The sequence below is a fragment of the Petromyzon marinus genome, unplaced genomic scaffold, assembly GCF_048934315.1.
Source record: "Petromyzon marinus isolate PM22_M1 ecotype Great Lakes invasive population unplaced genomic scaffold, UKy_Petmar_22M1.pri1.0 PM_G_Scaffold_14, whole genome shotgun sequence".
NCBI classification, from domain to species: domain Eukaryota; kingdom Metazoa; phylum Chordata; class Hyperoartia; order Petromyzontiformes; family Petromyzontidae; genus Petromyzon; species Petromyzon marinus.
The window spans coordinates 1,607,386-1,679,474 of NW_027422695.1; the positions used below are offsets into that span (position 1 = coordinate 1,607,386).

At 46.6% G+C, this 72,089-nt stretch overlaps 3 protein-coding genes across 4 annotated transcripts; all 3 read right to left on the reverse strand.

The window, feature by feature from the left end:
* Positions 1-17,597: 17,597 nt before the first annotated feature.
* LOC142910194 (uncharacterized) lies at positions 17,598-27,522 on the reverse strand. 2 transcript variants are annotated; one of them, XM_076059881.1, is made up of 3 exons: positions 27,398-27,522; positions 27,035-27,128; positions 17,598-21,732 (listed from the first exon to the last, which is right to left on the reverse strand). In XM_076059881.1, the coding sequence occupies exon 3, from the start codon at positions 21,702-21,704 to the stop codon at positions 19,920-19,922; it is 1,785 nt and encodes a 594-aa protein (XP_075915996.1). In that variant the 5' UTR covers positions 21,705-21,732; positions 27,035-27,128; positions 27,398-27,522; the 3' UTR covers positions 17,598-19,919. The 2 variants fall into 2 exon arrangements, with proteins under 2 accessions (XP_075915996.1, XP_075915995.1); XM_076059880.1 differs by lacking the exon at positions 27,398-27,522 and having other exon boundaries at positions 27,035-27,331.
* Positions 27,523-39,109: 11,587 nt separating this feature from the next.
* Positions 39,110-52,460, reverse strand: LOC142910195 (uncharacterized). The gene is made up of 7 exons (XM_076059882.1): positions 52,359-52,460; positions 51,842-52,040; positions 51,160-51,338; positions 48,126-48,499; positions 47,752-47,917; positions 46,571-46,930; positions 39,110-39,189 (listed from the first exon to the last, which is right to left on the reverse strand). Exons 1-7 carry the CDS (start codon positions 52,444-52,446, stop codon positions 39,170-39,172), a joined length of 1,386 nt encoding a protein of 461 aa, XP_075915997.1. The 5' UTR covers positions 52,447-52,460; the 3' UTR covers positions 39,110-39,169.
* A 1,925-nt stretch (positions 52,461-54,385) lies between these two features.
* On the reverse strand, positions 54,386-61,698 carry LOC142910275 (uncharacterized). Its single transcript, XM_076059974.1, has 2 exons — positions 61,624-61,698; positions 54,386-57,049 (listed from the first exon to the last, which is right to left on the reverse strand). The coding sequence occupies exon 2, from the start codon at positions 57,037-57,039 to the stop codon at positions 56,050-56,052; it is 990 nt and encodes a 329-aa protein (XP_075916089.1). The 5' UTR covers positions 57,040-57,049; positions 61,624-61,698; the 3' UTR covers positions 54,386-56,049.
* Between the last annotated feature and the right edge of the window lie 10,391 nt (positions 61,699-72,089).

Below are 72,089 nucleotides of genomic sequence, written 5' to 3' on the forward strand. Positions count from 1 at the left end.
ATTTCTCACCTCAGATTTCATTGCAAGCGTGGATCGGCAGCCTCCTGTTACCTCGCAACGTCACGCGGGTAAGCAGGTAACATGACGTCACTTCTGGGGTAAGAGACACGCCCCTCATGAGGAGCGGCTCTGTAACTGAATAAATTATGTTAATGTTAACTGGCCCACATGTCGAGGGATGGGGCATGGCTGCTGAACCCGACGGCTTCAACGGATACATTATGTTAATGAACCGCAGTCACTGGGCGTAGCTTTGCCCAAATAAGGATTGCCACTGGATTGATATCGGCAGTGACCCAAGCGGAGATGACGTCACGCTCAAGAGCGCCGTGGACGGGGTTGGGGGAGTGTGAATACCTTGGCGACATGACGTCACTAGCGAGGTACTCCTCCCGCTGGCACTTCATGCCGATGAGGTCATGCTGAGTGGGGACGTCACAGAGCGGGGATGGAGTCTAAGTTGATTTAGATTCATTTTCCATTGCCCCTCCCTTGGGTGCGTGAACTCAGCAACAACAACGTGGATATTATTGTGTGTACAGTGTTTGTGTGTACACACTCTGTGTGTACGTGTACACACACAGTGTGTACACACACACACACGCACTTGCCCCAACAGCCTGTTAAAGGTTACCACGGTGGGGATCTGCGTCTTTTGTTGGCCAGGCTAATGCTACGTTAATTCCCGATGCTTCAGAGACATTGCACACGAGGTTTCTTTGCTAGTGGGAGTCATCAAGTGAGTACCTCTCAGTCAAGCGTCTCAGCCGTGCCACTGCAAACTGCAAGGGAGGTCCCCCCCCCCCCCCCACAAGACTTGTAGGGTTCGTGTCGCTGTGTTGAAGGCCAGGAGCGTAGACGTGGGTTAAATTTAGTTTATTTTGGTATAGCCCTGTGAGCCATCCGGCTCTTGAATCGGGTGCAACCACAACAAACACAAAAACAAAAATAAGAACAAAAAAAACATCTTATTACAATGGGGAAATTGTAATAAAAAATAATTGAGATTTATAATGCGCAATTCGTCCAGGGATCACGTTACAACAATGGATTCTACGAAATGTAATTGCTCGTTATTTGGTGCTACTGCACCGGCAGTGTGGCAGTGACACAATCGTGTGACGTGTTGCTTTCTTGTTAATGGCTCGACACGGGGCTGCGACGTGACTGTGCGGGACGTGTCACGTGACGGCAACACAATCGCATATCCGTGACGGCCCGTGTGTTCCAATGACACGCGGGCCTTGTTAGACTGATGGCCTTAATCTTAGTTGTCTTGTGGTTGTTGTTGTTATTTGACTTGCATCCCACTGGGATTTTTGCACACAGCTTTGGTGTACGGTGCTATTTCAGGAATATTTTGATGTTTTTTTCCTGGATTTTCTGTTTGCACAGTCACACATAATCACTTTAAGATGTTTTCTTGTTCGTGTTTTTGTTTGTTGCGGTTGCACCCGATTTAAGAGCCGAATGGCTCACAGGGCTATACCAAAATAAATTAGACTAAAACTAAAACAAACCAGGAGAGAATGTCACGTGATTATGTCTTTGACGACCCAACGGGGGTGGTGACGCAACCACTTGCACCCTGTCATCCCCCACAGCCACCCCACCCTCCCGTCGTACTACACAATCTGCCCGTCCTGACAGGGCCTCCAGCCAATTCCTTCTTGACCTTTAAGCTCGGCGGGTGGCGATTGTGGCAGGGGCGGAACCAGGATTTTCAGCCCGGGGTGACATTCAACAAATGTTAATTTCAAGAATGATTTAGAGAGAGTCGGGCTGTTGAACCGGACGCCATCGGTTAGCGACACGCTCTGACAATGCAGTTGCACGGAGTTCGCCAGACCGAGTGTTGTGCACTTACACGCAGAATGTCACCCCCCCTGTCAGCCCCTGGCTCCGCCTCTGGATCGTGGTATATGCAAATCCTGGCCATGCGCACAAGACACTGGGGTCAGCCCTTACCACAGCCACCGCGTCTCCCCCTGCCTGCAGGCCCAGACTTGATTGGCCGGTGGGACGTGCTGCTGGGTGGGCGGCGATTCTCAAGGCCCGCGCGGCACACGGAAGGGTGGCGTGGCCAACTCCGTTCCCGGTTGCCGCCTTTGTCTCCCCAAGCCGAGTAGACCTAGGGAAGACCCAGGACCGGGACGAACAGAATCCCTCACTCGTGTTAGACGTGGCCGGGAATGGAACTGGGGTCGCTGGGGTTCATCGTGCAGTTGTCTCGCTACTGCACCCACCACTCCCCCCATAATAGATACACACAAGTATCCCTTGTACAGAATTAACAGACTTTAGGGGGAAGTGCCGTTATCGAGTGGCGCCGATGAAGGCCGGCACATCACACGAGGGGGTGGGTGGCCAGCACCACGCCCGGCCACCTTTGTCTCCCGAGTGGTAATGGACCCCTGCATACACACACAACAACAACCTCGTTGGACATGTGTGTTTTGTTGTAGTACTGATGGCCTTAATCTAAGTTGTTGTGGTCATTGTTGTTGTTGTTGTTTGACTTGCATCCCACTGGGAGTTTTTGCACACAGCGTTGGTGGTGTACGGTGATTTTTTTTTAGGAATATTTTTGCTGGTTTTTTTTTTCCATGGATTTTCTGTTTTGCACAGTCAACACAAAGTAGTCACTTTAAGATGTTTTTATTGTTCGTGTTTTTGTTTTTTTGTTTGTTGTGGTTGCACTCCGATTCAAGAGCCGGATGGCTCACAGGGCTACACTCTTTAGTTCTATTCGGTAAAGTCACCACGTAGGTAAAAAATAAAACAACAAAAATCACGACGTTTCGGCCACAACACAAGCGGCCTTCATCAGGTGTGGCCGAAACGTCGTGATTTTTGTTGTCTTATTTTTTTACCTACGTGACTTTACTGACTAGAACCAAAGAGTATGGATCCTTGCAGTCACGAAAGCTTTAAATCTAGAATTCACAGGGCTATACCAAAATAAACTGAAACTGAATAAAACTGAACTAATGACGACCGTTTGTGTTATGGTCGAAACGTCGTGAGAATTTTTATTGTTTTTTATATATTTTATTATTTTATTGTTTCACTTCAACGTGGTGACTTTACCGAAAGAGCTAAGAATATGAACCGAACCTACTATTGTAGGCACCGCTTTGTCTGATGCCCAATTCGTTTTCGCCCCCTGGCGGACTGAATGTGAAACCACTGGCAGGTAGTCGGTGCGCCCTCTCACACCTAAGTGGAAATTCCACACTCGCGCGGCAGGGACGAGTGTTTCAACAAGGACAAACGCCGTTGACCTCTCACCAAGTCGTTTTTTTTGTATCGACGCCGCGGAGACGACGCGCCGAGGCGATGGCTGCCCGCGACGATTGAACCGTCCACGTGACGATCGCGACGCAGTCCCCGTGTCAGTCGCTGATGGATCAATTCGGGTGCGCATCGGCATGGTGGTGTTCTGATGCGGTTGTCGATGAAACAGGTGTCTTCCGAGGAACGCCAAAGCCAGGAGGGTTGCCGTGTTTTGGGGTTTTTGAACGAGTTTTTTTTATTCTGGACGTCCGCGCTAATAATGGTTGTGATGGTTTTTTTCCTGCATGCCGCTCGTCCGGCCTGCGTGAAGCCTGGAAGAGTTTCGAATTAAAGCTTTCGTGACTGCAAGGATTCATCTTCTTTGGTTCTTTCGGTAAAGTCACCACGTAGAATGAGAATAAAATAATAAAATAACACAATGTTCATTGATGCCCTGTCGTCCCGACAGGTCTGTTCCTTTCACCTGAAGAAAGCCACTTGTGTTGTGGCCGAAACGTCGTGAGAATTTAATTGTGTTATTTTATTAATTTATTAATTTATTCTCATTCTACGTAGTGACTTTACCGAAAGAACCAAAGAAGGTGAAGCCTGGAAGAGTTTGTTGTTTGTCTGGGCGACCGTCCGCGTGGCGAGCACAGGGCTCTTTGTTTCGCCCGCTCTCCTGCAGCCTCTTGACAGGGCAATGTGGACGCCCTGAATGCGCGTGGAGTTACTCACGTCCCCGGGATCTAGTGTGCCTGCGCCCGTTGCCTTTATCCGCCCCAAAGAAATCGAGCTCATCTCCTTTGGTTCTTTCGGTAAAGTCACCACCACGTAGAATGAGAATAAAATAATAAAATAACACAATCAAATTCTCACGACGTTTCGGCCATAACGCAAGCGGCCGTCTTTAGGTGAAAGGAACAGAAACTGTCGGGACGATAGAGCTTCAATGGAGCAATCACCTGAAGACGGCCGCTTGCGTTGTGGCCGAAACGTCGTGAGAATTTTATTGTGTTATTTTATTATTTTATTCTCATTCTACGTGGTGGTGACTTTACCGAAAGAACCAAAGAAGATGAATCCTTGCAGTCACGAAAGCTTTAAATCGAAAAATCGAGCTCAGTTAATTGCATCGTCGCACCGCAAATCGACGGCGTGCTGTAGTGTCTCAACTTTACAATTCGCCGTGCACCTGCGACTGTAATGATTTGCTATTATGGACCCGTATCCCATGGGTGGGTGAATTAATCGCATCCTTTCAAATACTCTCCCTTGGTTTAATTCTGTTATGGAATGTTGGCCGATGGTTGGTTGAGGATAGTGATGGAATGACAGCCAAGGAATGGAATGCGGCCAATAGGATGCCCATCGAGACGACGGGATGATATCAGCTGATGAGTATCATCTGCAGGTAGTGGGTGGATTAATACTTTTCGGGATCTCGGGAGATGGTGAGAGCTTTTTGAGAACCTCATCCAGCAGTGGATTGACCATGGATTCTGATGGTGATGGCACTGGACCACTCAGCAACTGTCGGTACAAAGGCACAATCAATGTTGAAGGCCTCTTTTTATCTGTGTTTCACAAAGCCAAGATAATATAACACATCTGTTCCATTTTTCGATTTAAAGCTTTCATGACTGCAGGGATTCATCTTCTTGGTTCTTTCGGTAAAGTCACCACGTAGAAGGGAAACAATAAAATAATAAAAATATGAAACAATACAATTCTCACGACGTTTCGACAGCAACACAAAAAGCAATCATCATCAGGTGTGAAAACCACAGCAAGACAATTTGAAAAAAAATATTCCTGTGGTTTTCACACCTGATGATAATTGCTTCTTGTGTTGCAGTCGAAACGTCGTGAGAATTTTATTATTTTTATTATTTGTTTCCCTTCTACGTGGTGACTTTACCGAAAAAAACCAAGAATACTCATGTTTCAGTTATCGACGTCACTGATGATTTGAGATTACAATGTATATGCTCTGAACTCTCAGCCTTGTTCACAAAAATGTAATGCTGCTTTGGTTAATTCATGAGAACCAGACAGGAGTTAATTAAGGGTAGACACTCGGATAGTAATACAAGAATGGTTATGACAAGAATGTGTATTAATTCAATTATAATTGCCCAAACGTCGTAGCATTGAAATGGTTGTGGTGGCTTTTGAATAGTGAAAAACTCCTTTTAAAAAGGTTTTTATTTTAAAGTCCACTAAAAAGTAAAGAACTCGATTGGACAACGGGAAGTGGACGACATCTTGAGTACAAGATTTGACCACGACATCAAACAGAGGAATGAAGTTTAATAACTTTGTCACAACTTCGTTCAACTCACTGTCGAGAAGTACGTCAATGATGTGGCGCCTGCTCACACATCAACGCTTACTTGAATTAATTGGTTATTTTATAAATCAATCTTCAATGTACAACTTTTGTTTGTGTGGAGTGAGGGTGCCCGTAACTCGTTCACACGGAGCAGGCGAGGCGATTCCACAGTTTAGGGACCGCAGCGTTTTTGACCTACACACAAATATATATGAATAATAAGGCATCCTTAAAAAATGTTAATTGCTTTAAGGGAGCCAATTAATTGATTAATTGATGCCGATTTTGATACAGGCATGCATTGTCATCGCATCTGAGTACCGTGTGCAAAATGTGGGATTGGACGGCGGGAAGTGGACGAAATCTTTATCACAACATTTGACCACGACAAACAGAGGAATCAAGTTAAGTAAAACCATTTTGAACGCGAATGAGAAATCCCCCCCCCACCCTCCACCGATGACGCACGAGCGTTGCTAGGGGCAACCCCCGGGCAGCTTTAGCAGCGCAAGGAAATACTTAAATAATGCGAAATAGCACTAAATTGTTAATTTAACAACTTTTTAAGTTTACGGATGGGAAAACAGAATGGCGCTGGCTCACCACGGGGCTTACGGCGTGGTACCCGGCTACTTTTTTTAAAAGTAAACTCCACGGTTCGCGAGCAAGTGTGCGTCCACACAGAGACAGACAGACAGACACGCAGAAAAAAATGACTTTTATAGGTAAGAAAAGAAAAAACGATGACGAGACTCAGTGTGTGAAGAACACAGGATTTATTCGGTTCACAAGTCAACGGATATAACTTCAAAACACTTTTATCGGTCATCTTTTTATCGAGACACCTTTTTTTTACTCATCCTGGCAGACACACACACACGCCTCTGTCTGCGTGTCTGTCTCTGTGTATGTGTCTGTATGTCTGTGTCTCTGCGTGTGTCTGTCTCTGCGTGTGTCTGTGTCTCTGCGTGTGTCTGTGTCTCTGCGTGTGTCTGTATCTCTGCGTGTGTCTGTCTCTGCGTGTCTGTCTCTGCGTGTTTCTGTCTACGTGTCGATGTGTCTCTGCGTGTCTATGTGTGTGTCTTCCTGTTGTTAATCTCTCTGTATCCATGTCTTTGTGTGTCTGTGTTTGTGTGGCCATGTGTCTTTGTGTGTCTGTGTATCTATGTCTCTGTGTCTCTGACTCTGTGTCTATGCGTCTCTGTGTCTATGTGTCTCAACGGAAATGTTTGGCTACGTAAGGTTTGAAAGAAGTGTTAGTCAAACAGAATGTGTATTTGCGTGCGCGTGTTTAAACGTATCTTTGTACGAGCGGTAGGGTAGCGGTTAGCGCTACGCTGCGCTACAAACCCGGAGACCCGGGTTCGTTTCCCGCTCACGGCCAACACCGCCAGTGACGATTATCTGAACCGGTCCTGGGCCTTCCCTAGGTCGACTCAGCCTAAAAATGAGTACCCAGTGTAATGTGAGCATCGCCACTCGGGATACAAAGGCGGCCAGGCGCACTGCTGGCTACCCACCCCCCTTGTGTGCCGTGCCATCCTTCATAGGTGCTCGCTAACAGCACTTGCCCCTAGAGTCTGTTAATGCTCTACCGGGGATCTTTGTTCTTGTCGTTGTGTACGAGTGGGGAGCGGTAATTTAGTCGCTATCGCACTGCACTCCGTAACCCGGTGACCCAAATTGGATTCCTGCTCATGACACACAACAGTGGCAGATCTCTACATCGATGTAGTCTTGAATGACTTCCTAGTGTGGTGTGTAAATATCAGGGGAGACAAAGGCGGCCCGGTGCGGTGTTGGCCACCCTCCCCCTCGAGGGCCGTGCGTGCCGGCGTTCATAGCTCACCATCAGCACTTGCCCCAGCAGTCTGTTGAAGGCTGTACGGGGGATCTTTGTGTGAGTGTGTGTGCAATAAGATCAGGCAACATGACTGGCAGAGAAAATTGCTTGAGATTATTTTAAAAGCATGGGTTTAGAAAAGTGAACAAAGCACGTCTCTATTATGTGCATTACCATTGAAGGGTGCATTGGGTTCAAAGCCATCCGCATAGCCTGAAATCTGCATTAATGCCAATTTGTTTCCGTATCTGGTAAGATCATAGTATTACAGGAGGTCCTCTCACGTGCTAACCCAGACTTATGTCAGTGCACGATCTCTGTATTAGTTTTTTATTGTCCTTAACTCAAATCAAACAATATGCAGTTCAGGTCAAATAACATTCCTTTTTAACGCTTTCCAACCAAGGTTGAGATGTTAATGCATTAGCTCTGTTCGTTCATATCTGCCCATCTGTCTGTAGCATGGCAATTCAATAACCCTCTTAAAGATGTATGGACTGATGCTGTACAGAAGGATGTGGAGCTGAGTGGACTTGCCGATGACCGGTACCAGCGGTGTCAAGATCGGCCTCTGTGGAGGAGGCTCGTGAAGCACGCTGCTGGGCAGTTGGAGTCAGTCGCCCTCCAGTAACAACGGAGGGCGGATGAGCGACGCTCACGACAACGAGCGGAGCGTCGGCCACACCAAGTCGGTGCAGTGGTGCCTCTGTCAGTCATCTTATTGAGCACATGGCAACTTGGGTCTGTCCTGTGAGCTGGCAGAGAGCCTTCGACACATCACGTGGCCTCAACACGTAAGACAAAACTACAATTCGTGTTGTAGAGAATGTACCTCCTCTTAAACGTGTAACTTTTAAGTGGTATGCCTTGTAACTGATGAATGATCCGAGTGTGCTACCTATTTAAAAAGACAATGAGTTGCTCCAGATGCCTCGTGGAACACAAAAACACCATTTGACCTGTATCACAAGAACAACGGGTCTCACCTGAGTTCTCTGTACAGGTTACTTTCAAACACACTTTGTCCTAACATCACTTATTCAATGTTTGACCCTTACAAATCAAATGTTACAAGTATGCACAAAACTAGACAAGAATACATTCTAAATTAATGACAGGCATATTAACAAAATTGGATTACTGCAGTGAAATATACTGCATCACGTTACATCGTATTAACAAGAAGCTTTTAAAAAAAAAGTTGCAGTCTGCTTCAGTGTATGTAAAACATACTATTGTGTCATTCAAAACGAGTAGGCCATTGCATGCTGGCGTCTGAGTGAAAATGTAGCAAATTCTAAGCATTACCTACAAACTACACAACTGAGATGACACATCAAGCATCACCCCCTACTGACAGGCTCTTGTCCACATGCAGGCCGGTGCAGGGCCACCACCTTGTTCCACACAGGGGCAGCTGCTACTTGGGGATGCTCTTCGAGTGTTTCAGACGAGGTACAACACAAAACTCCGAGTTGCTGAGGCGGTTAAGCAAGCACCATGTAAAAGCAATTATTATGATAACATAGTGAATGCTTGGGAGCTTATTGGCTCTTGCTCCTGGTTAGAGATCTACCCAACCCACGGGCCCACAAAGACTGGCCGCTCTTACCCTGCAGGATGAACCTAGAAACTGATGTTCAACTTGACATTCTGGTCATTAAAGGCCTGTGACAAAGGTGCATCTATTGTAGCGACATCGTCTCTGGCTTACACATCTACCGGGTCTCCACTTGACTTTGTATTGTCTAGGAGCAAGTCCACCCACACCTCCACTTCCACAAACTGCTGGGAGTTGCCTCGCTCTGCCTCAGTCAGAATTCTCCTCCTGCTTCACGATGTGAAGGTCCCATTTTGGAGTTGAATATTCATCTTCACATTTTACCTTCACTTCTTCGCTCATCACTTCTTCACATTTCACCATCACCTCTTCATATTTCACCTCGATACCTTTAAAAGTGTCCAAGCTGGGATTTTCGTCCGGTTCTTGTTTCATGAGGGATGGGCTCATTGCAGCACTTTGACTTTCACAAGCTGTACTCTGGTGTCTTCGAAGATTTGATGAATCTGCAAACAGCTTCCCGCACAGAGCACACTTGAAGGGTTTCTCTCCTGTGTGTGTTCTCTGGTGTTTTACAAGATCAGATGACTGTGCAAATGCCTTCCCACACACACTGCACTTGAAGGGTTTCTCTCCCGTGTGTGTTCTCTGGTGTACTTTAAGATGTGGTGACTGTGCAAACGCCATCCCGCACACAGTGCACTTGAAGGGTTTCTCTCCCGTGTGTGTTCTCTGGTGTATTACAAGATGCCATGAATCTGAAAACGCCTTGCCGCACAGAGTACACTTGAAGGGTTTCTCTCCTGTGTGTGTTCTCTGGTGTTTTACAAGAGCAGATGACTGTGCAAATGCCTTCACGCACACACTGCACTTGAAGGGTTTCTCTCCCGTGTGTGTTCTCTGGTGTGTTACAAGATTATATGACTGTGTAAACGCCATCCGGCACATCGTGCACCTGAAGGGTTTCTCTCCCGTGTGTGTTCTCTGGTGTGTTACAAGATTACATGACTGTGTAAACGCCATCCCGCACATCGTGCACCTGAAGGGTTTCTCTCCAGTGTGTGTTCTCTGGTGTTTTTTAAGAGCAGATGACCATGAAAATGCCTTGTTACACACAGTACATTTGAAGGGTTTCTCTCCTGTGTGACTTCTCTGGTGCCGTGTCAAATCTCCAGTACGATCTGTGCTGTTTGCACGCTGGTCGCATTGTTGACTTGTCGTACCGAGCTGCGCTGAGTGCCTTTGCTCCATCAGACCAATTCTGCAGAGGAAGCGTCAGCTGCAGACAGAAAAAAAGAATATCCACACCATCTACACGTCAGGTACAGAGGAATGCACACGTGACTTACACGTCTATACTTATTAATATATTCATGATGTAGTGAAAAAGTTTCCCAAATTCATCAGATTTGATGAACGTGCAAACGCCTTCACGTAGAGAGTGCACCTGAAGGGTTTCTCTCCACCGGCTGCTATGGCACAGAGGGAAAATGTCATTAATATGCCTGGAAGCCTTCATATATTCCAAGATGAATGTTAACCCAAAACTCTCAGCACACAAATTTGGCTGTCTGACTACAAAATAAATATTTATGAAAGCTAAATTCAGCTGACATAGCAAAGGGTGTTGAAAACAATACTATTTGTGTTTTGCAGAAATGCATGAATTAATGTTCAATCACAACTTAGAGGTGTGAATCCAGGCTCAGATGTCCTTGAATGCTGGGATGAACAGTTCCCAATTCAGCTGCATGTGTGTGCTGTGTTCACCTCCTGTTTCCATTCTTAGTAAAAGTTCCAGAGGAAAACAACAATAAACTATTGTTTTGATATAACCTCCGTGTTCAACAGAGTTAATAGACTTTACTGCAAACACAAACTTGACACTGTCACACACTGCCATGAGTAATCAGGTGGTGGTGTGACCAGAACCATGCCTGGCCACCTTCATCTGCTCAGCATTAATTCTTCCTCACTCCACCAAGTAATGAATCGAGGATCAATCAACATAGCCGAGGCTATCCGTGTCTCTGTCTCTCTCTCTTCCCGTGGTGAAGGTGTTCCCCTCCACACATTCAGAGTCAACAGCGGCACGCGCTTAGCATCTTTGACCGATAGACATTGATGCACGTATCGTTGGTTCTTTCAGTAAAGTCACGTAGATAGAAAATAAAAATAACAGATTAAATTCAATAAGATAAAGACCACTTGTGTTGAGATCAAAACGTCGTGGGTTTTTTGCTTTATTTAAAAAAAAAATTCAATTTTATTATCTGTTATTTTATTTTATTTTCTATCTACGTGACTTTACCGAATAAACCATGAATATTAATTCTTGCAGTCACGAAAGTTTTAAGTCAAAACATTCACACACGTTGACAAAGCCTCACCTTGTGTTGTTGTGGACAGGTCGCTTCTGATAACAAGAGCGGTATAGCAGCTCAAGCGGGCTTGGCCTGGTAACAAAAAATGAAAAATAAAAACTGCGTGAATATTTACAATAAAACAAAGTTACAAAGTGGCGAGCCGGGTGAAGACAAATTAAACTTAAGAGAGATAATTAAAGTAAATGCAATCAGGCGAGGGCAGGAGGCAAGGCCACGCGTGGCTAGGCCCCGCGTTGTAAAGTTCCAACCTGGACATCGATTCCCATGCTCGCTGCTACTCAACTGACATCCCTACGAGAGAGAGCGAGGCTCTACCTTGGTAAACAACAACAACCACCACCACAACCACCACCACAACGATGAGAATTTCTCACCTCGGATTTCAGTGCAAGCGCGGATTGGCAGCCTCCTGTGACCTCGCGACGTCACGCGGGTAAGCAGGTAACATGACGTCACTTCCGGGGTAAGACACGCCCCTCCCACAAAGAGCGGCTCTGTAACTGAATACATTATATTTTGATTTAAAGCTTTCGTGACTGCAGTAATTCATATTCTTAGTTTTTTCGGTAAGTCACGTTGTTATTTTGTTGTTTCTCTTCAACGTGACTTTACCGAAAAAACTAAGAATATGAATAAATTATGTTAATGCACCTGGGCCCTGAACCCGTCGCAATAAACTCTCGACGGCTTCAACGGATACATTATGTTAATGAACCGCCAGTCACTGGGCGTAGCTTTGCCCAAATAAGGATTGGCACTGGATTGATATCGGCAGTGACCCAAGCGGAGGTGACGTCACGCTCAAGAGCGCCGTGGACGGGGTTGGGGGAGTGTGAATACCTTGGTTTTATTTATTTTCCATTGCCCCCTCCCTTGGGTGCGTGAACTCAGCAACAACAACGTGGACATTATTGTGTGTACGTACACACTGTGTGTGTGTACGTACAGACTGTGTGTTTGTGTGGTGTACGTACACACACACACATTTGAGGCTGAGTCGACCTAGGGGAGGCCCAGAACCGGTTCAAATAATCGTCACTGGGTGTTGGCTGTGAGCGGGAATCAAACTCGGGTCGTTATGTTCGTAGTACAGTGCACTAACCGCTAGACTACCACCACACACGTTACACACACACGTTACACACACACACGTTACACACACACAGTACACACACACGTTACACACACACACAGTACACACACACAGTACACACACACACAGTACACACACACACGCACGGTACACACACACGCACGTTACACACACACACAGTACACACACACGGTACACACACACAGTACACACACACAGTACACACATACAGTACACAGACACACGCACAGTACACACACACGGTGCACACACACACACACAGTACACATACACGGTGCACACACACGAAAGACACACACGCACAGTACACACGCACAGTACACACGCACAGTACACACACACACACGGTACACACACACGCACAGTATACGCACACAGTATACACACACAGTATACACACAGTACACACACAGTACACAAACACGCACAGTACACACGCACGGTACACACGCACAGTACACACACACACGCACGCAGTACACACACACACGGTGCACACACACGCACGGTACACACCCACGGTACACACACACAGTACACACACGGTACACACACACAGTACACACACACAGTACACACACACGGTACACACACACAGTACACACACGTACGCACGGCACGCCCACACTCCTTCAGTCACGTGACTAAGGTTGCCGCGCCGCCCCGTCTCCCGAGGTGACCTCTTGGCTCTCTCGTCTCTCCTCGACACGTAGATTCATTTCTTACTCTTACCTAGAAACGTCATTGTCTGTGTCTGTAACTTGCGAGGAATTGTACTCACAAACTGTGGGGTTTACGTTTCATATAAAGTGCCCAGATACCACGCGATAAGCCCCGTGGTGAGCCAGTGCTATTCCTATTTCCAATCTGTCAACATGAAAGTAGTTAAATTAACAATTGATTACTAATCTCCATATATACCAAAGGCAAAGTTGTGAATGTGTGCGTCTGTTCAAATTGTTTAGCGTACTTCCCGACACGCACCAAGCTTGAAATTTGCCATGTGGGAAATTTCCAGACTGTACACCGTGCAAACATAAAAATAGACTTTATATTTTCTTGGGGGGGCACGCAATAATGTATAAGCATGAAAACACCACGATACATAGGACTTACTTTGATTAGAATCTTGGAATTGATTGTGTGCATGTTGAAATTGTTAAATGAGCATTTTGAGCACACTGCTGTTTTAATAAATGTTCATGATTCTGAGAATATAAGTGTAATTCTGAGCATTATAATGACCATATTGGAATTGTCATCATGAATGGGGGTACAATGATTTTTAATAACAATATGAATGCGGTTTTGAGCATGACTATTCATATTTCAGACTCATTTATGACAATAGATTCACGATTAAATTGCGATTTTGTTTTGCTCATCGATCAGGATACTGTTAATGATGCGCATGCCCATAAATTGTTGAAATGACTAGAAATGCAAGTTGTGTATACTCTCCAACCCCATTCCTCTACCTACCCATTCCCTTGACGGGCTCCGTGCCCACTTAAACCCATGACGATGGCGGTGACGATTCCACCTCTCGCTGTAACAATCAAAGCACCTCCAACTTCTGAATGCAAAGGTGCTGGTTGGTGTAACGCCAAAATACATCGTCAACGCCGCTCCCAAGCCCGCCCTACGTCAGTTACATCGCTAGAATCAACAAAATAAAAAGTTCCACAGAGGAAACTAAAATGACATTACGCAATCCCCAAAGTGGCACGCGGTAGGCTACACGACTCAGAACAGCGTCAGACTTCAAGACTTGCATAGCCATCATCATCATCATTCTTCCTCTCCACAAGTCATCGCACGTCAATATTCAACAAGCTGCACATACGTGCAAGTAACCTCTAGACCCGCCACCTGCACAGTTAACGCGATCAGACCCGGGGGTCAAATTAAAATTGTGTCGTCTTTGGTGACGTATTACAATCGGTGTAATTTTAATGATGTACGTACAGCAACGGCTGTACGTACATCATTAACTGCATGCAACTGCTGTACGTACATCGAATTATATCATTGACAACGGGGTCCTTTTTGCGATATCTGCGTGCGGTCTTTTAATTATATAGATACGTAGTCAGTTCATTAGTATGGGGTTCCTCTATAAGGAATTGTAATTGTAAAATGTATTACTTAATAATACGATTCCAGGCCACACTTAGCTTGTAGCAGTCAGAGCAGTTAAAATGACTGTACATGTGTAGGTATGAAATAAAATAAATTTAATTTAAATAAAATTAATTTTATTTATTAAAGCATTTCATTTAATTTAACGTAGGTATAAAATGAATGCAATTTAAATAAAATAAATTTAATTAATTTAAAATTTTTAAATAAAATAAATTAAATTTATTAAAAATTTAATTTAACGTAGGTATAAAATAAAATTAATTTAAATAAAGTAATGTAATATATTTTAAAAATTAAATTAAACGTAGGTATTAAATAAAATAAATGTAAAAAAAATATGATAATTTATTAAAAATTTCAATTTAATTTAACGTAGGTATGAAATAAAATAAATACAATTTAATTGATTACAATTTAAATAAAATTTTACGTAGGTATAAAATAAATTTTAATTAAATTATAAAACTCATTCATTTATAAAAAAAAATTACGCAGGTATAAAATAAATTTTAATTAAATTAATTAAAATTTTAAATGAAATTTAACGTAGATATAAAATAAAATGTAATTAAATTAAATAATAAATACATTTTTTTTCTACCTCCGTGACTTTACCGAAAGCAAAGAGTGTGGACCCACGTGACATCAAGGCTGTCCTAGTCTAGGCAAGGCCTCAGGGTGTACCGGGCCTTTCACAACAACAGTCGCAGCAGCAGCAACAACGGTTCTCTTGAGAAAATGTTTTAAAAAAGAAAGTCAACGTAGCTTACCTTGACACTCGCGAACTTTAATGATTAAAATAATTAAAACAAAACTAAACACTCACACGCACATGGGCGCGCGGCGTTCAGCTTGCAGGGCATTAAAAATGGTAGCGTCCTCCCGCGATCTGATTGGTCGCCGCGTGCCAAAGTGGGGAGGGGGGGGAAGGCCAGCGATCCGATTGGTCGAGAGGCAAACCTGGGAGCGTCTCCGGCGATGGTGCGCAGCGATTGGTCAACGGTTGTCCTATGCTAATTTTGGTATGCTAATTAGTTTTAATCTGTATGCTAATGTAGTTTATTTATCCATACTCATTAAGTTTAATGTTTATCCTAAATTAGTTACAAATTTATGCTCGTTTAGTTAACATTCTATGATAGTATCGTTATATTTTTTATGCTATAACAGCAGTGCATACTGGCTGTGGTGGTACCTGCTATGATTACAGCAGGCATACCGACTAGTGGTACCTGCTATAATTACATCAGGGCATACTGTGATGGTACCTGCTATGATTACAGCAGGCATACTGCTTAAATGCTTTATCACGTGTCGTGAATGTGATAGTTTCATCCCAGAAATGGTGTCCTTGACCGGCCCAGAGCAGACATTTCACTTTGCCTTAGAACCTGAGGTGGCACAGCATTAGCAATTCCAAGTTCTTTATGTGACCAATAGCAACGAATAATGTGGCAAACATTTGAAATGAGTGGGTTATGACGTACTGTACTTCACTCTTATCGACCATTAACGTGAGTCTGTGTTACTGGCGTTGTGCTGCCTCGGCTGGTACCAACTTCTTCTTTGACCACGTGGACCATGCGGATGAATGGTCTACGCGGGTCGAGCGACCGATGGAGAAGACCTATGGGGGCACGCGGCGGGAGACTCTCAGGCGAAATCGTGGAAGTCGCGTGACAGAGGCCACGCGTGGAGGATAGATGCATGCTGGTGAGACGTCGTCTTCAGTTTAAGTTTCATGTGTCAGGTGCAGAGCCCTGTGAGCCGTGCGGCTCTTGACTCGGGTGCAACCGCAACAAAAGAAAAACGTGAACATATTCATGTTGTGGGTCACTGTTGACGATGTGGGTCCCTACTGACGAGGTGTCAATATTCATGTTGTGGGTCACTGTTGATGATATGGGTCCCGATTGATGATATGGGTCCGGATTAAAGAGGTGAGCGTCTAAATTTTGATTTAAAGCTTTCGTGACTGCAGTAATTCATATTCTTAGTTTTTTCGGTAAAGTCACGTTGAAGAGAAACAACAAAATAACAAAATATATATAAAACAATAAAAATTCTCACGACGTTTCGACCATAACTCAAACGGTCATCATCAGGTGTGTCGGTTTGCATAAATTTATTTTGAAAACGGCATATTTATTTATTTATATAAAAATAACGTTTGCGTCACGCGCAACGATTGGCTGTTTGCCAGGACTAGTCCATCTATTTTTTGAAAAGAGGAGGGGGGAGACGAAATTTGTTTTTATGTATGCTGTCTGAAAGCCACTGTAAGCGTGAACAATCAATCAAGAACTGAAATGATTTATCAAATCTTTCCAATGATTGCTAAGATAGAATCCATCTTCTCGGTTGAAATTGTCTCTGTGTTTGTATATGTGGATAGCCTCATGAACGAATCTCTCATGGAAGCCAGATGGCTTACAAAGAACCTCCGTCTTGGAAAAGTCAATGGCATGTGAGCCTACTGAATTAGAACAATGATCTGCTACGGCCGAGGTGTTGGTCCTACCGTGTTTAAGGTCTGCTTTATGTTCACGAATGCGGTCCGAGATATGGCGTTTGGTTTCTCCAATGTAACTACTACCACAGAGGCAACTTAGTTTGTAGACACCAGGGTATTGTATGTCCGGAATCACATCTTTTACAGACGGAACCAGATCACGGATTTTATGTAATGTGTTGAAACGGACCTGGATCTTGTGTTTATTCAAGATTTTGGAGATCTTTTTTGTGATCCCAACAATGTAGGGTAAAGTGATGGTTTTGAAAGGCTCCTCAAGAGGGTTCTTCTTCATGGTTTGAGTGATAGCTTTGCGGATTGTATAGTCGGAGTAACCATTAGCCCTAAGAGCTTGGTGTACGTGCTTGAGTTCACTGCTTATGTGTTCCTGGTCGGATATGCATTGGGCTCTATGATACAGAGTCTTGATGAGAGAATTCTTCTGTGATGGATGGTGGTGGGAATCCGGTTTCAGATAAGCATCCGTATGGGTAGCTTTCCTGTAGACAGAGTGGCTCATTGAACCATCAGGTCTCTTTTTAATTAGGACATCCAAAAAAGGTATCTTGCCATCTATTTCGACTTCCATGGTAAATCTGATGGCTGGGTGTATGGAATTGATGTGGTCGAAGAATTGGTCTAGAGCAGGCCGGCCATGTGGCCAGATGACAAAAGTGTCATCCACGTACCTCTTCCATAAGGTTGGGCGCAGAGTGGCAGTCTGGATGGCGTCAGTCTCAAATTTCTCCATGAAAATGTTAGCTATAACTGGAGAAAGGGGGGAGCCCATTGGGGTGCCCTCAGTTTGTTTGTAGAAAGTTCCATTCCAAGTGAAGTATGTATTGGTTAAACAGTGTCTCACCAGGGGGGGTACCTCAGTGTTTAGTCCTTGATGAACCAAGTCTTCAATGATTGCAATGGTGTCAGGTACAGGAACCTTGGTGAATAAGGAAACTACATCAAAACTGACAAGCAGGTCGTCTGGGGACAGGGAAATACCCTTGATTGTTGATACCAGGTGAGTAGAATTTTGTACCGCAGAGGTGGTCTTTCCAGTGAAAGGATGCAGGATTTCAGACAAAAAACGAGCTAGTTTGTAGGTGGGGGAGCTGATAGTAGAGACTATGGGACGAAGAGGTGTATCAACTTTATGTATTTTTGGTAAGCCGTATAATCTTGGTGGCCTGGCAGCAGAAGGTTTCAACGAAAACTGTTTAGATTGATCAATTAATGCGGTTGAATCAGAAATTATTTTGTTGGTTTGTGTGACGAGGCTGTTGGTGGGATCTCTTTTTATTTTTGTATAACTACCATCGTCGAGTAATTCTTTAATTTTGTTGTTGTATTCTATTTTATCCATGATGACAGTAGCATTGCCTTTGTCAGCTGAGAGAACTACAATATCATTCCTCTTTTTTAATTTATATAATTCAAAACGCTCATCTTTGCTGAGGTTGCTAGCTGGCATCTTAGCGTTTTTGAGGGTTGCAGCGATTTCAGATCTTGCTACGTCTGCAGCGATGTGACCCAGGCCCCTGAGAGCAACGTCTACTTGGGCAATTATATCATTAACTGGTATGTGTTTAGGTGTGACTGCAAAGTTTGAGCACACCTGTCCACAGGTCTTGTAGCCCATTCTGGATGATTCCTCACCGTTCTCATCATCATTGCAACTCCACGAGGTGAGATCTTGCATGGAGCCCCAGGCCGAGGGAGATTGACAGATCTTTTGTGTTTCTTCAATTTGCGAATAATCACACCAACTGTTGTCACCTTCTCACCAAGCTGCTTGGCAATGGTCTTGTAGCCCATTCCAGCCTTGTGTAGGTCTGCAATCGTGTCCCTGACATCCTTGGAGAGCTCTTTGGTCTTGGCCATGGTGGAGAGTTTGGAATCTGATTGATTGATTGCTTCTGTGGACAGGTGTGCTCCAAATCTCAGCTCGTTACCTGTATAAAAGACACCTGGGAGCCAGAAATCTTTCTGCTTGAGAGGGGGTCAAATACTTATTTCCCTCATTAAAATGCAAATCAATTTCTAACATTTTTGACATGCGTTTTTCTGCATTTTGTTGTTGTTATTCTGTCTCTCACTGTTCAAATAAACCTAGCATTAAAATTATAGACTGATCATTTCTTTGTCAGTGGGCAAACGTACAAAATCAGCAGGGGATCAAATACTTTTTTTCCCTCGCTGTAGATGCCACCACCACCATCTGTTGCGCGCCGGTTGAACTTACGACTCTCGGTACGAGCAGCTGCAAGTGGACATACGGACCAGGTTTGTTCGCATCTCTGAAAGTTCGTAAGTCGAATGTTCATAAGTAAGGAAGTCCCTGTAGTAATGTTCGTACATAGAGTACATGCTGTGATGTCCGTAGGTAGGGGAATCCATGTCGTAGCGCTCTTAAGTATGGGAATCTCTGAAGTAATGTTCGTAAGTAGGGGCATCTCTATAGTAATGCTTGTAAACAGGGGCGTCTTGCGGTAATGTAAGGGAATCCCTGCAGCAGTGATAGTAAATAGAAGAATCCCTCTGGCGATGCTCATAAGAGAGTATCTGCGGTAATGATTGTAAGTAGGGGAGTCCTCGCAGTAACGTTCATAAGTAGGGGATTATCTGAAGTGATGTTTGTAAGTAGAGGAGTTCCCTGCCTTGGTGATTGGCTTCACTTCTCCTCCATCTTGCACCGCGAGTCAAACGGAAACCGCCAAAACAACCGATGCCGTCGCTGCGGCCGCTACCGTCACCGTGTACACATACGCCGAGTGAAGACGCTCCTGGCTCGCTGTTTCCTCTCCTTGGGCGGCTCCGCGGCCTCGGCTGCAACCTCCCCAGAGCCTCGGCGGGGACTGTCATCCGCAGGCCGCCTTCCGGCGTGCGTCCCCGGCTGGCTCGGGGGCGCGGGGGGGAGACCGGCCGGCACCGGCGGCGGCGGGCCCCGCGCCGCCCGGCACGACTCCTCCCAAAGCCGCCGGCGCTGCCGGCCGGCATCGGGCGAGCGCCACGAGCGGGAGGCGGCGGCGGCCTCCGCGTCGTCGAATTGTGAGAGAGCGCACCCCGCCGGGCCGACGGGAAGAAACGCGCCCCACGGGTTCCGCACGATTTGACGGACGCCGCCGACGAGAGGCCGCGCCGGCTCCGAGCTCGCGCCAGGGTGGACCGGCGGAGCTCCGCCTCGGCTCGCGAGCTCCGCGGTGGAGGCCCGGCCGGCGTCCCGTCGCGGCCCCCCAAGGTTCCGCCGAGGGGGAGGTCGGCCCGCCGCTCGCGTCCCCGCGCCCGAGGCGGCGGCCGCGAGACGACAAGCGCCGCCGACCCCGGCCCCGACCCCGGCCTCCTCCTCGGCGTGGGCCTCCCCCCCGCGGAAAGAGGTGCCCCGCCGAGCGTCCTCAAATGGCTCGCCCGGAGCGCCGGGGCCGCAGGGAGACGCGGCAGCGACCTCCCCGGGGCTATCGTCGTCGTCCCCGCCGCCGCCACGCCAGGCGTTTTCTATCAGCTTGAAAATAATGAGATCCGACTCTGTCCAGGAGGAGCCCCCTCGGGTCGCGTCGTCGATGGCCTCCGAGTGGAGACCTCCGAGTGTCGACGACGTCGAAGTGGAGGCGGTGGAGGAGGTCACGGCGGAGGCGACGTCAAAGATCCGTTCCCAGGGGTCCCCTCCGTTCGAACACGGCAAAGCCTCGTCTCCAATCGACTCCATGGGAGAGCACTTGTAGCCTACGTCCTCCACCTCGTCTAACTCATCACACGGGACACGCTCCCCCACCTCGTCTAACTCATCACACGGGACACGCTCCCCCACCTCGTCTAACTCATCACACGGGACACGCTCCCCCACCTTGTCAAACTCATCCCACAAGACACGCTCCCCCACCTTGTCAAACTCATCCCACAGGATACGCTGCACTTCATCTTCCACCTCGTCTAACTCATCCCACGGGACACGCTCCCCCACCTCGTCTAATTCATCACATGGGACACGCTCCCCCACCTCGTCTAACTCATCACACGGGACACGCTCCCCCACCTTGTCTAACTCATCACACAGGACACGCTCCTCCACCGTGTCAAACTCATCCCACGGGACACGCTCCCCCACCTTGTCAAACTCATCCCACAGGATACGCTGCACTTCATCTTCCACCTCGTCTAACTCATCCCACGGGACACGCTCCCCCACCTCGTCTAACTCATCACATGGGACAGGCTCCCCCACCTTGTCAAACGCATCCCACAGGACACGTTCCCCCACCTCGTCTAACTCATCACACAGGACACGCTGCACCTCATCGTCCAGCTTGTCGAACTCATCCCACGAGGCACACTCCAGCTTGTCTAACTCATCCCACGGGTCACGTTCCACCTGCTGTCCCTCCTCCTTTTCCTCCGCCTCTTCCTCCTCCACCTCCTCCTCTTTCTCCTCCACCACCACACAAAGCCCTTCCAAGGTAACGCTCCGCTGGGCTAAGTGGAGCTGGGTGTGAGCGCCGCCGCCGACGTGGTGAGTCTCCACGTCGTCTGGGAGATCCATTGCTTCAACATTCACGGCATTCTCTTTCCTGGGGGGGGGGGTTTGTTTAAAATAAAATATAAGAGTTATTATCATACTCTTGGTAAAGTCATGTAGGTAAAAAATAAAACAACAAAAATCACGACGTTTCGGCCACAACACAAGCAGCCTTCATCAGGTGAAGGGACCAGACTTTCTCGAGGACAGCGCTGGAGTGAAACACAGCCACGCTCAGACCGTGACCTTTAAGCTGCGTGAGAGTAATTAAGGTGCCTTGTCATTATCTGTATCGTTATATCTTTATCACGATTATCCGTATTATCAGTATCTGTATCATTGTCATTATCTGTATCGTTATAATATCTTTATCACAATTATCCGTATTATCAGTATCCGTATCATTGTCATTATCTGTATCGTTATAATATTTTTATCACGATTGTCTGTATTATCAGTATCCGTATCATTGTCATTATCTATATCGTTATATCTTTATCACGATTGTCCGTATTATCAGTATCCGTATCAATGTCATTATCTGTATCGTTATAATATCTTTATCACGATTATCCGTATTATCAGTATCCATATCATTGTCATTATCTGTTTCGTTATAATATATTTATCACGATCATCCGTATTATCAGTATCCGTATCATTGCTATCATCATTACGATTATCATAAATTGTTAAAATTATCCTTGTTATCCTTATTGTTCATTATTGTTAATGTTATCATTGTTACCATTATTGTTCTTAATCTGTCATGATAATTATCATTATTAAACGAGGTCATTGCATATTCTTGGGTCTTTCGGTAAAGTCACTTAGATAGGTTCAAAGAAAATAACAAAAAACATTTTGTGTTAAAAAAAGATTTTTGTTATTTCAAAATCAGTGAAGTTGTTAACAACACCTTAGGTGGGTAAACAAATTAAAGATTCAAGATGAATCTTGGAAAACATAAACCAAATAATGATTATTAGAGTTAAGCCAAGGGTCACCCAGAGGAGATGGAGCGAGATGGGTTGATCACGGGACTGAGAGAAAATGATTCCATAGAGGAAGCCTATCGGCCGCCTTTTCTCCCAGCCACATGCGGTAGCAATAAAACGACAAAGGGAGAGAACACGACTCCCACCGAGATAGACAAAGGCGACACCCGACCGCGAAGGAAGGAGCCAGGCCTTGATGAGACATCTCATCACCACAATAAAATATAACAAACACACATACATCAGACGAAATAGGACAAAACTCAGCAACAAGAATAAGTCTTCTTTGGTTCTTTCGGTAAAGTCACGTAGAATGAGAATAAAATAATAAATAAATAAAATAACACAATAAAATTCTCACGACGTTTCGGCCACAACACAAGTGGCCTTCATCAGGTGAAGGGACGAGACTGTCTCGAGGACAGCGCTGGAGCGAACACAGCCAAGCTCAGACCGCGACCTTTAAGCTGTGTGAGAAGAAACAGAGCGCCTTGACAAAGGAATTAGCATTTGGTATTACCTTAGAGTCGCGGCATCTCTTCAGAAAGGTGAGAGACTCGATTAGTTGAGCCTTCTTATCCCGGAGTCTGTTGAATGATCTTAAGGTTATGTGGAATCCCTCCCCGTAGAGGCGGTTAAATTTCGATTTAAAGCCGCGACTCTAAGGTAATACCAAATGCTAATTCCTTTGTCAAGGCGCTCTGTTTCTTCTCACACAGCTTAAAGGTCGCGGTCTGAGCTTGGCTGTGTTCGCTCCAGCGCTGTCCTCCAGACAGTCTTGTCCCTTCACCTGATGAAGGCCACTTGTGTTGTGGCCGAAACGTCGTGAGAATTTTATTGTGTTATTTTATGTTATTAATTTATTATTTTATTCTCATTCTACGTGACTTTACCGAAAGAACCAAAGAAGATGAATCCTTGCAGTCACGAAAGCTTTAAAGAATAAGTTGACATTATAGGAATCTACACACTCGCTACGATAAAAAAACAGACTACAATCTACATAGTGGGTATTACTTCTCGTACATAATACTGATACTAACGTTATTCACCTTAAATTACACTACATCTTGCCATTCACGTGACTTTACAAAAACCAAAGAAATTAATTCCAGCAGTCAAGAAGCTTAACCGAAACTAAGTTATACCTCTAAAACTGAGGACACCAAAAAATTACTCTAGTATAACAGCACGGGTCCGCGGATACAGACGGGGGGACGAAATAAAAAAAAACCCCTAAGAAATATGTGGTGATTACAATGTTAAATCACAAATCTTGGGAAACATTAACCAAATAATAATTATGCAGTATTAAACCGAGGGTTGTCCAGAAAATATGAGGCGAAATAGGTCACACACTGTATCCCATAGGAAAAGACCCTCCCAACCGTCTTTGTCTTCCCGCAGCACGGCATAGCAAAGAATGTAACGCCCAGAGCGAGGGAAATTACTCTTGTATTGCAGGGGGGCATCTGTGTTCCACAGATGAAAAGATGGCTTGGGGAGAGACACAGATGGCTTAATAAATGACACACACACGGACACACATACAACTCCCCCCCCACCCCACAACACAGAGCGAGATCATAGGAAGTTCCGGTCCTTTGTGAGAAGGCGAGTAGAGAAAAATTTTGGCATAAAAAGAGAGACACGGGCCATACATTGCAACACAGCTACCAGCGGCAGAAGACGGCGATCATCAGCTACCGAAGATGACCAGCTACCGAAGATAACAGCCAGCCATCGACGCAGGAGATCACCGCCGACGCAGAAGAAGACTCCGCAACTCATCCAGGATGGTGAGGCTCGCCGAGTAGCGACATGCTACGCCGTGCGAATTCAGCGCCGTCCGAAGAAGTATCGCTCGAAAATCATTCTGCTCTGGGCGTCGACTCACAAGAGCCACTGCAGTTCGAGCTAAGCTGACGAGAATTCCAGCGTCATCCATCGACGAACGAAAGCATCGTTCGTCGCCAGAGAGCCGGAGCCGGCGCGCAGCAAGCAAGGGTGTCAGCTGCCAGCGGATGAGCTGTGGGTGCTACCTGACGACGGGATCATCGCGTCGTGCCGACTCTTCCGACTGGCTGCGGACCGAACTCCGGCCGCCCGTGTGAGAGAAGGAGAACCCAGCTATCCGTACGACACGCACGCCGCCACGCATTGCAACGCATCACCTGGCATCTGCTTGACGCAAATAATTGATCAACAACACATCCCCACTCAACCCATACCATGCTCACTCAACACATATACACGAATCATTACTAAGAAGACTCATGATAAGTGCGTCAAGTATCAACTGATAACGAAGAACACGGTTGCCATTGGGTTACGGGGAAACGGTCGTGTAGAAGTATTTTTAGTAGTTATGTTTCTTTTTGATTTGCATAAATATTATCAACGAATTCATTGATGAAAACTAAACGTTTAAAAACATAAGTTACGAATTCACACACTCACAGGGAGAACACTGCGTTGAAATCTTCCTTTGATCACAGAATCTGGCCCGTGAATGTATTGAAACCTCAGCCAATTAATGAGTATTTGCTGAAGCAGGCCTACTGCTGCACACCATGGTTTCAACATTTCGTTAACTTACGTAATCTTGCCCATGGATTCATTGCCATATTTGTTTTGCCTTCGGGATAAGTTTCTTTATTGCCTTCGTGTGAATGTCGTTGCATGAATTTTTTAAGGACTTTTATTCCTTTTGATTTAAAGCTTTCGTGACTGCAGTAATTCATATTCTTAGCTCTTTCGGTAAAGTCACGTTGAAGGGAAACAATAAAATAATAAAATATATATAAAACAATAAAAATTCTCACGACGTTTGTGTTATGGTCGAAACGTCGTGAGAATTTTTATTGTTTTATATATTTTTTATTATTTTATTGTTGCCCTTCAACGTAACTTTACCGAAAGAGCTAAGAAGGACTTTTATTCCTATTTGCCGTATATGCTCGTGTTACTCTGATGAAGCAATCGTTTGTTCCGGTACCTAGTAAACAAACGTGATCATTGAGGGTTAAATGTATGAATCCATGAAGCCTTAGCCAATTGATGAGTATTTGCTGAAGCAGGCGTACTGCCACACACCCTTGTTCCAAGACATTTCGCAATTACGTAATCTTGCTCATGAATTAATTACCGTGTACTTTGCCTTCAGGACATGTTTCTTTATTGCCTTCGTATGAATATCGTTGCACGAATTTTTAAGGAGTTTTGTTCCCTATCGCCGTATATGGTCGTGTTACTCTGAGGAAGTAATCAATTGTTCTGGTACCCAGTTAACAAACGTGATTATTGAGGGTTAAATGTATGGATCAATGAGGGGAACATCTCGTGGAGTACTGTATTGACAATTTCAAGCATAAGAATTCGCATATTAGAGTGTTAAAGTTTTGTTTAGAAATTAAAATTGCTTAACACAGCAGTGTTTGAGTGTTTCTTTCCTAAGTTAATTCTTAATTATAAGAACTGTATCCTGTGGTGAGATTTGAATTTGGAGACCTGAGATAGCACACTAATACATAATCAGTAAATGTTAAAGCGAGAATAATTGTATCATAGCGATCGATAATACGAACCTAGACAACAAAGCCGAGCTCAATCTGGCATACTTACAGCACACCTGCATAACTTCATACAATTAATTGTATGATGCCGATTGATGATACGACCCTGGGCAACGAAGCTAAGCCTAATTATAACTGTATACATTAGCATAATAGCATGCGTTCGCATAAATTAATACGGCACATCTCCACTTAGCATAATTTATGCGCATATTTGAAACATTAACATAACTTTGGATAATTACGCATAAAATTAAATTAAATTTTATTTACATCAACATTTTCATACAATAATCCTCAAATTAGTAAAAAAATGCACTTACAGTTTAAGGGTTGACTGAAGATTTGCCATCTAACGATCTCTGTATAATTAAATTATTAAACACCTTAGGTGGGTAAGTAAATTAAAGATTAAACCTTTAGGCCTAAGGCTTGAGGCCTACTAACCTGTTACTAGGCGAAGCCTTCGGCGTGAGAATCCTCTAATTAGTTAAAAATGCACTTACAGATTAAGGGGTGACTGAAGATTTGCCATCTCACGATCTCTGTAAAATTTAATTATTAAACACCTTAGGTGGGTAAGCAAATTAAAGATTTAACCTTTAGGCCTAAGGCTTGAGGCCTACTAACCTGTTACTAGGCGAAGCCTGAATCTTCAATTACGTTTAACTTATAGGTTAAGGATGTTTCATGAGAACATTTATTACCGGAGGAAATCCGATGATCTATGAAGCTCTTCACCCCCAGCACATACACAAAGACACATTTAAACGATTCTTACTTTTTTGGGTGACGATATTCCCCCACGTGCTAAGAGACTCTCTCGCTCCTCCCAAGGCTCTCAGCTCAACGTCGCCGTTCCCAAGACGCCGATTCTGCCGAGTCGAGCAGAGAACTTTAAACTCCTTCACCACGTCCGAGGGGATCAATAACCAACAACCCCCTCAACGTAAAACTTGTTTACAAAACATCGGGCGGTCACCCGTTGGTCAACCCATGTTGAATGGAGGTGGTGGGGGAGTGGGGGTGTAACCCCGTTACAATCATCCTTGTCAGTAATATTATGATTGTCATTGCTATTTTCATTGTTGTTACAATTATTATAACTATTTTTTATTGCACTTAAAGGTGACTGCCAACCTACCATGGAAGATATCTGAACGTGTCTGTCTCTCTCTCTCACGCAGATGACAGACACAACGCAGATGATCGCCACTGAACGCTGCCACCGACGTGAGCCGCAGCCACCGCCCGATGTCGACCACCACCCCCGGGTTGAAGTCTTCAAGTGGTTGTGCCCGTGGCCATGGCAACGGGGGCTGCTGGAGGCTCCACGAGGCTTGGAGGTCGTCGTCATGGAGATTTACAAACTCGTCATCATCATCGTCGTCGTGGCGATTAACAAACTCATCATCATCGTCGTCATGGAGATTAACAAACTCATGATCGCCGTCGTCATGGAGATTAACAAACTCGTCATCATCATCATCGTCGTCATGGAGATTGACAAACTCATCATCGTCGTCGTCATGGAGATTAACAAACTCGTCATCATCATCATCGTCATGGAGATTAACAAACTCGTCATCATTATCATGGAGATTGACAAACTCATCGTCGTCATGGAGATTTACAAACTCGTCATCATCATTATCGTCGTCATGGAGATTAACAAACTCATCGTCATCGTCATGGAGATTGACAAACTCATCATCATCATCGTCTTTATGGAGATTTACAAACTCATCATCATCATCGTCGTCATGGAGATTTACAAACTCATCATCGTCATGGAGATTTACAAACTCAGCATCATTATCATGGAGATTTACAAACTCATCATCGTCATGGAGATTTACAAACTCATCATCATCGTCGTCTTTATGGAGATTTACAAACTCATCGTCATCGTCATGGAGATTTACAAACTCATCATCATCATCATCGTCTTTATGGAGATTTACAAACTCGTCATCATCATCGTCGTCATGGAGATTGACAAACTCATCGTCATCATCATCATCATGGAGATTTACAAACTCATCATCGTCATGGAGATTTACAAACTCATCATCATCGTCGTCATGGAGATTGACAAACTCGTCATCATCATCGTCGTCATGGAGATTTACAAACTCATCATCATTGTCGTCATGGAGATTGACAAACTCGTCATCATCATCATCGTCATGGAGATTGACAAACTCATCATCATCGTCGTCATGGAGATTTACAAACTCGTCATCATCATCATCGTCGTCATGGAGATTTACAAACTCGTCATCATCATCGTCGTCATGGAGATTAACAACCTCGTCATCATCATTATCATGGAGATTTACAAACTCATCATCATCATGGAGATTTACAAACTCAACATCATCGTCATGGAGATTTACAAACTCGTCATCATCATCGTCGTCATGGAGATTAACAAACTCGTCATCATCATCGTCGTCATGGAGATTAACAAACTCGTCATCATCATCGTCGTCATGGAGATTGACAAACTCGTCATCATCATCGTCGTCATGGAGATTGACAAACTCGTCATCATCATCGTCGTCATGGAGATTGACAAACTCGTCATCATCATCGTCGTCATGGAGATTGACAACCTCATCATCATCGTCGTCATGGAGATTGACAAACTCGTCATCATCATCGTCGTCATGGAGATTGACAACCTCATCATCATCATCGTCGTCGTCATGTAGATTGATAAACTCATATTCTTAGCTCTTTCGGTAAAGTCACGTTGAAGGGAAACAAAAAAATAATAAAGTATATATTATATATATTTTATTATTGAAGGGAAACATAAAATAATAAAATATATATAAAAGAATAAAAATTATCACGTTTCGACCATAACACAAACGGTCGTCATCAGGTGTGTCGGTTCGCATTAATATATTTATTTATAGACGGTGCATTTATTTATTTATATTAAAAACGTCAGCGCCACGTGCAGCGATTTGGCAGTTTATTTAGAAGGACTAGTCCATCTATGTTCTGAAAAGAGGAGGGGGGAGACGAAAAATTAATGTATGCTATCTGAAAGCCACTGTAACCGTGAACAATCAATTAAGACCTGAAATGGTTTATCAAATCTTTCCAATGATTGCTAAGCCAGAATCCATCTTCTCGGTTGAAATTGTCTCTGTGCTTGTATATGTGGATAGCCTCATGAACGAATCTCTCATGGTAGCCAGATGGCTTACAAAGAACCTGTCTTGGAAAAGTCAATGTCATGTGAGCCTACTGAATTATAACAATGATCTGCCACAGCCGAGGTGTTGGTCCTACCGTGTTTAAGGTCTGCTTTGTGTTCACGAATGCGGTCCGAGACATGGCGTTTGGTTTCTCCAATGTAACTACTACCACAGAGGCAACTTAGTTTGTAGACACCAGGGTACTGTATGTCCGGAATCACATCTTTTACAGACGGAACCAGATCACGGATTTTATGTAATGTGTTGAAACGGACCTGGATCTTGTGTTTATTCAAGATTTTGGAGATCTTTTTTGTGATCCCCGCAATGTAGGGCAAAGTGATGGTTTTGAAAGGCTCCTCAAGAGGGTCCTTCTTCATGGTTTGAGTGATAGCTTTGCGGATTGTATAGTCGGAGTAACCATTAGCCTTAATAGCTTGGTGTATGTGCTTGAGTTCACTGCCTATGTGTTCCTGGTCGGATATGCATTGGGCTCTATGATACGCTTGATGAGAGAATTCTTCTGTGATGGATGGTGGTGGGAATCCGGTTTCAGATAAGCATCTGTATGGGTAGCTTTCCTGTAGACAGAGTGGCTCATTGAACCATCAGGTCTCTTTTTAATTAGGACATCCAAAAAAGGTAGCTTGCCATCTTTTTCGACTTCCATGGTAAATCTGATGGCTGGGTGTATGGAATTGATGTGGTCGAATAATTGGTCTAGAGCAGGCCGGCCATGTGGCCAGATGACAAAGGTGTCATTCACGTACCTCTTCCATAAGGTTGGGTGCAGAGTGGCAGTCTGGATGGCGTCAGTCTCAAATTTCTCCATGAAAATGTTAGCTATAACCGGAGATAGGGGGGAGCCCATTGGGGTGCCCTCAGTTTGTTTGTAGAAAGTTCCATTCCAAGTGAAGTATGTATTGGTTAAACAGTCTCACCAGGGTGGGCACCTCAGTGTTTAGTCCTTGATGAACCAAGTCTTCAATGATTGCGATGGTGTCAGGTACAGGAACCTTGGTGAATAAGGAAACTACATCAAAACTGACAAGCAGGTCGTCTGGGGACAGGGAAATACCCTTGATTGTCGATACCAGGTGAGTAGAATTTTGTACCGCAGAGGTGGTTTTTCCAGTGAAAGGACGCAGGATTTCAGACATCGTGATAATTTTTATTGTTTTATATATATTTTATTATTTTATTGTTTCCCTTAAACGTGACTTACCGAAAGAGCTAAGAATATAAACATGTAGCTGTGATAACCAAACACATCTCCTGCAAAGAACTTGAAATTATGCTCGTGACAGATTCTATTAATCTTAATCATGGCATCCTGAGGGCACCGGTCAGGCATATCTGCACGGTCAGAAACAAAAACCAAGACAAATGTTAAATTACAGTACATCTAGCATATGATACAAGAACCATCTTGGTTGGGTAAGTCATACAAAATGTAATTTCTATATTCTTTGGGTCTTTCGGTAAAGCCACGTAGATAGAAAAAATAATGAAAATAAAAACAATATCACGTTTCCATCACAACACAAGCGATCGTCTTGTGTTGCGAGTAAATTCCTTTTATTATACATGTAACATTTAGGAATTAGTTGTATAATAAAAAAAATGTTAAAAAAGAGATGTTAAAAACATTATACGCACGTTTACTATAACATTATCTTCAAGTCTGCTTATAAAACAGCTTTCGTTATAAAAGTGGAAGGTTTTAATCAACAGTGTATACATGCTGCTGCCATCCTGTGGCTTACATTAACATGGATGGCGACTGCACTGCATGTTCTATACTAAACACACTTCTTATTCCTCCTATTCTTACCTGAAATTATATTTGGTAAATGAAATTGGCCTCTGAGGCATTTGCAGCGCTAATTATCTGAATATTTCTCAATTTATTGATGCAATGCACACGTAACAAGAGGATTACAGCTGTAAAACATTAAGATAGCATGGCTAGCGATAAAGCATCTCCCCAGCAATATAACAAATTACGAGTTTGGTTGTTTAAACATTGCTTTTTAAGTTTATTAGGCTAATGGGGATTTAATCTTACCTTTTTGGGGAGCAAATCAGACCGTTGTCGTATATTTGTACATCACTTTATTAATTCACCACTGGATGAGGGCTTTCCACCATGTGAGTTGTGAGGATTATGGTGAGAGCAGGAGCATTAAGATGATAGAGCTGCCCACCATGAAGCATAACAGCAGCCTGCACTAAGCCGGTTTGTATGGTGGTCACCGATCGACGCACGATCCAGACTCAACCGTGCTGAGCTTCCGAGATCGCGTGAGATCGGACACATTCCTGGTGACTTGGTTAATTAACATTTAACCCAGTTGCACTCGATTTTTTTGGGGGATTTTTTAATGCTTTGTTTTACGTAACCCCCCACCCTCCCTTCTCTTCTTTTCTAGAAGGATTTTTTTATATTATTTTGTTTTTTCTTCACGGCGCGCTCGTCAGTAAGGCCCCCCCGTGCCTTGAGGCCCCCCCGTGCCTTGAGGCCCCCCCCCGTGCCTTTAGGCCCCCCCCGTGCCTCGAGGCCCCCCCCCGTGCCTTGAGGCCCCCCTTGCCTTGAGGCCCCCCCCGTGCCTTGAGGCCCCCCCGTGCCTCGAGGCCCCCCCCCGTGCCTCGAGGCCCTCCCGTGCCTCGAGGCCTCCCCGTGCCTCGAGGCCCCCTGTGCCTTGAGGCCCCCCCCGTGCCTTGAGGCCCCCCCGTGCCTTGAGCCCCCCCCCCGTGCCTCGAGGCCCCCCCGTGCCTCGAGGCCCCCCCCCGTGCCTCGAGGCCCCCCCCCCGTGCCGCGAGGCGGAGCGCAGTACCGCTCCGGTCGCGTCGGCGAGCGGGAACGGAAGCGGCACTCGTCCACGACGCCGCCCGCCCCGGCGCCCCCGCCGCTCCGGCCCTCGCCCCGCCGCGCCGCGTAGAAGCCGTCGGTGCCGCACGCGAACCGCGGCGCCTCCATCAGCTCGGAGCCGCGGAGCGTCCTGGCCGAGCGGGGATCTCACCTCAGCGTGGCGCGCGGCGCCAGCCACGCCGGGGCCTGGACGAGGCGGTGCGGACGCGGCCGGCGGCTTAAGTGGAGGAGGCTCATGGCGATGGGGGAGCGGTGCCGCCCCTGCTTGCCGCTGCTTGCTGCCGCCGTGATCGCGGTGAGGGTAAGAACGGCGAAGCATAGTTCATAGTTAGTTCATAGTTCATTTATGTTGGTATAGCCCTGTGAGCCATTCGGCTCTTGAATCGGGTGCAATCGCAACAAACAAAACAAACATGAACAAGAAAACATCTTGAAGTGATCTTCTTTGGTTCTTTCGGTAAAGTCACGTAGAATGATAATAAAATAATAAATTGATAAAATAACACAATAATATTCTCACGTTTCGGCCACAACACAAGCGGCCTTCATCAGGTGAAGGGGGGCGAGACTGTCTGGTAGGACAGTGCTGGAGTGAAAGAGCCACGTTCAGATACGGCCTTTAAGCTGTGTGAGAGGAACAAAGCGCCTTGACAAAGGAATTAGCATATAATTTAGCATTGAAATGGCTGAATGATTAGCTTGTGACTGGTCACAGAAATAGCTATGTTAAAAGTTAAAGCATACACACCCGCAGAGGCACCCATTGTTAAAGGGATTAGCATGGAATTTAGCATTGAAATAGCTAAGTTAAGGCATACACATCTTGACAATGGAATTAGCATAGAATTTAGCATTTAGAAAGCTGAGTGATTAGCTTGTACCTGCTGCAGAAATAGAGCTTGTACCTGCTGCAGAAATAGCTACGTTAAAGTCAGAGCATACACATTCACCGAGGCCCTTAGTACAAATCAAACAGGAGAATTTAGCATTGAAATAACTAGGCGAATCCAGCATTGAAACAACTGAGTGATTAGCTAGTGACTGGTCACAGAAATGACTACACATCTGAGCTATTCACAGTACTATATAGTGAACCAATAAAAACTAAAATATAAATTACCTTCATGTTATCAATAAACTCTATATTCTCCAATCAGCTAAGCTACCAACAATAAGTCGTTATATATCACAATGCTATATGGCGAAAAAATGGGTGGATTCTTACCCTCAAATTTCAGCACCACGGGCCCCGTTCAGACGGACGAGTTCGTCCATGGTCGGAACAGAGGAGGGGGAGAGAGACAGCTGCGAGGCCCTAGTATGCTCCATATTGTAAAACTATACCATTAACCGTGGTGTGAGAGGTATTAAGAGGCAATGCTGGCGAAAGAGCTGCGGTCTGAAGGTCATCGTAAAAATACAATTAATTAAGAACAGAAATGATTTAAAACATCTTTCCAGTGGTTACTAAGCCTGAATCGATCTTCTCGGTTGAAATTGTCTCTGTGCTTGTATATGTGAATGGCCTCATGAACGAATCTCTCATGGTAGCCGGTTGGTTTGCAAAGAACCTCCGTCTTGGAGAAGTCAATGTCATGTGAGCCCACTGAATTATAAAAGTGATCTGCCACGGCAGAGGAGTTCGTCCTACCGTGTTTCAAGTCTGCTTTGTGTTCGCGGATGCGGTCCGAGATATGTCTTTTGGTTTCTCCAATGTAGCTACTACCACAGAGGCACTTTAGTTTGTAAACGCCCGGGTACTGTATGTCTGGAACAGCATCTTTTACAGATGGAACTAAATCACGGATTTTATGTACTGTGTTGAATCGGACCTGGATCTTGTGTTTGTTCAGGATTTTGGAGATCTTTTTAGTGACCCCTGCAATGTAGGGTAAGGTGATGGTTTTGAGTGGCTCCACAAGAGGATCCTTCTTCATGACTGGAGTGATGGCTTTGCGGATTGTGTAGTCGGAGTAGCCATTAGCCCTGAGAGCCTGGTGTACGTGCTTGAGTTCACTGGTAATGTGTTCCTGGTCGGAAATGCATTGGGCTCTATGGTATAGAGTCTTGATGAGGGAGTTCTTCTGGGATGGATGGTGGTGGGAATCCGGTTTCAAGTAAGCATCTGTATGGGTAGCTTTCCTGTAGACAGAGTGGCTCATTGAACCATCATGTCTTCTTTTAATTAAGACATCCAAAAAGGGTAGTTTGCCATCTTTTTCGACCTCCATGGTAAATCTGATGGCTGGGTGTATGGAATTGATGTGGTCGCAGAATTGGTCTAGAGCAGGCTGGCCATGTGGCCAGATGACAAAGGTGTCATCAACGTACCTCTTCCATAAGGTCGGGCGTAGAGTGGCAGTCTGGATGGCGTCAGTTTCAAATTTTTCCATGAATACGTTGGCTACAACCGGAGATAGGGGGGAGCCCATTGGGGTGCCCTCAGTTTGTTTGTAGAAAGTTCCATTCCAGGTGAAGTAAGTGTTGGTTAAGCAATGTCTCACCAGGGGGGGTACATCAGTATGCAGTCCTTGATGAACCAGGTCTTCAATGATAGCGATGGTGTCAGGTACCGGGACTTTGGTGAACAAGGACACCACATCAAAACTGACAAGCAGGTCGTTTGGGGACAGAGAAATGCCTTTGATTGTCGATACCAGGTGAGTAGAATTTAGTACCGCAGAGGTGGTTTTTCCAGTGAAAGGTCGCAGTATATCAGCAAGAAAACGTGCCAGTTTGTAGGTGGGGGAGCTGATAGTAGAGACGATGGGACGAAGGGGTGTATCTTCTTTGTGTATCTTTGGAAGGCCATATAATCTTGGTGGTCAGGCAGCAGAGGGCTTCAACGAGAACTGTTTGATCTCATCAATTAATGCTGTTGAATCAGAGATTATTTTGTTCGTTTTGGTGACCAGGCTGTTGGTGGGATCTCTTTTTATTTTTGTATAGCTGCCATCGTTGAGTAGTTCTTGAATTTTGTTGTTATATTCTGTTTTGTCCATGATGACAGTGGCATTGCCTTTGTCGGCTGAGAGGACGACAATATCATCCCTATTTTTTAATTGAGATAATTCAAAACGTTCGTCTTTGCTGATGTTGCTGGGTGGCAACTTAGCGTTTTTGAGGGTTGCAGCGATTTCAGATCTTGCTACGTCTGCAGAGATGTGACTCAAGCCCTTGAGTGCAACCTCGACATGGGCAATGATATCATTAACCGGTAAGTGTCTCGGTGTGACAGCAAAGTTTAGACCTTTAGCTAAAACGGATTTCAGACCATCAGAAATGGAACTGTTACTGCGATTAATTACGACTTTGTTGACGTCTATCTTTTCGGTGTGTGGATCCGATTTTTTGCTGGAGAGGTGATTGAATTTGGAAATCAAATTGTCCCTACATTTGTTCGACATAGTGGCAGCCGAAGAGGTAGTCATATTGTCTACATGTTCCCAATCCGATGTAGACATTGTTGCTGTCAATTTTAAGTGTGATTTGTAGAGTGTCTTGTCTAACTGATCGAGTTCGGTGCGTGTAAGTCTGATTTTTTCCGAGATAAGAGCGAAGCTAGTTCTAGCTAGAATTCGTTTTGCATTGAGAGAAGTTGCAACAGCAGAGGTTAGTGTAAATGCGGTTGGTATTACCTTAGAGTCGCGGCATCTCTTCAGAAAGGTGAGAGACTCGATTAGTTGAGCCTTCTTATCCCGAAGTCTGTTGAATGATTTAAGGATGTGTGGAATCCCTCCCCGTAGAGGCGGTTAAATTTCGATTGAAAGCTTTCGTGACTGCAATGATTCATCTTCTTTGGTTCTTTCGGTAAAGTCACGTAGAATGATAATAAAATAATAAATTGATAAAATAAAATAACACAATAATATTCTCACGACGTTTCGGCCACAACACAAGCGGCCTTCATCAGGTGAAGGGGGGCGAGACTGTCTGGTAGGACAGCGCTGGAGTGAAAGAGCCACGTTCAGATACGGCCTTTAAGCTGTGTGAGAGGAACAAAGCGCCTTGACAAAGGAATTAGCATATAATTTAGCATTGAAATGGCTGAATGATTAGCTTGTGACTGGTCACAGAAATAGCTATGTTAAAAGTTAAAGCATACACACCCGCAGAGGCACCCATTGTTAAAGGGATTAGCATGGAATTTAGCATTGAAATAGCTAAGTTAAGGCATACACATCTTGACAATGGAATTAGCATAGAATTTAGCATTTAGAAAGCTGAGTGATTAGCTTGTACCTGCTGCAGAAATAGAGCTTGTACCTGCTGCAGAAATAGCTACGTTAAAGTCAGAGCATACACATTCACCGAGGCCCTTAGTACAAATCAAACAGGAGAATTTAGCATTGAAATAACTAGGCGAATCCAGCATTGAAACAACTGAGTGATTAGCTAGTGACTGGTCACAGAAATGACTACACATCTGAGCTATTCACAGTACTATATAGTGAACCAATAAAAACTAAAATATAAATTACCTTCATGTTATCAATAAACTCTATATTCTCCAATCAGCTAAGCTACCAACAATAAGTCGTTATATATCACAATGCTATATGGCGAAAAAATGGGTGGATTCTTACCCTCAAATTTCAGCACCACGGGCCCCGTTCAGACGGACGAATTCGTCCATGGTCGGAACAGAGGAGGGGGAGAGAGACAGCTGCGAGGCCCTAGTATGCTCCATATTGTAAAACTATACCATTAACCGTGGTGTGAGAGGTATTAAGAGGCAATGCTGGCGAAAGAGCTGCGGTCTGAAGGTCATCGTAAAAATACAATTAATTAAGAACAGAAATGATTTAAAACATCTTTCCAGTGGTTACTAAGCCTGAATCCATCTTCTCGGTTGAAATTGTCTCTGTGCTTGTATATGTGAATGGCCTCATGAACGAATCTCTCATGGTAGCCGGTTGGTTTGCAAAGAACCTCCGTCTTGGAGAAGTCAATGTCATGTGAGCCCACTGAATTATAACAGTGATCTGCCACGGCAGAGGAGTTCGTCCTACCGTGTTTCAAGTCTGCTTTGTGTTCGCGGATGCGGTCCGAGATATGTCTTTTGGTTTCTCCAATGTAGCTACTACAAATCCAGGAAAAAAACATCAAAATATTCCTGAAATAGCACCGTACACCAACGCTGTGTGCAAAAATCCCAGTGGAATGCAAGTCAAATAACAACAACCACAAGACAACTAAGATTAAGGCCATCAGTCTAACCCTGTACTACAATAAACAAAAACATGGCCAAAACCAAAAAAACTTTTCGAAATCACCAAAATAAAAGCCATGAATGCAATGTGGCTCCCTCCACTTGCCGGATTTCAGCCCCTTCACGCCTCGCTCCTCGCCTCACCTCCTCTCTCTCCTTGCCTCACCTCCTCTCTCTCCTTGCCTCACCTCCTCTCTCTCGCCACACCTCCTCTCTCTCGCCTAAACTCCGCACCTCAAATCACTCCCTTCTCGTCACCTCACACCACCAAACTCCCCACCCGTAGGCACGTGACTGCCCCTCCCCCCATCACGAGACCCGCCCACCCCCACCCGTAGAGGCACGTGACTGCCCCTCCCCCCATCACGAGACCCGCCCACCCCCACCCGTAGAGGCACGTGACTGCCCCTCCCCCCATCACGAGACCCGCCCACCGCCTCCCCTCCGGGGGGGGGGGGCGCGGGGGATCGTTGTCTCTAATTTGTCAACAAAGCGCCATCGCCACGCGTGAGCAGCCACTAGAGGGCGCCATTGTCAAGACACACGCCAGCTTCAGTGCTTTTGCATTTAAAGACGTCACACGAGACGGGCGTGTGGGCCAGCAACCACGCCCGGCCGCCTTTGTCTCCCCCCCCCCCCCCCCCCCAGTTTGACCGGTTACGTCTTTGATGGTGTTGGGTAGGGCGCATCCGTGAGCGGGAATCGAACTCGGGTGTCTGTCGGGCGCCTCTCTTCGGATGTGTTTGGCCGTGAATTGTTTTGTAGTTTGTTTTGGCTGCGTGCGAGTCTATGGGTCTCTGTGTGAGTCTATGGGTCTCTGTGTGAGTCTATCGCTCTGTGATTCTGTGGCTGTCTGTGTGAGTCGATGGCTCTCTGTGTGAGTCTATCGCTCTGTGATTCTGTGGCTGTCTGTGTGAGTCGATGGCTCTCCGTGTGAGTCTATGTCTCTGTGATTCTGTGGCTCTGTGTGAGTCAATGGCTCTCCGTGTGAGTCTATGGCTCTGTCGTTGTGTGACTCTGTCATTCTGTGGCTCTCCATGTGAGTCTGTCTCTGTGATTGTGGCTCTCCGTGTGAGTCTATGGCTCTGTCATTGTGTGGCTCTGTGTGAGTCGACGGCTCTGTCATTGTGTGGCTAAAATAAAATAACAAAAACACTGCGTCCGGTTAACGGAGAGCTGTTTCGTAAAACAAAATTCCCACCCCCACCCCACCCAAAAAAAAAAGTGAAAAGCCAAACTCGGGGCACCGATTGTAACCGGCACGAGGCAAATATCCCCCAATGCTGAAAAACATCGCTCAGTTGGGATCAAACAACAACAACAAATCGTCTTGGTTCTTTCGGGGGGGGGGGGGTTCACCCGCTCGCGAAGCGACAAGCCCCGGCGTTTCCGCCGGCAACCACGTCAAGGTGGAGCGCGGCAAGGCGGAGCGCGGCAAGGTGGAGCACTCCAAGGTGGAGCACGGCAAGGCGGAGCACGGCAAGGTGGAGCACGGCAAGGTGGAGCACGGCAAGGTGGAGCACTCCAAGGTGGAGCACAGCAAGGTGGCGCACTCTCGCTCCTCCCCCCCCCCCACCCCGAGCCGCTTCTCAAAAATCTTCCTCCCTCGCCTCGTCGTCATCTTCGTCTGTGAAAACCTGCGGGGGTCGGAATAAATTAGAGAGACGGTGACCGACCCCACCCATCCCCCCCCCCTGGGGTGGCCAGAAGCGGATCGCTCACTCAGCCTAAGCAGGAGCATCGGTGATGTGGGCGGACACTCGCTCACCGCTCGCTCGCTCACCGCTCACCGCTCGCTCGCTCACCGCTCGCTCACCGCTCACTCACCACCCACCCCTCCTCACCGCGTAGTCGTAGCTTCCAGCTCCGCTGTCTTGGTGCTGAGGCTGCGGTGGCAACTCGTGCAGCCCCTCATCCGCCTTGTTGCCACTCTCTAGCGTTAGCAACTACACACGGAGCATCCCCACAACACGCACAGTGTGTGGTGAATCTGTGGGTCTCTGTGTGGTGAGTCTGTGGGTGTCTGTGTGGTGAGTCTATGGGTCTCTGTGTGGTGAGTCTGTGGGTCTCTGTGTGTGTTGAGTCTGTGGGTCTTTGTGTGGTGAGTCTGTGGGTCTCTGTGTGGTGAGTCTGTGGGTCTCTGTGTGGCGAGTCTGTGGGTCTCTGTGTGGTGAGTCTGTGGGTCTCTGTGTGAGTCTGTGGGTCTCTGTGTGGTGAGTCTATGGATCTCTGTGTGGTGAGTCTGTGGGTCTCTGTGTGGTGAGTCTATGGGTATCTGTGTGGTGAGTCTGTGGGTATTATTTTGGCAATCGTCATCAGGAGGAGAAAAGAGGGGGATGAAAGCCGCTGAAGCAGCAGGCTGTTTTAAAGTTTTAAAGTTGGGTGTAGCCCAAGGGTCATAAACAAAATGAATTCCTGCAGTCACGAAAGCTTTAGGTCGAGTCTGTGTCTCTGTATATACACTACACTACTATATACTACACTATACACTACACTACACACTACACTACTATACACTACACTACTATACACTACACTACACACTACACAGAATACGGAGAGAGACACGGATGGACTGGGCCTCTGTATCCTGGCGGTGTGCCACTCACGGAGCCACGGTCGCCCTCCGCGTTTCTCCGCGGTGCCTTGGGGAGCGTGGGGGGATCCTCCCTGCATGCATGTGGGTAGTGGGGGGGTGGTGGGGTAGTGGTGAGGGGGGGCACAGCGGCAGGTCGTCACACAGACGACCCCGCGGGCACCGCCGACGTCTGCCCGACGTCCGAGAGAAGCGAGCGACTCACGAGGGGCCCCAGGGCTCGTGACGACGCTGACGCTGACGGCGGTGGCGGTAGAGCAGCAGCAGCAGCAGCAGCGTGGCCACCAGGGCGAGGGACACGGCGAGGATCGCGGCCGGAGCGGCCCAGCTGGCCCGGCCCGCCGCCGCTGCCGCCGCAGAATTCTCTACGTGGCCAAACGGTCCCCCGCGTGGCGTCAGCTTGCCGCCATAGCACGACGACAACCGCCGCGATGACCACACGCGCCAGGCTAGGTGCGCTTTGAGGCTCGCGGCGCTCGCACCCGGGCGTTGCGGGTCGAGGGAGCGAGACGGAGGGACGGACGGAGACAAAGTTCCCCCGTGAAGGCCCCGGCGGACTGTCGGGGCGGGTGCTGTTAGCGAGTATCAGCAGCTGTGAAGGCCGTGATTGTGACAAACGAGGGGATGGGTGGCCAGAACAGGGACACACACACACGCACACGGACACGCAATACACACACATGCACATGGACACACACACGCACACGAACACACACACACACACGGACACACACACACGCACACACACACACGCACACACACACACATGCATACACACGCACACGGACAGACACGCACACACACACGAACAGACATGCATGCACACACACACACGGACACACACACGGACACGCACACACGCACCAACACACACACACGTACACACACGCACCAACACACACACACGAACACACACACACACACGCACACACACGCACACACACACACACACGCACACACACGCACACACACATGCATGCACACGGACAGACACGCACATGCACACGCACACACACGCACACACACACACGCACACACGCACACGAACAGACATGCATGCACACACACACGGACACACACACGGACACGCACACACGCACCAACACACACACACACACACGGACACGGACACACACAAACCAACACACACACGTGCACGGACACACACACACCCACACACACACACCCACACGTACACGGACACGCACACACACACACACACGTACACGGACACACACACATGCAACATTCAGAGATGCGAACAAACCTGTTCGTGTGTCCAGTTGCCTGTTCGGACCGAAAGTCGTGAGTTCAACCAGCGTGCAACAGACGGCGGTGGTGGCATCTACATCTGTAGAACGTGAAGAACCAGTGGCATCTACATCTCCAAAAGGTGAAGAACCAGTGGCATCTACATCTGCAAAACGAGAAGAACCAGTGACATTAATATCAACAGAATACGAAAAAACAGTGACATGTACATCTGTAGCACGTAAAGAACCAGTGGCATCTACATCTGCTGAACATGAAGAACCAGTGGCATCTACATCTGCAGAGCGTGAAGAACCAGTGGCATCTACATCTGCAGAGCGTGAAGAACCAGTGGCATCTACATCTGCAGAACGTGAAGAGAACGTCAATAACCAGTGGCATCTCCATCTGCAGAACGTGAAGAACCAGTGGCATCTACATCTGCAGAACATGAAGAACCAGTGGCATCTACATCTGCAGAGCGTGAAGAACCAGTGGGATCTACATCTGCAGAACGTGAAGAACCAGTGGCATCTACATCTGCAGAACGTGAAGAACCAGTGGCATCTACATCTGCAGAGCGTGAAGAACCAGTGGCATCTACATCTGCAGAACGTGAAGAATCAGCGGCATCTACATCTGCAGAGCGTGAAGAACCAGCGGCATCTACATCTGTAGAACGTGAAGAACCAGTGGCATCTACATCTGCAGAGCGTGAAGAACCAGTGGCATCTACATCTGCAGAACGTGAAGAACCAGTGGCATCTACATCTGCAGAGCGTGAAGAACCAGTGGCATCTACATCTGCAGAAGATAATGAGCTTTGGGTCTCCATGTGAGTCTATGGGTCTCTGTGTGAGTAGTCTATGGGTCTCGGTGTGATGAGTCTATAGGTCTCTGTGTGAGTCTATGGGTCTCTGTGTGAGTAGTCTATGGGTGGCTGTGTGATGAGTCTATGGGTCTCTGTGTGAGTCTATGGGTCTCTCTGTGAGTAGTCTATGGGTCTCTGTGTGAGTAGTCTATGGGTGTCTGTGTGAGTAGTCTATGGGTGTCTGTGTGATGAGTCTATGGGTCTCTGTGTGAGTCTATGGGTCTCTGTGTGAGTAGTCTATGGGTCTCTGTGTGAGTCTATGGGTGTCTGTGTGATGAGTCTATGGGTCTCTGTGTGAGTAGTCTATGGGTCTCTGTGTGAGTAGTCTATGGGTGTCTGTGTGCTGAGTCTATGGGTCTCTGTGTGAGTAGTCTATGGGTCTCTATGTGAGTAGTCTATGGGTCTCGGTGTGATGAGTCTATGGGTCTCTGTGTGAGTAGTCTATGGGTGTCTGTGTGAGTAGTCTATGGGTGTCTGTGTGATGAGTCTATGGGTCTCTGTGTGAGTAGTCTATGGGTGTCTGTGTGATGAGTCTATGGGTCTCTGTGTGAGTAGTCTATGGGTCTATGTGTGAGTAGTCTATGGGTGTCTGTGTGAGTAGTCTATGGGTGTCTGTGTGAGTAGTCTATGGGTCTCTGTGTAAGTAGTCTATGGGTCTCTGTGTGAGTAGTCTATGGGTGTCTGTGTGAGTAGTCTATGGGTGTCTGTGTGAGTAGTCTATGGGTCTCTGTGTGAGTCTATGGGTCTCTCTGTGAGTAGTCTATGGGTCTCTGTGTGAGTAGTCTATGGGTGTCTGTGTGAGTAGTCTATGGGTGTCTGTGTGATGAGTCTATGGGTCTCTGTGTGAGTCTATGGGTCTCTGTGTGAGTAGTCTATGGGTGGCTGTGTGATGAGTCTATGGGTCTCTGTGTGAGTCTATGGGTCTCTCTGTGAGTAGTCTATGGGTCTCTGTGTGAGTAGTCTATGGGTGTCTGTGTGAGTAGTCTATGGGTGTCTGTGTGATGAGTCTATGGGTCTCTGTGTGAGTCTATGGGACTCTGTGTGAGTAGTCTATGGGTCTCTGTGTGAGTCTATGGGTGTCTGTGTGATGAGTCTATGGGTCTCTGTGTGAGTAGTCTATGGGTCTCTGTGTGAGTAGTCTATGGGTGTCTGTGTGCTGAGTCTATGGGTCTCTGTGTGAGTAGTCTATGGGTCTCTATGTGAGTAGTCTATGGGTCTCGGTGTGATGAGTCTATGGGTCTCTGTGTGAGTCTATGGCTCTCTGTGTGAGTAGTCTATGGGTGTCTGTGTGATGAGTCTATGGGTCTCTGTGTGAGTAGTCTATGGGTGTCTGTGTGATGAGTCTATGGGTCTCTGTGTGAGTAGTCTATGGGTCTCTGTGTGAGTAGTCTATGGGTGTCTGTGTGAGTAGTCTATGGGTGTCTGTGTGAGTAGTCTATGGGTCTCTGTGTAAGTAGTCTATGGGTCTCTGTGTGAGTAGTCTATGGGTGTCTGTGTGAGTAGTCTATGGGTGTCTGTGTGAGTAGTCTATGGGTCTCTGTGTAAGTAGTCTATGGGTCTCTGTGTGATGAGTCTATGGGTCTCTGTGTGAGTAGTCTATGGGTCTCTGTGTGATGAGTCTATGGGTCTCTGTGTGAGTAGTCTATGGGTGTCTGTGTGATGAGTCTATGGGTCTCTGTGTGAGTAGTCTATGGGTGTCTGTGTGATGAGTCTATGGGTCTCTGTGTGAGTAGTCTATGGGTCTCTGAGTGAGTAGTCTATGGTGTCTGTGTGATGAGTCCATGGGTCTCTGTGTGAGTAGTCTATGGGTGTCTGTGTGAGTCTATGGGGCTCTGTGTGAGTAGACTATGGGACTCTGTGTGAGTCTATGGGTCTCTGTGTGAGTAGTCTATGGGTGGCTGTGTGATGAGTCTATGGGTCTCTGTGTGAGTCTATGGGTCTCTCTGTGAGTAGTCTATGGGTCTCTGTGTGAGTAGTCTATGGGTGTCTGTGTGAGTAGTCTATGGGTGTCTGTGTGATGAGTCTATGGGTCTCTGTGTGAGTCTATGGGTCTCTGTGTGAGTAGTCTATGGGTCTCTGTGTGAGTCTATGGGTGTCTGTGTGATGAGTCTATGGGTCTCTGTGTGAGTAGTCTATGGGTCTCTGTGTGAGTAGTCTATGGGTGTCTGTGTGGTGAGTCTATGGGTCTCTGTGTGAGTAGTCTATGGGTCTCTATGTGAGTAGTCTATGGGTCTCGGTGTGATGAGTCTATGGGTCTCTGTGTGAGTCTATGGCTCTCTGTGTGAGTAGTCTATGGGTGTCTGTGTGATGAGTCTATGGGTCTCTGTGTGAGTAGTCTATGGGTGTCTGTGTGATGAGTCTATGGGTCTCTGTGTGAGTAGTCTATGGGTCTCTGTGTGAGTAGTCTATGGGTGTCTGTGTGAGTAGTCTATGGGTGTCTGTGTGAGTAGTCTATGGGTCTCTGTGTAAGTAGTCTATGGGTCTCTGTGTGAGTAGTCTATGGGTGTCTGTGTGAGTAGTCTATGGGTGTCTGTGTGAGTAGTCTATGGGTCTCTGTGTAAGTAGTCTATGGGTCTCTGTGTGATGAGTCTATGGGTCTCTGTGTGAGTAGTCTATGGGTCTCTGTGTGATGAGTCTATGGGTCTCTGTGTGAGTAGTCTATGGGTGTCTGTGTGATGAGTCTATGGGTCTCTGTGTGAGTAGTCTATGGGTGTCTGTGTGATGAGTCTATGGGTCTCTGTGTGAGTAGTCTATGGGTCTCTGAGTGAGTAGTCTATGGTGTCTGTGTGATGAGTCCATGGGTCTCTGTGTGAGTAGTCTATGGGTGTCTGTGTGAGTCTATGGGTCTCTGTGTGAGTAGACTATGGGTCTCTGTGTGAGTCTATGGGTCTCTGTGTGAGTCTATGGGTCTCTGTGTGATGAGTCTATGGGTCTCTGTGTGAGTAGTCTATGGGTGTCTGTGTGATGAGTCTATGGGTCTCTGTGTGAGTAGTCTATGGGTGTCTGTGTGAGTAGTCTATGGGTGTCTGTGTGAGTAGTCTATGGGTCTCAGTGTGAGTCTATGGGTCTCTGTGTGAGTAGTCTATGGGTGTCTGTGTGATGAGTCTATGGGTCTCTGTGTGAGTAGTCTATGGGTGACTGTGTGAGTAGTCTATGGGTGTCTGTGTGAGTAGTCTATGGGTCTCTGTGTAAGTAGTCTATGGGTCTCTTTGTGAGTAGTCTATGGGTGTCTGTGTGATGAGTCTATGCGTCTCTGTGTGAGTAATCTATGGGTCTCTGTGAGTAGTCTATGAGTGTCTGTGTGAGTAGTCTATGGGTCTCTGTGTAAGTAGTCTATGGGTCTCTTTGTGAGTAGTCTATGGGTGTCTGTGTGAGTAGTCTATGGGTGTCTGTGTGAGTAGTCTATGGGTCTCTGTGTAAATATTCTATGGGTGTCTGTGTGAGTAGTCCATGGGTCTCTGTGTGAGTAGTCTATGGGTCTCTGTGTGATGAGTCTATGGGTCTCTGTGTGAGTATTCTATGGGTCTCTGTGTGAGTAATCTATGGGTCTCTGTTTGAGTCTATGGGTCTCTGAGTGAGTAGTCTATGGGTGTCTGTGTGAGTAGTCTATGGGTCTCTGTGTGAGTCTATGGGTCTCTGTGTGAGTAGTCTATGGGTCTCTGTGTGAGTAGTCTATGGGTGTCTGTGTGAGTAGTCTATGGGTCTCTGTGTGAGTAGTCTATGGGTGTCTGTGTGAGTAGTCTATGGGTGTCTGTGTGAGTCTATGGGTCTCTGTGTGAGTAGTCTATGGGTGTCTGTGTGAGTAGTCTATGGGTGTCTGTGTGAGTAGTCTATGGGTCTCTGTGTGAGTAGTCTATGGGTGTCTGTGTGAGTAGTCTATGGATCTCTGTGTGAGTAGTCTATGGGTGTCCGTGTGAGTAGTCTATGGGTGTCTGTGTGAGTAGTCTATGGGTGTCTGTGTGAGTAGTCTATGGGTGTCTGTGTGAGTAGTCTATGGGTTTCTGTGTGAGTAGTCTATGGGTCTCTGTGTGAGTAGTCTATGGGTGTCTGTGTGAGTAGTCTATGGGTCTCTGTGTGATGAGTCTATGGGTCTCTGTGTGAGTAGTCTATGGGTCTCTGTGTGAGTAGTCTATGGGTCTCTGTATGAGTAGTCTATGAGTCTCTGTGTGAGTCTATGGGTCTCTGTGTGAGTAGTCTATGGGTCTCTGTGTGAGTAGTCTATGGGTGTCTGCGTGAGTAGTCTATGGGTCTCTGCATGATGAGTCTATGGGTCTCTGCGTGGGGCAGTGTCAATCCTCACCGATGACAGAGAGGTTGACCCTCCCCTCGAAGTTGTCGTGGGGGAAGGTGGCCACGTGGCAGAGGAAGAGGCCCCCGTCGCCAGCCCGCACGTCCAGCAGCTCCAGCGAGATGTCGCCGGGAGGCCCCCCAACGCGGAACCGCAGTCGGCCCGCGAGGGACGAGTTGGAGTACGCCGTGCCGTGCAGCGGGCTGAGTGCGGCCAAATTGGCCCCCGCCCAGACGTTGCCACGGGAGGCCTTCAGCCAGTTGGCCTGCACCACCACCACGGCCGCACCCCACAGGACGCAGCGCAGCAGCGCCACCTTCTGGCCGACCACCGCCGTGACCTGGCCGTCCGTGTCGACACCCACACGAGGGGCTGGGTGGGAAGACAACACAGAGACCCATAGACTACTCATAGAGACCCATAGACTACTCATAGAGACCCATAGACTACTCATAGAGACCCATAAACTACTCACACAGACACCCATAGACTACTCACAGAGACCCATAGACTACTCATAGAGACCCATAGACTACTCACGCAGAGTCCCATAGACGACTCAGAGACCCACAAGACTACTCACGCAGAGATCCATAGAGTACTCATAGAGACCCATAGACTATCTTCTTTGGTAATTTCGATAAAGTCACGTAGAATGAGAATAAAATAATAAATTGATAAAATAACACAATAATATTCTTACGACGTATCGGCCACAACACAAGCGGCCATCATCAGGTGAAGGGACGAGACTGTCTGGAGGACAGCGCTGGTCTGAGCGTGGCTGTGTTCGCTCCAGCGCTGTCCTCGTGTTCGCTCCAGCGCTGTCCTCCAGACAGTCTCGTCCCTTCACCTGATGAAGGCCGCTTGTGTTGTGGCCGAAACGTCGTGAGAATATTATTGTGTTATTTTATTTTATCAATTTATTTTATTGTCATTCTACGTGGTGACTTTACCGAAAGAACCAAAGATGAATCCTTGCAGTCACGAAAGCTTTAAATCGAAATCCATAGACTACTCATAGAAACTCATAGACTACTCACGCAGAGTCCCATAGACCACTCAGAGACCCACAAGACTACTCACACAGAGACCCATAGACCACTCATAGAGATCCACAAGACTACTCACACAGAGACCCACTTCACACGCACAAAAATACCTCTCACTCATTCACCCAGCCACCCACTCACCCACGGTGCTGTGTGGTGGAGGGACGGAGACACACGACAGTGGAGACCACTCCCCTGCCTTCCACCGTGGCAAGTCGGCTACCATTCTCACGCGGACGCAGTACTCATCCTCGCGTCCCGGCAGAAGCATCATTCGGTGTTGGTACCGGCATCCGATGAAGCGCTCCTGGCAGTAAGCATCATCATCATCATCAGTAGTAGCAGCAGTAGTAGTAGCAGCAACAGCATAATCATCAGTAGTAGTAGCATCATCAGTAGTAGTGTCATTGGTAGTATCATCATCATCAGTAGCAGCATCGCCACCCACCCACTCAACCACGCACATCTCCCGCCACAACCTACCGACCCCCGTCACAACTCCCGCAATCTCTCACCGTGAGTTGAACGCCGCCTCTTGTCGAAATGTCAACCTGATGGTGGAACTTCACGTCGTGCGACACCAGCGCCCTCCACCCCCGCCCAACGGAGACCAACAACGACAGCTTCCGCACCTCCGGCTCTCCGTCGACCACCGCCTCCAACTCCCCAGCCACCCCAGGACCACCGTCATCACGGCGGTCATCGTCACCGCCGTCACGGTCATCGTCATCGCCGTCGTCGTTGTCGCTGTAGCCATCATCGTCGTTGTCTTCATCGTCACCCACAACACCGCACTCCTCATCCTCATCCTCACCACCATCGCCCTCCTCCTCCTCCCCCCGCGTCAGTTTGTCGAGCCTCAGGGTGAACGACGGAGCGCTGAGCACAGCTGAGACACGGGAGAGGGGGGGTCATGGCGAGGGATGTTTGTGTGATCTCTCCCTGTCCTACAGAGTGAGTGAGTGAGTGGAGTTTGTGTGATCTCCCCCTGTCCTACAGAGTGTGTGAGTGGAGTTTGTGTGATCTCCCCCTGTCCTACAGAGTGTGTGAGTGGAGTTTGTGTGATCTCCCCCTGTTCTACAGAGTGAGTGGAGTTTGTGTGATCTCCCCCTGTCCTACAGAGTGTGTGAGTGGAGTTTGTGTGATCTCCCCCTGTCCTACAGAGTGTGTGGAGTTTGTGTGATCTCCCCCTGTCCTACAGAGCGAGTGGAGTTTGTGTGATCTCCCCCTGTCCTACAGAGTGAGTGAGTGGAGTTTGTGTGATCTCCCCCTGTTCTACAGAGTGAGTGTGAGTGGAGTTTGTATGATCTCCCCGTTCTACAGAGTGAGTGGAGTTTGTGTGATCTCCCCCTGTCCTACAGAGTGAGTGGAGTTTGTGTGATCTCCCCCTGTCCTACAGAGTGAGTGGAGTTTGTGTGATCTCCCCCTGTTCTACAGTGTGAGTGGAGTTTGTGTGATCTCCCCCTGTTCTACAGAGTGAGCGAATGGAGTTTGTGTGATCTCTCCCTGCCCTACAGAGTGTGTGGAGTTTGTGTGATCTCCCCCTGTCCTACAGAGCGAGTGGAGTTTGTGTGATCTCCTCCTGTCCTACAGAGTGAGTGGAGTTTGTGTGATCTCCCCCTGTCCTACAGAGTGAGTGGAGTTTGTATGATCTCCCCCTGTTCTACAGAGTGAGTGGAGTTTGTGTGATCTCCCCCTGTTCTACAGAGTGAGTGAGTGGAGTTTGTGTGATCTCCCCCTGTCCTACAGAGTGAGTGAGTGGAGTTTGTGTGATCTCCCCCTGTTCTACAGAGTGTGTGAGTGGAGTTTGTGTGATCTCTCCCTTTCTTACAGAGTGAGTGAGTGGACTTTGTGTGATCTCCCCCTGTTCTACAGTGTGAGTGGAGTTTGTGTGATCTCCCCTTGTTCTACAGAGTGTGTGAGTGGAGTTTGTGTGATCTCCCCCTGTCCTACAGAGTGAGTGGAGTTTGTGCGATCTCCCCCTCTTCTACAGAGTGTGTGAGTGGAGTTTGTGTGATCTCCCCCTGTCCTACAGAGTGTGTGGAGTTTGTGTGATCTCCCCCTGTCCTACAGAGCGAGTGGAGTTTGTGTGATCTCCCCCTGTCCTACAGAGTGAGTGTGTGGAGTTTGTGTGATCTCCCCCTGTTCTACAGAGTGAGTGGAGTTTGTGTGATCTCCCCCTGTCCTACAGAGTGAGTGGAGTTTGTGTGATCTCCCCCTGTCCTACAGAGTGAGTGAGTGGAGTTTGTGTGATCTCCCCCTGTCCTACAGAGTGAGTGAGTGGAGTTTGTGTGATCTCCCCCTGTCCTACAGAGTGTGTGAGTGGAGTTTGTGTGATCTCCCCCTGTCCAACATAGTGAGTGAGTGGAGTTTGTGTGATCTTCCCCTGTCCTACAGAGTGAGTGGAGTTTGTATGATCTCCCCCTGTTCTACAGAGTGAGTAGAGTTTGTGTGATCTCCCCCTGTCCTACAGAGTGAGTGGAGTTTGTGTGATCTCCCCCTGTTCTATAGAGTGAGTTAGTGGAGTTCGTGTGATCTCCCCCTGTCCTACAGAGTGAGTGGAGTTTGTGTGATCTCCCCCTGTCCTACAGAGTGAGTGGAGTTTGTGTGATCTCCCCCTGTCCTACAGAGTGAGTGGAGTTTGTGTGATCTCCCCCTGTCCTACAGAGTGAGTGAGTGGAGTTTGTGTGATCTCTCCCTGTCCTACAGAATGAGTGAGTGGAGTTTGTGTGATCTCCCCCTGTCCTACAGAGTGAGTGGAGTTTGTGTGATCTCCCCCTGTCCTACAGAGTGAGTGGAGTTTGTGTGATCTCCCCCTCTCCTACAGAGTGAGTGGAGTTTGTGTGATCTCTCCCTGTCCTACAGTGAGTGAATGAGTGAGTGGAGTTTGTATGATCTCCCCCTGTCCTACAGAGTGAGTGAGTCGAGTTTGTGTGATCTCCCCCTGTGCTACAGAGTGAGTGAGTGGAGTTTGTGTGATCTCCCCCTGTCCTACAGAGTGAGTGGAGTTTGTGTGATCTCCCCCTGTCCTACAGAGTGAGTGAGTAGAGTTTGTGTGATCTCCCCCTGTGCTACAGAGTGAGTGAGTGGAGTTTGTGTGATCTCCCCCTGTCCTACAGAGTGAGTGAGTGGAGTTTGTGTGATCTCCCCCTGTGCTACAGAGTGAGTGAGTGGAGTTTGTGTGATCTCCCCCTGTCCTACAGAGTGAGTGAGTGGAGTTTGTGTGATCTCCCCTTGTGAGCCGAAGACACACACACAGGCAGAAAGAGTCACAGACATACACAGCGACACACACAGACAAAGATGACAAAGATCCTCCATGTAGCCTGAAAAAGACCGTTGGGGCAAGTGCTGTTAGTGAGCACCAGACAGACACGGACAAAGAGAGACACAGAGACAGAGACACAGAGAGACACACACACAGAGACACAGAGAGAGAGACACAGAGAGACACACACACAGAGACACAGAGAGAGACACACACACAGAGACACAGAGAGAGAGACACACACAGAGACACAGGCATATGTACAATCTCGTGCCACTCACTTTCCATCAAGGGCAGGACCACAACCGCGACCCAGGGTGAGGATCGTGACGGCGAGGATGAGAAGGAGAATCTCACACGGAGGAGGTAGCGGTCACCGGGATCGTCCAGCGCCGAGGAGACGTCGCACCGTGTCTCCGTTGTTGCAGCGCAGACGGTCTGCCAGCGGGCTCGTCTGAAGCTGCGCAGACAGAGACACAGGGAGGAGTGGTGAGGGTGGTGAGGAGCCAGTGGGTGAGAGAGACGTGTGTGTGTGTGGGTTGGTGGATGAGTGGGTTGGTGAGTGAGTGGGTGAGTGGGTTGGTGAGTGGGTGAATGGGTTGGTGAGTGAGTGGGTGAATGGGTGAGTGGGTGATTGAGTGGGTGAGTGAGTGGGTTGGTGAGTGGGTTGGTGAGTGGGTTGGTGAGTGAGTGGGTGGGTGAGTGGGTTGGTGAGTGAGTGGGTGAGTGGGTAAGTTGGTTGGTGAGTGGGTGAGTGGGTTGGTGAGTGAGTGGGTGAGTGAGTGGGTTGGTGAGTGAGTGGCTGAGTGAGTGAGTTGGTGAGTGAGTGAGTGGGTGAGTGCGTTGGTGAGTGGGTGAGTGGGTTGGTGAGTGAGTGGGTAAGTGAGTGGGTAAGTGAGTGGGTTAGTGAGTGGGTGAGTGAGTGGGTTGGTGAGTGAGTGGCTGAGTGAGTGAGCATCTCACAGTTTGCTCTGAACTCTGTATGTAACATTCAGGTACGTTGAGTTGGTCGTGGTCGTGGTGGTCGAGTTGATGGTTAAAGGATCAACAAGTGGGGGTCTATCCCCTCCATCCCCACTGGGAGCCGCTTCAACGGGGTCCCAGCAAAGGGTCGCCAGGAGGTCTCGAGACTCCAAACGAACATTCAGTGGGAACAGCGGAGCTCGGCAGATGGGGAAAAAACACTCAAGAGTGCGCTAACCACTGCACCACCACTCCTCACACACACACAGTGCGCTATCCACTGCACCACCACTCCCCACACACACACAGTGCGCTAACCACTGCACCACCACTCCACACTCACACAGTGCACTAACCACTGCACCACCACTCCCCACTCACACTTACACAGTGCGCTAACCACTGCACCACCACTCTCCACACACACACTCACACAGTGCGCTAACCACTGCACCACCACTCCCCCCACAATCACAACCTGGCACCCGATTTATCGACCACCTCGGGCTCTGCTCACCGTGGCTGCTGCACGTGACGAGGTGGTGGAGGAAAGGCAGGATGAAGGGGAAGAGTAGGCCAAGTTTGTAGAGTTTCGACATCGCCATTAACCCGACACGCAGCCACGCGCCCGCCTCACCCAAGTCACGTGCTAAGGAAATCGATTCAAGGTTAAATAAAAAATCGGATCGATTCCTATGGGGATAACAAATGCGAATCGATAGTGGTCAAAAATGTAGCCGATGGCATCGATCCCTATTGGGACTGCATTGGAATTGACGTTGGTCGTGAGTGTAAAATGGAATCGAATACATTTTCGATAACATGGGAATTGATTATGGCGATTTGTTCTAATAACATAGGAATCGATCTAGCTAGTGATTTAAAGCGCATAGAATCGAATCCCATTGGGATACCTACCATGAGAATCGATTGTGTTAGAAAAGGAGAGCGTTTAGAATCGATTCCTATTGAGATAACATTGTAGTCTATGAATCAGAATCAGAAAGGGTTTTATTCGCCATGAAAGTTCACACCAATACGGAATTTACTTTGGCAGGATGGTGCATACATTCAACATATAGGAATCTAAAATCTTAAATAAGTTTTAAACAAGTCTTACTATAATAAGGGTTAAAAGTCTAACTAACACCAAGGGGCTGAAGTATATAAAATTGAATATCGAATATAAAATAGCTTTAAGATATAATAAAAAAATAAAAAATACAAATAGGTTAACATAGTTAATATCGGCAAGGTGTCATTATGTAGATAAAATGTTAAAATCAGTGTAAGCCCTTGGCCTTGTTTAACAGGCCAGCAGCAGATGGGAAAAAACTGTTTTTATGGCGTGAGGTTTTGGTCCTGATGGACCGAAGCCTTCTGCCGGAGGGGAGTAGCTGAAACAGAGAGTGTCCAGGGTGGGAAGAATCGGCCATAATCTTCCTCGCTCGCCTCATGGTCCTTGTCGTGTGCAGGTCCTCGAGGGTTGGTAGATTGCAGGCAATCACCTTCTCAGCAGTGTGGATGATACGCTGCAGTCTGCTCTTGTCCTTGGCAGTGGCAGCAGCGTACCAGACGGTTATGGAGGAGGTGAGGATGGATTCAATGATCGCTGTATAGAATTGCACCATCATTGTCTTTGGCAGGTTGAATTTCTTCAGCTGCCGTAGAAAGTACATCCTCTGTGCAGTCTGCTTAACAGCGGATGTCAAACAAGCCACTGTGTCACTCACAACGCACATTGCATGTTGGTGTCACGGTCAAAATTGTGGCAATTCCAGTAACACTATCCAGAAACTCCACAAGGGAGATGACACGTCAATGATCGCCCCCTACCGACAGACTCATGCCACGTGCAGGCCGGTGCAGGGCCACCTTGTGCCACACAGGGGCAGCTGCCACTAGGGGGCGCCCTTCCATTGTTTGAGATGAGGTTCGATACGAAACACCGAGTTGCTGAGGCAATTAGGCAAGCGACTTATGAGTGCAAATATGTTGTTTATAACGTAGTGAATGCTTGGGAGCTTAATTGTCTCTCGCTCCTGCTCACAGATTTACCCAGCCCACAGCTCCACAGATACCAGCCGCTCCTCCTGGGCAGGTGAGGTTACGTACGGTGCGAAATAAGTTCCAGATACACACAGAGACTCACACAGAGACCAATAGATTATCACGGTTGGCTAGGTATGGTGCGAAAGAAGTTATGTACACACACACAGAGACCCATGGATTAACACGGTTGGCTATGTACGGTGCGAAAGTTACAGATAAACAAGTTTGAGTCGTGGGCCGTGGAAGTTGACCGGGCGCGTGTTGCTACTGTCGTTGAATACGGTTGGATAGACGCTGATAGAGAGACACACACAGACAAGACAGGCGGACAGACACAGACAAGAAGAACACAGAGACGACAGAGAGACACAGGCAGAAAGAAACACAGAGGCAAACAGATGACACAGACGGACAGAGACAAAGAGATGTTGAATCGAACACACTGAACTTGCTCCATTGAAAGCGATTCCTCGATCTTCGCAATGCCCGGAAGTCATTCTTATTTTTATTGATTTAATTGCGTGTGGTGTGTACATGCAGGCAATGTGGGATATCGATGTACACAGATATGAACAAGATCAGCAGACAAGACGTCTTTAATTTAATCGGTCTCTCCACAAAACAAAGGAATGTTGAACACAAAATATAAATCCCACGGCCTTCGTGCGAGTCCATAATTACTGCAGCATTGCTTCAGTGCAAGCCAACTGTGGACCGGTTTTGGTGGACAATGTCTCAACAGCAGTGGGGCTTGCTTCAAGCCATGGTTGTGAACATCCAGACGTTAATCAGCAAGGAGCACTTCTAGTCCGAGCTCGACAAAATGTACGTCAACACGTAAGACAAAATTATAATTCGTGTTGTAGAGAATGTATCTCCTCTACGTGTAACTTTAAGGTGGTATGCCTTGTAACTGATGAATGATCCGAGTGTGCTTCCTATGTCAAAGACAATGAGTTGCTCCAGATGCTTCCTGAAACACAAAAATAGCCTTTGACCTGTATCACAAGAACAACGGGTCTCACCTGAGTTATCTATACAGGTTACTTCCAAACACACACACACTTTGTCCTAACATCACTTATTCAATGTTTGACCCTTATAAAAAATAAAGTGATGCATGTACACACAATATCAGACAAGTGTTCATTCTAAATTATTGACAGGAATTTTAACAAAATTTAATTACTGCAGTGAAATATACTGCATCAGATAACATCTGATTAAGAAACTATTTTTAAAAAAATATGCAGCGTCTGCTTAACAGTGGATGTAAAACATACTATTGTAGTGTCATTCAAAACGAGTAGGCCATTGCAAGCTGGCGAATTCTAAACATTAGCGACAAATTACAAGACTGAGATGAAACATCAATCATCGCCCCCTACTGACAGCCTCTTGTTCACATAATCTTTGGTTCTTTCAGTAAAGTCACGTAGGTAGAAAAAATAATAGATCACGACGTTTCGATCGTAACACAAGCGGTCATCCTCAGGCGGAAAAAATAATAAATGCAGGCCGGTGCAGGGCCACTACCCTGTGCCACACAGGGGCAGCTGCTACTTGGGGATGCTCTTCGAGTGTTTCAGACGAGATCCGAAACTCCGAGTTGCCGAGGCAATTAAGCAAGCACCGAATGAATGCAATTATTATGACAACATAGTGAATGCTTGGGGGATTCTTGGCTCTCGCTCCGGTCAGAGATCTCCCCAACCCACGGGCCCACAAAGACTGGCCGCTCGCTCTTACTCTGCAGGTTGAACCTAGGAATTGAGTGTTCAACTTCACATTCTTTTCATTAAAGGCCTGTGACAAAGGTGCATCTATTGTAGCGACCGTCTCAAGCTTACACATCTACCGGGTCTCCATTTGACTTTGTATTGTCTAGGAGCAAGTCCACCCACACCTCCACTTCCATGAATTGCTGGGAGTTGCCTCGCTCTGCCTCAGTCAGAATTCACCTCTGGCTTCACGTTGCCTCCATCAATGTGAAGGTCCGACTTTGGAGTTGAATCATCTTCACATTTCACCATCACCTCTTCCCTCTTCACCATCACCTCTTCATATTTCACCTTGATACCTTTAAAAGTGTCCAAGCTGGGATTTTCTTCCGGTTCGTGTTTCATGAGGGATGGGCTTATTGTGGCACTTGACTTTCACAAGCTGATTTCAGACTCCACTCCTTGCAGATCTTCTGATGCTTCTGTGTTCTCTGGTGTACTTGAAGATTTTCTGAATGTGCAAACGCCTTCCTGCAGAGTGGACCTCAAGGGTTTCTCTCCTGTGTGTATTCTCTGGTGTGTTACAAGAGATGACTGTGCAAACGCCTTCCCACACACACTGCACTTGAAGGGTTTCTCTCCCGTGTGTGTTCTCTGGTGGACTTTAAGATGTGGTGACTGTGAAAACGCCTTCCCGCACAGAGTGCACTTGAAGGGTTTCCCTCCCGTGTGTGTTCTCTCGTGTGCTTGAAGATGTGATGACTGTGCAAACATCATCCCGCACAAAAAGTACCTGAAGGGTTTCTCTCCCGTGTGTGTTCTCTTGTGTTTTTTAAGAACAGATGACAGTGAAAATGCCTTCCCACACACAGTGCACTTGAATGGTTTCTCTCCTGTGTGTGTTCTCTGATGTTTTTTAAGAACAGTTGACTGTGAAAATGCCTTCCCACACACAGTGCACCTGAAGGGTTTCTCTCCCATGTGTGTACTCTGGTGTCTTTGCAGACTTAATGAATGTGCAAACGCCTTCCCACACACAGTGCACCTGAAGGGTTTCTCTCCCGTGTGTGTTCTCTGGTGTCTTTGCAGACTTAATGAATGTGCAAACGCCTTCCCACACACACTGCACTTGAAGGGTTTCTCTCCCGTGTGTGTTCTCTGGTGCTTTTTAACAACAGATGACTGTGAAAATGCCTTCCCACACACACTGCACTTGAAGGGTTTCTCTCCCGTGTGTGTTCTCCGGTGTCTTTGCAGATTTGATGACTGTGAAAATGCCTTCCCACACACAGTGCACTTGAAGGGTTTCTCTCCTGTGTGAGTTCTCTGGTGCTGTGTCAAATTTCCAGTCCGATTCGTGCTGTATGCACGCTGGTCGCATTGTTGACTTGTAGTACCGAGCTGTGCTGAGTGCATTTGCTCCATCAGATCAATTCTGCGGAGGAAGCGTCAGAGGAAGCGTCAGCTGCAGACAGAAAAAAATAATATCCACACCATCTACACGTCAGTATCGAGGCACAGAGGAATGCATATATAGTCACATGTGACTTACACGTCTATATTAATATATTTATGATGTAGTAAAAACGTTTCCCAAATTAATCACAGGGCTGTTATGGCACACAATGAGAGGGCAAATGGTTATAAACATGCCTGGAAGCCCTCGTATCTTCAAAATGAATGTTAATCCAAAACTCCGAGTACACAATTTCAGCTGTCTGGCTACAAAAGGAATATTTACGAACGCTAAATTCAGCTGACATAGCAAAGGGTGTTGAAAACAATACTATTTGTGTTATGCAGAAATGCATAAATGAAAATTTTCACCTACGTGACTTTACCCAATAGAACCAAAGAGTATGGATCCTAGCAGTCACGAAAGCTTTAAATCTAGAATTGATAACCTCTATGGGGAGGGCTTTCACCTATCTGTTAGAGCTTTTAACAGACAACGGGACAAGAAGTCACAGCTCATCGAGACGCTGACCTTCCTCAAAAGATGCCGTGATCACAAGGTAATACCCATCGCTTTCACACTCACTTCTGCTGCTGTATCTTCTCCGAATTCTAAACAGATTCTGCTTAAGGCCAGCCTATCTTTAATCTCAGAGAGGATAAGGCTACTCCGATTTGAACTCGATACTTTAGACAGGACTCTCCTACAAGCTCATTTAATGTTAACACAAAAAATGTCACCTTCTGATTGGAATCACGTAGACAACATGACTGCTTCTTCTGCTGAGTCACTGTCAGTCAAATGTAAAGCTAACCTGATTTCTAAATTCAACCACCTATCAAAGAAGAACCCAGTTCCACATATAACAAAACTAGATGTTAACAAAATCGTCATTAATCAGAGTAGCACCCCGATTTCGGACAATCTGAAAACAGTACTGGCTAGGGGACTAAATTTTGATGTCACCCCAAAACACATATCAATAGATGATATCATCTCTCACGTCGATGTAGCCCTCAAAGGCGTAGGACACATCCAAGCAGACATTGCGAGAGCTGAAATAGCCACTATTCTTAAGAATGCTAAGAAACCCATTAGTAACATCAGCAAAAATGAACGCTCTGAACTCGCGAATTTAAAAAACAGAAGTGATAGTCATCCTCTCAGCCGATAAAGGCAACGCTACTGTTATTATGGATAAAGATTCATACAACAAAATCCAGAATCTGCTCAACGATGGAAGTTACTCAAAAATAAAAAAATGACCCTACTAATAGCCTAGCGATAAAAACCAACAAGATCATCACAAGTTCGACCTCCCTAATCGACCCAACTAAACGTCCCTCCCTAAAACCTTCTGCTGCAAGACCCCCTAGATTCTATGGTCTTCCCAAGATTCATAAAGACACCCCACTTAGACCCATCGTATCCACGATCAACTCCCCTACCTATAGACTAGCCCGTTTTCGGTCAGATACCTTGTTGCCTTTCACTGGCAAGACCGCCTCAGCAGTACTTAACTCAGCCCAATTGGTCTCTATGGTCAAAGACGTTGTACTGTCCCCTGACGATATCCTTGTCAGCTTCGATGTGGTCTCTTTGTTCACCAAGGTCCCAGTACCTGATACCATTGAAATAATTGAAAATTTGGTCCATGGACTAGACCCCGACACACCTGCAATGGTTAGGCACTGCCTCAACAATACCTACTTTACTTGGAATGGCTCCTTCTACAAACAAAATGAGGGTACCCCCATGGGATCCCCCTTATCACCAGTGATAGCCAATATTTTCATGGAGAAATTTGAATCAGACGCCATCCAGACTTCCACCCTCAGACCTTCCCTGTGGAAGAGATATGTGGGTGACACTTTCGTCATTTGGCCACATGGCCTCCCAGCTCTGAACCATTTCCTACACCACATAAATTCCAGACATCCCGCCATCAAATTCACCATGGAAGTGGAGAAAGATGGCAAGCTACCATTCTTAGATGTTCTGTTTGAGAGGAGACCTGATGGCTCATTGGGGCATTCTGTCTACAGGAAACCCACCCACACAGACTCCTACTTGAAACCTGATTCCCACCACCACCCAGCCCAAAAGAATTCTCATCAAAACTTTATACCATAGGGCTCATTGCATTTCGGACCAACACCACCTGACCAGTGAATTAAAACATGTACACCTGGCCCTCAAAAGGAATGGTTACTCTGACCGTACCATCCGCCAAGCTGTTTCTCCCTCCATACAGAAACAACCACTTGATACTCCGGTCAAAACCATCACACTTCCATATATAGCAGGCGTTACTAAAAAGATTTCCAAAATTCTAAACAAACACAAGATCCAGGTCCGGTTCAATACAGTACACAAAATTCGTGATCTGATCCCATCCGTGAAGTATGTCATTCCTGACTTACAGTACCCCGGGGTTTACAAATTGAGTTGTCCCTGCGGTGACTGCTATATCGGGGAGACAATGCGACATGTCTCTGACCGAATTCGCAAGCACAAATCAGATTTGAAACACGGCAAAACGAATTCTTCTGCCGTTGCTGATCACTGTTACAACGCTGTGGGGGATCACGATATAATTTTCTCCGATACCAAGGTTCTTTGCAAACCCACGGGCTTTTATCAGAGATTTGTTCATGAAGCAATTCAGATCTACAAACACAGACACAATTTCAACCGAGAAGATGGTTTCAAATTAAGCAACCATTGGAAAAATGTTCTAAATCGAATTAAACATTAAACTAATTTCAATGGTACGGTATATTTTTTCAAGTAGTGGTACCCGAAACTTTCGCAGCTCTTATAAATTCCCTTTTCACACCATCAATAGGTAAACTGCCCCTCCCCCCCTCCCCCCCGCGCCAAACGGCAAGTCCACTGGCACGTATACCACCTCTTTCCTAAAATCGGCCAATCAAATGCTAATTTTTATGCAAATTTCTTTGTCAGAACACCTTGTTTGCTCGCACACAGTTTAAAGGTCCGCTGTCTGAGCGTGGTTGTGTTTCGCTAAATTCTCCTGTTTGATTGATACTAGGTGCCTCGGTGAATGTATATGCTCTGACTTTAACATAGCTATTTCTGTGACCAGTTACAAGCTAATCACTCAGCTATTTCAATTCTATGCTAATTCCTTTGTCAAGGGGTACCTCTGCGGATGTGTATACTTTAACTTAGCTAGTTCAATGAGTCATTTCAATGCTAAATTATATGCTAATTCCTTTGTCAAGGCACTTTGTTTTCTTCTCACACAGCTTAAAGGTCGTGATCTAAGCGTGGCTTCTCTCACTCCAGCGCTGTCCTCCGGACAGTCTCGTCCCTTCACCTGATGAAGGCCGCTTGTGTTGTGGCCGAAACGTCGTGATTTTTTGTTATTTTATTTTCACCTACGTGACTTAACCCAATAGAACCAAAGAGTATGCATAAATTAACGTTCAATCGCAACTTAGAGGTGTGAATCCAGGCTCAGATGTCCTTAAATGCTGGGATGAACAGTTCCGACTTCAGCTGCATGTGTGTGCTGTGTTCACCTCCTGTTTCCATTCTTATAAAGAGTTCCAGAGGAAAACAAAAGTAAACTACTGTTATGATATAACCTCCGTGTTCAACAGAGTTAATAGACGTTACTGCAAACACAAACTGTACACTGTCACTGGGTAAACAGGCGGTGGCGTGTCGAGAATCACGCCTGGCCACCTTCATCTGCTTGGCATGAATGCTTCCTCACTCCACCAAGTAATTAATTGAGGATCAACGAACATAGCCGAGGCTAACTGGAGTTTGCGTGTCTCTCTCCGTGGTGAGATGTTAACTACCTCACCTGGCGTACAGGAAGTCGTGGGTTCGATCCCGACCCTGACGCCTGCTGTATATTTGGAGTTTGCGCGTCTCTCCGTCTATCGTCTTTGACCGATAGACATTGACACACGTATTCTTGTTTCTTTCGGTAAAGTTACGTAGATAGAAAATAACAATAACAGATAATACAATTACATTAAATAAAGACCACTTGTGTTGCGATCAAAACGACGTGAGTTTTTTTTGCTTTATTTACATTTATTTATTTTATTGTTATTTTCATTATGTTCTTTTTATTTAATTTTCTATCTACGTGACTTTACCGAAAGAACCAAGAATATTAATTCCTGCAGTCACCAAAGTTTTAAGTCAAAACATTCACACACGTTGACAAAGCAGCTCAAGCGGGCTTGGCATGGTGAAAAAAGAAAATAAAAACTGCGTGAATATTGACAATAAAACAAAGTTACAAAGTGGCGAGCCGGGTGAAGACAAATTCAACTTAAGCGAGATAATTAAAGTAAACGCAATCAGGCGAGGGCAGGAGGCAAGGCCCCGCGTGGCTAGGCCCCGCGTTGTAAAGTTCCAACCTGGACATCGATTCCCATGCTCGCTGCTACTCAACTGACATCCCTACGAGAGAGAGCGAGGCTCTACCTTGGTAAACAACAACAACCACCACCACAACAACCACCACCACAACAACCACGACCACCAACACGATAATAATTTCTCACCTCGAATTTCAGTGCAAGAGCGAAGCGATCGCTTCCTGTTACCTCGTGACGTCACGCGGCAGCAGCAGGTGACATGACGTCACGTCCGAGGTACAAGACACTCCCCTCCCACGAGCGGCTACGTAACTGAATAAAATTATGTTAATGAGCCCGGGCCTAATGTCGAGGGATGGGGGCGTGGGTGCTGAACCCGTCCCAATCAACTCGCGACGGCTTTCACGAACTCATTATGTTAATGAGCCGCCAGTCACTGAGCGTAGCTTTGCTCAAATAAGGATTGTACCGGAACAGATATCGGCAGTGACCAAGCAGAGGTGACGTCACGCTCAAGGGCGCGGTGGACGGGGTGGGGTGAATACCTTGGTGACATGACGTCACTAGCGAGGCACACCTCCCCCTGGCGTTTCACAGCGATGAGGTCACGCTGAGTGGTGACGTCACAGAGCAGGAATGGAGTTTAAGTTGATTTAGATTCATTTTCCTTTGCTCCATCTCTTAAACAGAGACCCCTTGCGTGCGTGAGCTCAGCAACTACAACGTGGACATTACTGTGTGTACACACTGTTTCTGTGTGTACACACTGTTTCTGTGTGTACACTATGTATACACTGTGTGTGTACACTGTGTATACACTGTCTACACTGTGTGTGTGTACACTGTGTGTGTGTACACTGTGTGTGTACACTGTGTGTGTGTACACACTGTGTGTGCCTGAGTCTCTGTGTGTGTGCCTGTGTGTGACGCCTGATGATGATTGCTTGTGTTGCAGTCGAAACGTCGTGAGAATTTAATTGTTTTATATTTTTGTTATTTTATTGTTTCCCTTCTACGTGACTTTACCGAAAGAACAAGAATAAATATCAGCTCTATGTTTTCAAGTAAATACATTTTGGGTAGTGAATAAATTATAGTCTAAATAAGCTACACATTACGAATTGTAGGCAACCATAGTTATAATCAAAGACATTTTTAAACAATCACGTTGTCCCTGTAGTCGCCGTTAGAGACACAAAATCTGCTTGAAAACAGTTCATCAACATATATGAATACATTGATTCGAATAAGCAGAGTTAATTTCCTATTCATGGCATGCCGGCTATGTGTCAGTTTTCGATATCAACATCACCTTATAAAAGAATAACATTTAAAATATAAGCACACAACTTTATCCGTGATGACCGCTGCACTTTGTCGTTTTCCTGCAGGGGGCGGTGTAAACCTACACCCGCCCCCTGCATGCGAACGACGGAGGCGCAGGGACAGACGTTCCATTACGTTGGAATCGATCTGCAGACGGCCAGCAGCTCCGTGTCGCCTTATCTCGATCCCGCGATCCCAAACAGGTGAAAGTCCGCATCGAACCGAACCCCCGGCAAGGCCATCTACTTAACAACGAAAATTCACACAAAATGTCCTTCTCAACGAAGCCTTCCAGATGTATAATGAACTTTTAATGAAGAAATAATGTAAATCAAAACACAACACGATTCAAAGATGTTTCATTTTAAAACTTCAAAACGGAGCACGGGGCGCTGGCGTGAATGCGTCCTTCGTGTGCCGTAAATGTTGTGACTTTCCTGGCCGAAGGCCCTAAAATGCTTGGACCCTCATTGGTGCACAGCGTCTCAACAACAGAAGTGGGGCTTGCTTCAACCAATAGATACGAACATCCAGACGTGAATCACTAAGGTGCATTTCTAGTCCCAGTTAGACAAAATCTACGTCAACACGTAACACAAAACTATAATTCGTGTTGTAGAGAATGTACCTCCTCCTATACGTGTAACTTTTAAGTGGTATGCCTTGTAACTGATGAATGATCCGAGGGTGCTCCCTATTTCAAAGACGATGAGTTGCTCCAGACGCTTCGTGAAACACAAAAGTACCCTTTAACCTGTATCACATGGAACGTGTCTCACCCGAGATATCTATACAGGTTACTTCCAAACACACACACACACACTTTGTCCTAACATCACTTAATCAATCTAGATTTGAACACTTAATCAATGTTTGACCCTCATAGACAAAATGTTACATGTACACGCACAATCAGACAAGTATTCATTCTTAATTATTGACAGGCATATTAACAAAATTGATTTACTGCAGTGAAATATCCTGCATCAGGTTACATCGTATTAACAAGAAGCTATTTTAAAAATACGCACGGTCTGCTTAACAGTGGATGTAAAAAATACTATTGTGTCATTCAAAACTTGTAGGCCATTGCATGCTGGCGAATTCTAAACATTAGCGACAAATTACAAAACTGAGATGAAACATCAATCATCGCCCCCTACTGACAGCCTCTTGTTCACATACTCTTTGGTTCTTTTAGTAAAGTCACGTAGGTAGACAAAATAATAATAGATCACGACGTTTCGATCGTAACACAAGCGGTCGTCGTCAGGCGGAAAAAATAATAAATGCAGGCCGGTGCAGGGCCACCACCCTGTGCCACACAGGGGCCGCTGCTACTTGGGGATGCTCTTCGAGTGTTTCAGACGAGATACGAAACTCCGAGTTGCTGAGGCGATTAAGTGAGCACCGTGTAAAAGCAATTATTGTAACATAGTGAATGCTTGGGGGCTTCTTGGCTATCGCTCCTGGTCAGAGATCTCCCCAATCCACAGGTCCACAAAGACTGGCCGCTCGCTCTTACTCTGCAGGTTGAACCTAGGAGCTGAGTGTTCAACTTCACATTCTTGTCATTAAAGGCCTGTGACAAAGGTGCATCTATTGTAGCGACATCGTCTCTGGCTTACACATCTACCGGGTCTCCACTTGACTTTGTATTGTCTAGGAGCACGTCCACCCACACCTCCACTTCCACAAACTGCTGGGAGTTGCCTCACTCTGATTCACAGTCAGAATTCTCCTCCTGCTTTACGATGTGAAGGTCCCATTTTGGAGTTGAATCGTCATCTTCACATTTTACCTTCACTTCTTCGCTCATCACTTCTTCATATTTCACCTTCACCTCTTCATATTTCACCTTTATACCTTTAAAAGTGTCCAAGCTGGGATTTTCGTCCGGTTCTTGTTTCATGATGGGCTCATTGCGGCACTTTGACTTTCACAAGCTGATTTCAGACGCCGACTCCGCTCCTTGTGATGCTTTTGTGTTCTCTGGTGTCTTCGAAGATTTGATGAATCTGCAAACGGCTTCCTGCACAGAGCACACTTGAAGGGTTTCTCTCCTGTGTGTGTTCTCTGGTGTTTTACAAGATCAGATGACTGTGCAAATGCCTTCACGCACACACTGCACTTGAAAGGTTTCTCTCCCGTGTGTGTTCTCTGGTGTTTTTTAAGAGCAAATGACTGTGAAAATGTCTTCCGACACACACTGCACCTGAAGGGTTTCTCTCCTGTGTGTGTTCTCTGGTGTCTTTTAAGAGTAGATGAATCTGAAAATGTCTTCCCACACACACTGCACTTGAAGGGTTTCTCTCCTGTGTGTGTTCTCTGGTGTGTTTTAAGAGCGGATGACCATGAAAATGTCTTCCCACACACACTGCACCTGAAGGGTTTCTCTCCCGTGTGTGTTCTCTGGTGTGTTCTAAGAGTAGATGAATCTGAAAATGTCTTCCCACACACACTGCACCTGAAGGGTTTCTCTCCGGTGTGTGTTCTCTGGTGTGTTTTAAGAGCAAATGAACCTGAAAATTTCTTCCCACACACAGTGCACTTGAAGGGTTTCTCTCCCGTGTGTGTTCTCTGGTGTGTTCTAAGAGTAGATGAATCTGAAAATGTCTTCCCACACACACTGCACCTGAAGGGTTTCTCTCCCGTGTGTGTTCTCTGGTGTGTTTTAAGAGCAAATGAACCTGAAAATTTCTTCCCACACACAGTGCACTTGAAGGGTTTCTCTCCCGTGTGTGTTCTCTAGTGTGTTTTAAGAGTAGATGAATCTGAAAATGTCTTCCCACACACACTGCACTTGAAGGGTTTCTCTCCTGTGTGACTTCTCTGGTGCTGTGTCAAATTTCCAGTCCGATCCGTGCTGTATGCACGCTGGTCACATTGTTGACTTGTCGTACCGAGATGCTGTGCTGAGGGCCTTTGCTCCATCAGACCAGCGTCAGCTGCAGACAGAAAATAAGAATATCCACACCATCTACACGTCAGTATCGAGCCATGGAGGAATGAATATATACAGTCACATGTGACTTACACGTCTATATTCATTCATGTATTCATCACTAGCTGTACTACCCGGCTTCGCCCGGGACTTGGATCTACCACGTCCGGCCGCCTATATCTCCCCAGTGGCGATGTTCACACCACAACAGTTACTCGTTTGAGGCTGAGTCGACCTAGGGGAGGCCCAGAAGCGGTTCAAATAATCATCACCGGTGGTGGCCGTGAGCGGGAATCGAACTCGGGTCACCGGGTTCGTTGCGCAGCGTAGCGCTAACCGCTACACTACAATGCGTTACGCTTACACACACACACACACAGACACACACAGACACACACACACAGACACACACACACAGACACACACACAGACACACACACACAGATACACACACACAGACACACATACACACACGCAAACACACAGACAACGCTAACCGCTACACTACAATGCGTAACTCTTCCACATGCGAGGGTCACGTGACAGATTTGACGTCACAGCTCACTTGCCGTCCAAAAAATCTATACATTATTGAGCTCCCTTCCCCCCATGAAAACACAAAAGGGTATTTGTATAATGTTTGCACGGTGTACAGTCTGGAAAGTACCCACATGGCAAATTTCCAGTTTGTTGCATGTCGGGAAGTACGCTAAACATTTTGAACAGACAACACACACAATCACAACTTTGCCTTTTATATATATTTGGAGATGCAGTGAAAAACTTTCCCAAAATTCATCACGCGGTTTCAGTTTTTTGATTTTCAGTTTGATTTATTTTGGTTATAGTCCCGTGAGCCATTCGGCTCTTGAATCGGGTGCAACCACAACAAGCAACAAAACAAAAACACGACCAAGAAAATCATCTTACAGTGACTATGTGTGACTGTGCAAACAGCACTGTCATGGCACGCAATGAGAGGGCAAATGTCATAAATATTCCTGTAAGCCCTCGCATCTTCAACATTAATGTTGCCATAGAAACGTTGTGGGGTTTTTTGCTTCATTTTAAAAAATAAAAAAATTAGTATCTGTTATTTTCATTTTATTTTCTATCTACGTGACTTTACGGAAAGAACCAAGAATATTAATTCCTGCAGTCACCAAAGTTTTAAGTCAAAACATTCACACACGTTGACAAAGCCTCACCTTGTGTTGTTGTGGGCAGGTCTCTTCTGATAACAAGAGCGGTATAGCAGCTCAAGCGGGCTTGGCCTGCTAACAAAAGAAAATAAAAACTGCGTGAATATTTACAATAAAACAAAGTTACAAAGTGGCGAGCCAGGTGAAGACAAATTAAACTTAAGCGAGATAATTAAAGTGAACGCAATCAGGTGAGGACAGTAGGCAAGGCCCCGCGTGGCTAGGCCCCGCGTTGTAAAGTTCGAACCTGGACATCGATTCCCATGCTCGCTGCTACTCAACTGACATCCCTACGAGAGAGAGAGGCTCTACCTTGGTAAACAACAACAACCACCACCACCACAACCACCACCATGAGAATTTCTCACCTCAGATTTCAGTGCAAGCGTGGATCGGCAGCCTCCTGTTACCTCGCAACGTCACGCGGGTAAGCAGGTAACATGACGTCACTTCTGGGGTAAGAGACACGCCCCTCATGAGGAGCGGCTCTGTAACTGAATAAATAGATGGACTAGTCCTGGGCAAACTGCCAATCGTTGCGCGTGACGCAAACGTTATTTTTATATATATATAAATAAATAAATAGGCCGTTTTCGAAATAAATTTATGCAAACCGACACACCTGATGATGACCGTTTGAGTTATGGTCGAAACGTCGTGAGAATTTTTTATTGTTTTATATATATTTTGTTATTTTGTTGTTTCTCTTCAACGTGACTTTACCGAAAAAACTAAGAATATGAATAAATTATGTTAATGTTAACTGGCCCACATGTCGAGGGATGGGGCATGGCTGCTGAACCCGACGGCTTCAACGGACACATTATGTTAATGAACCGCAGTCACTGGGCGTAGCTTTGCCCAAATAAGGATTGCCACTGGATTGATATCGGCAGTGACCCAAGCGGAGATGACGTCACGCTCAAGAGCGCCGTGGACGGGGTTGGGGGAGTGTGAATACCTTGGCGACATGACGTCACTAGCGAGGTACTCCTCCCGCTGGCACTTCATGCCGATGAGGTCATGCTGAGTGGGGACGTCACAGAGCGGGGATGGAGTCTAAGTTGATTTAGATTCATTTTCCATGCCCCTCCCTTGGGTGCGTGAACTCAGCAACAACAACGTGGATATTATTGTGTGTACAGTGTTTGTGTGTACACACTCTGTGTGTACGTACACACACAGTGTGTACACACACACACACGCACTTGCCCCAACAGCCTGTTAAAGGTTACCACGGTGGGGATCTGCGTCTTTTGTTGGCCAGGCTAATGCTACGTTAATTCCCGATGCTTCAGAGACATTGCACACGAGGTTTCTTTGCTAGTGGGAGTCATCAAGTGAGTACCTCTCAGTCAAGCGTCTCAGCCGTGCCACTGCAAACTGCAAGGGAGGTCCCCCCCCCCCCCCCACAAGACTTGTAGGGTTCGTGTCGCTGTGTTGAAGGCCAGGAGCGTAGACGTGGGTTAAATTTAGTTTATTTTGGTATAGCCCTGTGAGCCATCCGGCTCTTGAATCGGGTGCAACCACAACAAACACAAAAACAAAAATAAGAACAAAAAAACATCTTATTACAATGGGGGAATTGTAATAAAAAATAATTGAGATTTATAATGCGCAATTCGTCCAGGGATCACGTTACAACAATGGATTCTACGAAATGTAATTGCTCGTTATTTGGTGCTACTGCACCAGCAGTGTGGCAGTGACACAATCGTGTGACGTGTTGCTTTCTTGTTAATGGCTCGACACGGGGCTGCGACGTGACTGCGGGACGTTTCACGTGACGGCAACACAATCGCGTATCCGTGACGGCCCGTGTGTTCCAATGACACGCGGGCCTTGTTAGACTGATGGCCTTAATCTTAGTTGTCTTGTGGTTGTTGTTGTTGTTATTTGACTTGCATCCTACTGGGATTTTTGCACACAGCTTTGGTGTACGGTGCTATTTCAGGAATATTTTGATGTTTTTTTCCTGGATTTTCTGTTTGCACAGTCACACATAATCACTTTAAGATGTTTTCTTGTTCGTGTTTTTGTTTGTTGCGGTTGCACCCGATTTAAGAGCCGAATGGCTCACAGGGCTATACCAAAATAAATTAGACTAAAACTAAAACAAACCAGGAGAGAATGTCACGTGATTATGTCTTTGACGACCCAACGGGGGTGGTGACGCAACCACTTGCACCCTGTCATCCCCCACAGCCACCCCACCCTCCCGTCGTACTACACAATCTGCCCGTCCTGACAGGGCCTCCAGCCAATTCCTTCTTGACCTTTAAGCTCGGCGGGTGGCGATTGTGGCAGGGGCGGAGCCAGGATTTTCACATTCAACAAATGTTAATTTCAAGAATGATTTAGGGAGAGTCGGGCTGTTGAACCGGACGCCATCGGTTAGCGACACGCTCTGACAATGCAGTTGCACGGAGTTCGCCAGACCGAGTGTTGTGCACTTACACGCAGAATGTCACCCCCCCTGTCAGCCCCTGGCTCCGCCTCTGGATCGTGGTATATGCAAATCCTGGCCATGCGCACAAGACACTGGGGTCAGCCCTTACCACAGCCACCGCGTCTCCCCCTGCCTGCAGGCCCAGACTTGATTGGCCGGTGGGACGTGCTGCTGGGTGGGCGGCGATTCTCAAGGCCCGCGCGGCACACGGAAGGGTGGCGTGGCCAACTCCGTTCCCGGTTGCCGCCTTTGTCTCCCCAAGCCGAGTAGACCTAGGGAAGACCCAGGACCGGGACGAACAGAATCCCTCACTCGTGTTAGACGTGGCCGGGAATGGAACTGGGGTCGCTGGGGTTCATCGTGCAGTTGTCTCGCTACTGCACCCACCACTCCCCCCATAATAGATACACACAAGTATCCCTTGTACAGAATTAACAGACTTTAGGGGGAAGTGCCGTTATCGAGTGGCGCCGATGAAGGCCGGCACATCACACGAGGGGGTGGGTGGCCAGCACCACGCCCGGCCACCTTTGTCTCCCGAGTGGTAATGGACCCCTGCATACACACACAACAACAACCTCGTTGGACATGTGTGTTTTGTTGTAGTACTGATGGCCTTAATCTAAGTTTTTGTGGTCATTGTTGTTGTTGTTGTTTGACTTGCATCCCACTGGGAGTTTTTGCACACAGCGTTGGTGGTGTACGGTGATTTTTTTTCAGGAATATTTTTGCTGGTTTTTTTTTTCCATGGATTTTCTGTTTTGCACAGTCAACACAAAGTAGTCACTTTAAGATGTTTTTATTGTTCGTGTTTTAGTTTTTTTGTTTGTTGTGGTTGCACTCCGATTCAAGAGCCGGATGGCTCACAGGGCTACACTCTTTAGTTCTATTCGGTAAAGTCACCACGTAGGTAAAAAATAAAACAACAAAAATCACGACGTTTCGGCCACAACACAAGCGGCCTTCATCAGGTGTGGCCGAAACGTCGTGATTTTTGTTGTCTTATTTTTTTACCTACGTGACTTTACTGACTAGAACCAAAGAGTATGGATCCTTGCAGTCACGAAAGCTTTAAATCTAGAATTCACAGGGCTATACCAAAATAAACTGAAACTGAATAAAACTGAACTAATGACGACCGTTTGTGTTATGGTCGAAACGTCGTGAGAATTTTTATTGTTTTTTATATATTTTATTATTTTATTGTTTCACTTCAACGTGGTGACTTTACCGAAAGAGCTAAGAATATGAACCGAACCTACTATTGTAGGCACCGCTTTGTCTGATGCCCAATTCGTTTTCGCCCCCTGGCGGACTGAATGTGAAACCACTGGCAGGTAGTCGGTGCGCCCTCTCACACCTAAGTGGAAATTCCACACTCGCGCGGCAGGGACGAGTGTTTCAACAAGGACAAACGCCGTTGACCTCTCACCAAGTCGTTTTTTTTGTATCGACGCCGCGGAGACGACGCGCCGAGGCGATGGCTGCCCGCGACGATTGAACCGTCCACGTGACGATCGCGACGCAGTCCCCGTGTCAGTCGCTGATGGATCAATTCGGGTGCGCATCGGCCTGGTGGTGTTCTGATGCGGTTGTCGATGAAACAGGTGTCTTCCGAGGAACGCCAAAGCCAGGAGGGTTGCCGTGTTTTGGGGTTTTTGAACGAGTTTTTTTTATTCTGGACGTCCGCGCTAATAATGGTTGTGATGTTTTTTTTTCCTGCATCCCGCTCGTCCGGCCTGCGTGAAGCCTGGAAGAGTTTCGAATTAAAGCTTTCGTGACTGCAAGGATTCATCTTCTTTGGTTCTTTCGGTAAAGTCACCACGTAGAATGAGAATAAAATAATAAAATAACACAATGTTCATTGATGCCCTGTCGTCCCGACAGGTCTGTTCCTTTCACCTGAAGAAAGCCACTTGTGTTGTGGCCGAAACGTCGTGAGAATGTAATTGTGTTATTTTATTAATTTATTAATTTATTCTCATTCTACGTAGTGACTTTACCGAAAGAACCAAAGAAGGTGAAGCCTGGAAGAGTTTGTTGTTTGTCTGGGCGACCGTCCGCGTGGCGAGCACAGGGCTCTTTGTTTCGCCCGCTCTCCTGCAGCCTCTTGACAGGGCAATGTGGACGCCCTGAATGCGCGTGGAGTTACTCACGTCCCCGGGATCTAGTGTGCCTGCGCCCGTTGCCTTTATCCGCCCCAAAGAAATCGAGCTCATCTCCTTTGGTTCTTTCGGTAAAGTCACCACCACGTAGAATGAGAATAAAATAATAAAATAACACAATCAAATTCTCACGACGTTTCGGCCATAACGCAAGCGGCCGTCTTTAGGTGAAAGGAACAGAAACTGTCGGGACGAGAGAGCTTCAATGGAGCAATCACCTGAAGACGGCCGCTTGCGTTGTGGCCGAAACGTTGTGAGAATTTTATTGTGTTATTTTATTATTTTATTCTCATTCTACGTGGTGGTGACTTTACCGAAAGAACCAAAGAAGATGAATCCTTGCAGTCACGAAAGCTTTAAATCGAAAAATCGAGCTCAGTTAATTGCATCGTCGCACCGCAAATCGACGGCGTGCTGTAGTGTCTCAACTTTACAATTCGCCGTGCACCTGCGACTGTAATGATTTGCTCTTATGGACCCGTATCCCATGGGTGGGTGAATTAATCGCATCCTTTCAAATACTCTCCCTTGGTTTAATTCTGTTATGGAATGTTGGCCGATGGTTG

Bases quoted from the DNA above. Each gene is read 5' to 3' on its own strand.
- LOC142910195 (XM_076059882.1), bottom strand. From the start codon at position 52,446: ATGGCGATGTCGAAACTCTACAAACTTGGCCTACTCTTCCCCTTCATC. The intron at 52,041-52,358 runs GTGAGCAGAGCC...CCATCTGCCGAG, and splicing joins CGTCACGTGCAGCAGCCACG to CTCCGCTGTTCCCACTGAAT. The intron at 47,918-48,125 runs GTGAGAGATTGC...GCTTACTGCCAG, and splicing joins GAGGCGGCGTTCAACTCACG to GAGCGCTTCATCGGATGCCG.
- LOC142910194 (XM_076059881.1), bottom strand. From the start codon at position 21,704: ATGGATCTCCCAGACGACGTGGAGACTCACCACGTCGGCGGCGGCGCT.
- LOC142910275 (XM_076059974.1), bottom strand. From the start codon at position 57,039: ATGGAGCAAATGCACTCAGCACAGCTCGGTACTACAAGTCAACAATGC.